The sequence below is a fragment of the Protopterus annectens genome, chromosome 3.part0, assembly GCF_019279795.1.
Source record: "Protopterus annectens isolate FY-2018-M chromosome 3.part0, PAN1.0, whole genome shotgun sequence".
Classification (NCBI taxonomy): Eukaryota; Metazoa; Chordata; order Ceratodontiformes; family Protopteridae; genus Protopterus; species Protopterus annectens.
Window position 1 is genome coordinate 1,359,240,215 of NC_056731.1, and position 72,089 is coordinate 1,359,312,303.

The following is a 72,089-nucleotide window of genomic DNA, read 5'->3' on the forward strand; positions in this document are numbered from 1 at the left end:
TGGTACAAGGGACAAGTGCAGTGAACTTATAGAAAAAGGACAGCTGATGCATTACTTGAATCCACTTAACTGATAATTTTACAGAGGTTGGACTGACTACATATTTGTGATATCATTCTGTTGTTTAAAAATCAACTTTTGTCACTGTTGGTAACACCATGCAAGCTTTATAATGTTTGCAACTGAGATTGTGTCACTATGGTTTATTGTCATTTATATAAATGTAACATGGCTTATATCATACATGATAATTTAATAAGGGCATTTCTTGTTTAAAAAAAAACATGCAAACTTTTGTCTGTACACATTCATGTTATTTGTCATTAAATGACAATGTGTTCCAGAAAGTACACTTCTGATGTTACAATGACAAGTGAGAAGGATGAATGTGTCACTTGAATGCACTTCTTGCTCTGGCCATTCTATATATACCTATTGATTGTGTTTATTTTACTATCAGCTTTTTTCTCTATCATATATTTTTCTAATGCCTTTTCAATTTTCTCTCCATTCATATTGTGCAAAAATGGTTCACTATGTAAGGATAAAAGTGAAAATTTTAGTTTAGGATGCCTTATGTAGAGCACATATGCTTAGCATCACTATGCATCCCTCCCCAACATAGATAATACTGATTGCAGAGAATGCATCAGACAGATGTATAGCACTGTGGTCCAAGGTGTAACCTGAGGTGAATTGAGAGAAAAAAGGCACATGAAGCATTGTTTGAAACCTGTTTAGAGATCACATTGCAATTATTTACAGCATGTATTCTTTTTGTCATTTTAACTTATATTTGCTCTTCACTTAGCAGTGCGCAAACACAGTTCCCTACCTATGGAAAAAAGTAAAAAAAAGTAGTTTAGGTTACCTTATGTAGTGCAAACAGGCATGGCAATGTGTGTGCTTTCCTCAGCACTCTGGTCAGTACTGATTAGAGAAAATCAATCATTCAGGTACCTGTTATATACCTGTCTGTGTAGCACAAACTGCAAGTGCATTGAGCTTACGTAAAGAACACAGCTAAACTAAGGGTTTGAATCTGCTTATGGATACATGCACAAAAGGTGTAAGAATCCTGTTTGTTACAAGATTTTAATTAGGACTGTAAAACTAAAGAAAATAATAATGTTAAACATATTTATTGCAAGCAGTGTATCGGAAATGCTTGCATAACTAAAGTTTTCTATTAAGCATATATTATTAATGTTCCACATATAATCTCATGCTAATGTGTCCAAAACCTTAAACTTGACAGTGATGATCTTTAATATAAAATTCACTAGCATATGTATGATGGGCACAAAACTATTGTTGTAATCATCATGACTCATCACATATCCCAACTATGTTTTTAGGATAGTTATGTATTGTGAAGTATGTATGTAACATACCCTAATGCGTATTAGCTGATTCAACTGCATCCATCTGAAGTTTATTTACAAACTGAAATAACGACTTTTACATAGAAATCCATTTCCAGGAATAATTAAAATCCCACATATACAGGCCTCTCTGAAATGTATCTCCATTCATTCATAGATTAGTATAATTCTAATGGCCATGCTTGAAAGACAGCTTATCTGTGGCAATGGCAATTAATAAACTAAGTTTTAATTTTTGCATGCTTTATTGCATGGGTTAGATTCTCAGCTGGTGCAACAATATTTTAACATCATGTGAGTCCCAACATCACAGCATGTCACAATTCATCCTCTTTCTCCATCCAAACTGCAAGGTTTAAAAGCCATATCATAAAACATTCCATTGTTGAACATTAGAACCCATGTCAGTAGGTTGAGCATCACACATGGCAAAGCTCAATGCCATATTTCACAGCTTTACCAAAGTGTCTGCCAAGGAGTCCATCTGATTTCAATTGCTAAAATGCATTTGGCAAGGCTATGCATCTTTGCACACATCCAATGACCTGTGAGATCTGAACTGGGCGCCATTCAGATATATTTTGTTAGCTTCACTTTTGCAGACATGGCTGGTGAGGGAGAGAATTGTACTAAATTTAGAACACAAAGGTGGGGTGTTGAGGAATATTTGTGGCACTCCTCATGAAGCACTACAGCCATAGGATGCTGCAGAGGAATTATACTGAGTCTCAGTACAAGGCTGAGGCTAAGAATAACTTGCCAGGGCTGATTCCAATGAAAATGGTATTCCACACAGTGGAGAACAATGTTGTCACCACTACAGTGACCTTAAGAAGTGCAAGCAGAACCTCCTAAACTGATAGGATGCCGAATTCAAGACTGCAAACACCCCTAATTGTAGAAGTATGTTCACCCATAGCCTGTCTGTGATATGGCATTCATGATTTAATCAGACAATGCAGGTATTCATTATGTTTTCACATATATTTCATATATATTTCTTTTCTTTTTATACTGTACAGCTGGAAAGAAAATAGCTGCAAACCTTGAGGCACCCCATGAGAGATTAACTTGCCTCAGAGAGGCATGTAGTAAGTATGACTCAGATCCAGTTTAAGCCAGAAATTTACTTTCATTCCCTCAAGCACAATCATCTTGAGCAGGCATACCTCAACCTTCATCTCAAGCATATATGCCTTCCATAATAACGTTTGCTGCTTGCACTAGGCAATGAGAACAGCAGCTTAATTGTTTTTGGGTTCAGTACTCAGAAGCAGCAATTACATTGTATTACTGGATAAGTATTTATAAAATAATAACAGCAATAATATGTCAGGAAGAATCAAACTAGGGTAATTGCAATTATTACATTAGAATTCATAGTTTCTATCTGTCACAGGGAAATAAAGGTTATTCATTGATATAGCATAGCACTGAGATTTGTTTATTTTTGACATATAAATACCTTTCTAACATATATGGATATGACAAAGGTGTAAAATAGTAAATTATCATAATTGCTTTTGCATTGCCAAATAAAGTTTATTGAAATAATACAGTACTGTGATAGGGCATGCATCTAATTATCTCTTTTTTTGTCTCCCCAACACTTTCTTTCTCTTTTTTTAAATTTTGGGGGAGTATAATGTGTTAATAATCTGCTGTTTGCATACCTTGCTGTGAAAAATAAATGATCAACAGCACAGAGAGGTAGACAACCACTGTGACTTGGCCTGCCATAGCTCCACAGATGGCAGCACAAGCACCCAGCACTTCAGGGTTCGCAACCTGTCAGTGTTGCCTCCACAACCCCTCTCCTACCTGCTCCATCTATATAAGGTCGCTTTGCCGCTGCTGCTGGTGCAATGCTTCCATCCCAGAGCAGTAGTATTGGAGGTGGAGATTTTGTCACCTGGCAGGAGCTGACATGGATGGTGGAGGATATAATGGAGATGGTCCTTGTTGCACATGTCATCTGGATTGAAAAGATCCTGTGTCAGGTTGCAAAGACAATGCTACATCTAGAACTAACCCCGGGAGTTGCTGCAGAAGACAATGATGGCAGTTCTGAGAGTGAAAACTAGATTCTCACTTTTCTCAAGCAGGTTGTGGGTGCACTTCTGATGCCCCTGCTATCCCCATTCCTGGTGTCCCCCAACCTTTTATCTCCATCACTATGTATGTCTGTGAATGCTTCCCAACATACCGTACCTGTCTGACCCTGTAATTCCTAAGCACCTTCTACAGCATTCCCTTACAAAAAAATGTGGCCCATGCATAGCTCTCCATTTCACCTATGTGTCATCTTGACACACTTGATTTGTTCCAATTGGCCATACAGCATTATTCTGTTTTTGTCACCCATCCCTGGTGTGGTGACTCCAAATTCATGAAAGTGTGTGCACAATTCTACATTTATGTTGTGAAGAAATGGATAGCTATGATGCTTTACCATGACCCTCCTGAAAATTCCTGCATTTCTTCCCCTGTGTCCTATCCTCTGCTTGAAAGCCCCATATTCACTACTATCCTATTCATCCCTTTTTCACATGGATTATGTCAAAAATAGATTAATACACAACACACATTACTAGAAATGGCCCATGGAAAAGCCTTCACTTTATGTTCTTGGCATTTGTGTGGAGGTTGGCATAACAATACTGAGTGATAGTGAACACAGTTTAACTTTTTATTTCGATTTAATCTGCAGTGGTCTGGCTACTTTTGTGCAAATGTGCTTGAATACACTGAACTATAGTAATACAGAGTAAAGCTAGACTAAAGGCAATACTGTAATATAGTTAATGGAACATTTCATAGGATGATGAATACATAAGCCAGGGAACCTTGTTGGCTAGGCTTACTTAGGCCCTTGGGCTGATAGCCTAGTACCTACCTATGAACCTATAATAAAGTAGGAGTTCCTATATGGTGCATTGAGATAATTAGCCTGTTTGTAGCCTGATGCTTTTGCATAGTGCCATGGATTCAATTACAGCTGTAAATCAATTTATTAATTCATGATATTTCATATTCCTAACATATATTTAACTGCAAATTTCTGTACTTCTCTCTATAAGCAACTTTTTGTTAACATACCATTTGAATAGTAGAGCAAGACATCATTTGCAAAAATGCTGCAGCCCCAACAGGGATAATTATTATTACTTCAACCTTATCCTGCTTATGTTCATAGGTTCATAGGTTCATATTAGGCTATCTGCCGTAGGGCATTTATAAGCCTAGCCAGAGTGTGTTTGGCTTTCGCCACCCATTTTAAATTAATTTTGCTATGCCCTTTTTCGAGGTTAGTATACTGTGCCTCTGTCTAACAGTGACACAGAAGTGATACCCAGGGTAAACCTACGATCTCCCATCCACTCATTAAGATTCCTCTTGAAGAGAGTCAATGAGGGACTCTGCCTAACCTGGACTGGGATTTTATTCCAGAGTGAAGGGAGCCTCTGAGTTATGAATCTGTCCCTCCAACATGTCCTATTTATTTCAGTGCTGAGGTTCAAGTCTCGAGCGTAGCTCGATGGGATTTGGATTTTCTGAGGTGCAGCTTGTCCATTAATTCCGGGTTGGACATGGCTTTATACATCAGGCACAGATCACCTCCGAGCAGGCGGTATGCCACTGAGTAGAGCTGGAGTTTCTTTAACCGGGCAGCGTATGGCATCTGTTTGAGCCCTATGATCCTCTTGGTGAGGTACTTTTGGGGTCTTTCCAGTTGCTGCAGGTGTCTGGTAAGGTACATCCCAAAAGGGGCATTGTACTCAATTATGGGCCTGATGCGGGATGAGTAAAGAGGCACGATGACCTTCCCCGATCTAGATGTGAATCCCTTCATGATTAGGTGGGCTATATAAAATGTTTTTCTAACCACTTTGGCCATGTGGTTGTCAAATGAGAGATTGCTATCAACTTGGGTCCCCAGGTCCCTAATTACTTCTTCTGTACTTAATGGATTACCACCTATGTGGTAATTTGTGGGCACTTTGTTTTTGTCAAAGGGGATGACTATACACTTTTTGGTGTTTAGCTTGAGGCCATGGCTCTGGCACCAGTTGTCTTTTTCTATGAGGCCCTTTTGGAGGATGCTTGTGTTGGCTGGAGAGTCGATTATGGCGCCCAGTTTGCAGTCATCTGCGAACTTAGTCAGCCACAGTCCTTCCGTGTTGGCCTGTACCTCCGAGAAATATATACCGAACAAGAGAGGTCCCAGGACTGAGCCTTGGGGATGCCACTTGTAACTGGTTTGGAGTCTGACATGGCTCCAGCAATTCTAACCATGTGGGTTCTGTCCTTGAGCCAGTTTGCAACCCATCTAGTGACATAGGGGTTTATATTTAAGCTGGTGAGCTTATCTATAATGCCCGAGTGGGGTATTGTATCAAAGGCTTTTGAGGTCCAGGTAGGCTGTGTGGACCACCTTCCCCTCATCAATGGCCTTGGTGACTGTTTCAAAGAAATCAACCAGGTTTAAGAGGCAGGATCTGCCCTTAACAAAGCCGAACTGGGTAGCATCCAGTGTCTGTAGGTCCCCAATATCTTTATTTATGAGGTCCATGATGATCCTTTCCATAGCTTTGCAGACCAAGCTAGTCAGGCTTATGGGGCAATAGTTTCCACGATCCATTGAGGCACCACCTTTGTGGAGAGGGATCACTGTTGCTGTACGCCACTCTTTGGGTACATACCCTGTAGTAAGGCTGAGATTGAACAGTAGTTTTATGTTTGGGTTTAGCCCTTCTTGGAGTTCATGTAGGACACAGCCTGGGACACCGTCTGGTCCCATTGATGCTATGTTTTTTGCTTTGGAGAGGGCAGCTCTTACCTGAGCATCTGAGATGTCAGGAGGGCAGCACTCTGCTGGGATAAATATTTGCCCTTTTGGTGGGGGGGGGGGGAGAAGTTTGTGCTGAACCTGTTAGCTAGGATGTTGGCAATGTCTGTGGGTTTGGTGTATGTTTTGTCATTTTGGACTAATTCTGAGCATATCTGGGAATTCACACCCAGGTTCCTAACATAACTAAAGAAAGCCTTGTGATTATCCTTAGTATCCTGTGCACTTTTTCTCTCGGAGCTGGCCTTAGACGATGAGTGCCCGTAGTTTTTTGCTAATACTGATCAGAGATGCCTTCCCTTTTTGGGATTTTGCTCTATCATGTAGTAGCTTCCTCCTTCTATTGTATAGTTTGTTTATGGCTGGGGTCCATGAGACAGGACATCTGCCTTTGGAGGATTGGGTCTTGGTTTTATTTGGGATTGCATGATTCATGCATTCCTGAAGGTGTTCATAGAATGCGTTTATAAAGGATTCTGCGGTCTGGGCCATATTTTTCACAGGCCTGGGGGCTTTGAAGGATTCCACCTCGGTTTTGAGGAGTGTGAAATTTGCTTTAGAGAAGTTTTTCTCTGTGGTTTTCAGGGCAGGGGGTGGAGTTGGGATGTGAATATCCAGTGAGATTAGTTTATGGTCTGATCTTACCAGTGAGGGATACACTTCTGGTCTGGAGCATAGAGTCCCCATGTTGGTGATGATCAGGTCCAGTATGTTTTCCCCTCTTGTGGGAGTGGTAACAAGTTGTTCCATAGCATTTGAGTTTATAAATGCTAGGAACCTTTGGGCTAGGGTGTTGGAGCTAGAGTAATGCTCCCAGTCTATGTTTGGGTAGTTGAAGTCACCCAATATAATGGTGTTTGGAGAGACCTTCATATTTTCCAATGTTCTCAGGAAGGCCGAGTGGGGTTCCTGGGTTTGGGAGGGTGGTCTGTAGCAGGCTATAAACTGAAAGGCAGTTTTACCCACTGCTAGTTGCACATGGATAGTCTCTGATGCTTCGTGCTGTGCCACCAACCTGGAGGTGTGGGTATCTTTGACGAATATTGATACTCCCCCTCCTTTTGTAGTACGGTCCAAGTTTTGGGGACGAAAAGCATGGTATGAGGTATAACCTGGTAGTGCTGGGGTCCTCTCGGGAGCCTTGAACGAGGTTTCTGTTACTGCACAGATATCGATGTTCTCCATGCTAAGGAGAGTTTTGAGTGCGCGCTTCTTGAGGTTTAGACTTCTGGCATTGAGTAGCATTACTCTTAGTTTCTTATCCCTTGTGATACCTATGGAGGTGGGTTTGTCTTTTGAGCCTTGCCTAAAAAGGCACTATGGGGGTAGCAAGAGCCTTTGCCAATATCCAAAAGCCCAGGGGTGACAGGTGCAAGCCGTCCCTAGCAAAGCATCGTGGCTTGTCGAGCATGTCATCCCTGGCTGACAGGCATTGGATCCCATTTGAATGACACCAATACTTAAGCCAATTGTTGAAATTGATCATCTTGTCTTCATATTGTGGCATCATTCTTGGTGAGGGTAAGATGCTACTCAAGGTCAGGGTCATACCGGCCTGGGCTACATGCTCAGAGAGCTCCTCTATGTCTCTTTTCATGTAGTCCAGGGAGGTACATCTCAGGTCATTCACACCAGCATGGACAATGACTGAGTCATATTTGCACTTGCCTTGGAGTGACCTGAGAGCTTGTGTTATGTGGTGGATCCTAGCGCCCGACAGGCAGCTCACCGTGACCTTCTCCTTGTTCAGCCTGCTGAGCGGGACGTCAGTGTGCCTGACGATAGAGTCACCTATTACAAGTGTATCAGGTGTGTTGTTTAGCCTTAAGGGCTGTGACTGTTCGGCACACTGGCTTTGTGAGCTATGTGTTGCACAAGTTTTGTTTTGGGGTAGTGGTTGCTTGGGTGTCTGCTTTGGAGGTCTCTGCTGCTTAGGCAGATTTTTATTTAGAGCTTCCGAGTATGTTTTTGTGTGTTTATGTGTTTGGTTTGCTGTCATGGTAGGTCTATGTGAGATTGGAATTGTAGTGAGTGTGGTTTCCTTCTCCTCCTGACTGGTTTTGCCAGTACTGAGTTGAGAGAGCTTAGCCTCCAGTATGGCTATATGGTTGCATCTCTCACATGTGTTGGAATTTGTTGGGAGGAGGAGAGGGTTGTCTGTGTACATGAGGCAGTTGTAACATTGCCTCAAGATTCCGAGATTCACCAGCTGGACCGCAGAGAAGATTGACAACTGACCTTTGGACATGCTAGAATAGTATTGGGAATTCCTTTATAATTGAAAAAAGGGCCAATGGGGAATGAGGTACTCAAGGGGAGTTTGTGAGGGTGTAGTGCTTTTAATATTTTAGTGCTGACTTATATAATTGCTTTAGTGAGCGAATGCCAGGTAACTTAAATGCAATGTGTTTCAGGTAACTTAAATGCAAAAACGACAAACAGTAACTTTCTTTCAAGTGAAACAAGGAAATAAGTACAGTAAGCAATGCAGATATCACTAGGGATCCACAGAAGCGCTGAAAAGCCACGTTTTAGGTGGAATTAGCGTTTCAGGGGAAATAACAAGCAAACAAACAAGCAGCATACAAATAAAGCTAGATTCAGCAGGCCTGGATCTAGTCTATGCTACAGCAAACAAGGTGTACCAATTTCAGTAAGAAACAGTTCAAATATGCAGGCACTATAAGCCTTTAACCAGAAATTCCCAGCTCAGAAGGGCAGAGTCCGGCCTCTCCTCCCACAAGAGTGCAGACCACAAACCTTCTTAATGTAAAATAACTGGCCTGAAGCCCAAGTGCTTAAACCAGAACTAATACACTTTTAGAATAACAGATGCTGAGCCCTCAATCAGCAGTTCACAACTTAGAAGGATGTAAGCTATCTGTCCTGCCACCACAGTGCAGGCCACAAACCTTCCTAATGTAAAACAACTGGCATGAAGCCCAAGTGCTTAAACCAGAATTAATACACTTTTAGAATAACAGACACTGAGCCCTCAATCAGCAGTTCCCAACTTAGAAGGATGTAAGCTACCTGTTCTGCCACTACAGTGCAGACCACAAACCTTCTTAATGTAAAACAACTGGCGTGAAGCCCAAGTGCTTAAACCAGAATTAATACACTTTTAGAATAACAGACACTGAGCCCTCAATCAGCAGTTCCCAACTTAGAAGGATGTAAGCTACCTGTCCTGTCACCACAGTGCAGGCCACAAACCTTCCTAATGTAAAACAACTGGTCTGAAGCCCAAGTGCTTAATCCAAAAGACTTAGAATGATAGCTACACTTTAATCAAGTTACTACCAAGCAGTAATAAATACAATTGAATACTTTAAAGAATGCCTGGATTAGTGCTCAGGTTATACAAACAAAGCTAGATTCAGCAGGCCTGGATCTAGTCTATGCTACAGCAAACAAGGTGTACCAATTTCAGTAAGAAGCAGTTTAGATATGCAGGCACTATAAGCCTTTAACCAGAAATTCCCAGCTAGAAGGGCAGAGTCTAGCCTCTCCTCCCACAAGAGTGCAGACCACAAACCCTTTTAATGTAAAATAACTGGCCTGAAGCCCAAGTGCTTAAAACAGAATTAATACACTTTTAGAATAACAGACACTGAGCTCAATCAGCAGTTCCCAACTTAGAAGGATGCAGCTACCTGTCCTGCCACCCACAGTGCAGACACAGACCTTCCTAATGTAAAACAACTGTCTGAAGCCCAAGTGCTTAAACTAAAAGGCTTAGAATGAGTTACACCAAGCAGTAATAAATACAATTGAGTACTTTTAAGATGACGCAAAAGCAAAATAAAGTAGGAAGAAACACAAATACAGTAAAAGCAGATTTTTTTTTTGAGCAAATGAGATGGGCCCAGGAGTTACAGGACATAAACAAGTGCAAATGCAGACCTTCAAATCAGAAAGTTGAGAGAGATGGAAGACCGCCCAAACGGCCAATAACTACAAATTCTGGGCCAGAACCACTCCTTATGTGGTAGACAGGTTACCTAGTGCTTACCACTCCCACTGATAAGCTAGAAGGCTTCCCTCCAACACAGAAAGGCTTGGGGGCTCAGAAGCTTACAAATAGTCCTGGATACAGCAAATCTGTATCTGGAACATTAATTACAGGAAAGGTAGGAAACAGGCTTACAATTTTTTTTTATGTAATAATGCTTCTTGCTCTCTCCTACCACTAATTTGTAGTTATAGCAAAATCATTATTGTAGGAGTATGATCGATTAATGATCATTTAAAAAGTAAGAGTAACACACCATACATGTTCCTACATGTCTCACAAAACATATTGTTGCTATTCTGCTCTGCATCTGTCTCTCTTTCTTTTCATCCCTTTTGTTTTAGTAAGTTTTCACTGTGCTTCAGTTGTCTTATTTAAATGTCATGAAATAGTAACTCCTTTGTAGTACGATGAGCTAATGCTCACATGCATATAAATATTTTTTATTAATTTCCAGAGTTCTAATCCAGCCATTTGTGAACTGTTACTGGTTTTGGTAATGGTTTTGGTTCACTATGCCATGTGTACCTGTTGGTTACTTATTGTTATGAGCCACCATTGTCTTTCTTCTGTCATAAGCTACTTTGTCCCTGCCTCCATCTCACCCTGTCGGTGTATCTTCTCCCTTCTCTGTCATTATTCTTCCATCTCTGAATTTGCACAACATGTGGCATTGGGCAATAAATGCAGCTATGGCTAAATGGAAGTAAACAGCTTATGGCAATACCTAGTAATTTTATTGCTTTTAGCTTCATTACTGTGTTGCACTTTGTGCCATTGTGCTAAGCTGTGTTGAGTCAGTGCAATGCACTTTTCAGTAAGCTCAAGAGTTGGATGTGCAGGTTACAGTGGTCAGTAGGGAATACATACATTCATGTTTGCTGAAAGCTGCTGCTGTCAAATGTTAACTATCAGAAGTATGACTTCCTATGTAGTATGCTTAGATAATACACAGTTATAAATATTTTTCTTGGAATGCCCTAATGTTTCAAATCCAGATGGATGATAAAATGTTTCAGAATGTTTTGTTCAATTCTTGTGGTGCTTGTGACTAATATAGTGCTTTTAACTAAAAAGGTAGGATGTTTGAGATCCAGCACGGGAAACATGTGTGTCTGTGTGAGTGTGAGAGTGTGCGTGTAACACTTGCTGTTGCATCCACCTCTCCTGAAAATAATGCATTTAACTGTTAATGTAGCTCTGTTATCCTACATTTTCCTGAAACATCTTGTATGAAACACACCAGTGAGGTTATCCTGATGAAAGAGCACTCTACCCTTAAAGCTCAGGCAACTCCTGTGGTGCTTGCAACTAAAACAGTGATCTCAAGATTATGTAAGTCAATAGGTAGGTGGTTTGAAGCCTAACATGGGAAGTTTGTTTGTGTGTGTGTGTGTGTGTGTGTGTGTGTGTGTGTGTGTGTGTGTGTGTGTGTGTGTGTAACACTTGGCACTGTATCCACTTTTCCTGAGAATAATGCATTTAATTCTTTTCTTAGCTCCCTTATCCTACTTTGTACTGAAACATTCTATATGAAAAACACTGATGAGGTCATCCTGACAAAAATGCTCTCTCTCTTTAAAAGTCCAACTTCTTCTGTGGCACTTGTAACTAATGCAGTGTATTCTAGGTTGTGTAACCAAATAAGCAGGAGGTTTGAGACCCAACAAAGGAATGTGTGTGTGTGTGTGTGTGTGTGTGTGTGTGTGTGTGTGTGTGTGTGTGTGTGTGTGTGTGTGTGTATGAAATGCTTGCTGTTTTATCTGCTTCTCCTGAAGCGAATGCATTTCAATGTGCACACAGCTCTCTTACTCCTCTTTTTTTCTGAAACACACTAATGAGGTCATCCTATCAAAAGTGCACTTTCTCCCCTTAACCATCAGACTTCTCCTGTGACACTTGTAATTAATACATTGCTTTCCAGATTGTGTATCTGGAAAGGCAGGAGGTTTGGTGCTCAATATGGGGATTTTTTTATGTGTGGGTGGAGGTGGTTACAGTTAGTGCCACATTATGCTCAATGAATTTCTACTCTGGATAAATGTTTTAAACAGTTAGATGACTCTACCATCCTCAAATCCCACCTTTCACAACCACAAATTCTTTGCAGTACAAGGGTGCAGCTTGGCATACTGTTTGTATTCTAGTGAGTACAATTTTACATACATTACTGAAAGAAACTTTGGCTTTTTTTAGGCCATACTACGTCCACAACTGACTAAAGTAATGCATCCAATATGAGTGACTATTTAATATTTTTTTTAGATGGAAAGTGATGCAAATATTTGTTAAGGGGGATCCATTTTTCAAATGAGAAGTAGTTTGTGGGGCAGCAATAAGAGCACATGATTACAAAATTATATTCTCTGCCTACTTCCTTGGTACAACACACTGATTAGGTCATTTTTTCTAAAGTGAACAGTTACAATTTAAATGTCAGACTTCTCCTGTGGTGCTTGCATTACTTAAACTAATCTCTAGAATGTGTAAATAGATATGTAGAATGTTTGAATACAGCAGTGCTTAACCTCCATGAGTATGCGTGTGACTGCAAATGAATTCAGGACTGGTTTACACGCATTTGAAGTAACAACCTTTACAGCCCCAAACGGCCGTAGATATAATTTTACCAGATGCATCTCCTTCGCAATACACTGCTGATGTCTTCACTTCATATATGCTGTACGCCTCACTTGTAATCAGCATTCTCCTGTGTTTTTGGCTGCTGATAATGTGCATATGGATGGTATAAGTAAACAGGTAGGTGTTCTGAGTCCATCCTTGTTTAAAGAGTCTGATTACTGTAAAATACTACTGGCCACCTCACAACCTTCTGTATGTACACTTCTACTTATTTATTTACATTTGCACACTGTTACAGTAGTAAATCCTAGCATCCCCAGGGAATATAACTTTTTGGTCACAAAATGATTACATCATGCTACCAAAACTACAGTATCTCACAGTTGGAGTGTGAATTTGCCTGTGGTATGTGACATTGATACTGTGCTTTGTACATTGTATAACTACATATGTAGGCTGTTAGAGACCAGCCGTGAGTGTGCCTTTTACTCTCATCATCGGTATACTACTGTTTTTATATATATATATATATATATATATATATATATATGTGTGTGTGTGTGTGTGTGTGTGTGTGTGTGTGTGTGTGTGTATATGTATATATATATATATATATATATATATATATATATATATATATAATGTATATAACTGTACAGTAGCTTTGTGCACTTCGACTACTTTATAGCATAAAGATCCAGCTAACAAACAGTGGTGATGTTATCAATTTAAAGGTGTATAGTTCCAGTTTTCCTCAACATGTTATATGATGCTCACAATTTAAGCACTAATATTTAGCTTGTGATCTTGAGTAATTAGTTCAAATCCAGCTATTACTGCTCAGACTATGTTGTGTAAGTCTTATTGTATCTGTACATGTTGCTAATAGTGTTGTCAAACTCAGCAACTGGGTACATGTATAGATTTTGATTCCTCTTTAAAAACTATGATAATTTCTCACATAGCAATGCTTTTATTCAGAGTAATGATAATGTGATTAACTTTTCCTTACATATATGTAGGAAGGGTTATCCTCTGGCATGAGGGAATGAGATTTCATTCAGTATGTTGTTGACTTAGTACAACAATTACAGGTACACATATCCCTTGCAGCAATAACATGATGTAATGCCTTTACATACCAACATATCTCACAATTATAGTGACAGTTCTACAATGGTGCATTCATCCTGCACAATTTCACATATTTTCTGTTGCCAAATGCTCATGTGTTTATAATCCACATTCAGTGCTTGTTAACATTGTTGGGCCTTATACTGTAATGCATGAATGACATGTACCACCATTATAATGTCTCCATTTAGACTGGGAGAGGGCTCCACTAACCTTTTTATCTTGAACAGATTGCTTATAACATATACATATGATGTAATAAGAGCATATGTGGAGTGTCGCAGTTCTTTTAAGACTTCCACTGTGATGCCTGTGTTTCACCCAATGTCATTAGTTGATAGTGTCACCTCGCTCGCTGTTCAATTCCTGAAAGGAAAACATTATATGAATGTCCTGACATTACATTAACACCATTGTATCTAGTTATTCTTATTGTTTTTTATGTTGGACAATGACATATCATCACAGGTTATGATTGCATGGCAGTGAAATGGTTATTTTGGGCATGTCATACTGCGACTGCTCCTGTGGCACATGCATTGAGTACTGCCATGTATAGCATACCTGCACAGATAGACTGTGGTTCAATTCTGGGACAGTATATGTAATGCGTGATGGAAACAGTTCTCTTGTCAAAGAAGCATTGATATTGTACTTCTCACTGTTGTGTGAATAGTAACATGTGTAGCTCCTTTCCAACTTTCTGACTAAATCCGATTGTTCATATTATATTTGTAACTTCTTTCTTAATGCACACATTCAATTCATTTATTTGTGACAGCCCTCATTGCTATCTGATGTGGTACATGCAGTCAATACAGAGATCTGGAGACAAAGACTAGTGTAAGGTGTTTGAATCTGGTAAAATCTGTCTAACAGTCGTGGCTTACACACAGATAATAGTTATGGCACACTCAGAAGGTCACCTATTTCAGGCCTTGTTCTACAAGGTAGGACATCCATACCTCCTATGATAGGAAAGTGCTGTAAGCCCTTTGGGTGTGTTCTTCATGTCATGACTAATATGTGCATTTCTGTGGCATCGATGATTGTTATGCATCTCTCTAACATCTGTCCTAGTATGTGTTTGAAAATTACACGATGCAAATATTATGTCATTTATTGCTCACAGGCATTATCTATTCCCAAGATAATTATGCTCTGTATTACATGTATTCATCCATACATTTCTTTATTATTGCAATTGTTTTCATCATATTATACAACTTAATGGCAGATGACAGATTTCATAAATGTTTATTACTGTATGGCATGCTGCCAGGCCATTTGAATTGTGATTGGTCCTCTCTTACAACACTTATGGGTTAGCTTCATAGATGTTTACTAACCTAATGACTACAAAGGCCTTTTTAAGCCTAGCCATGCATCCCAAATCTCTGACAAGTCCTCATACCCTTGATAAGTGTAAGCAAGGGCTTGGGAGAAGAAAGATTTACAAGCAGGTGCCTGGGAGAAGAACCATTTACAGGCTGCCTGTGTCCATTAGAGACTTGGCTGCCAAATCAGGGATGAATTTCCTATTCCCCATCCAATTGTTCAAGCTACACTTGAATTTGATTAAGGAGAAACACTGCTGCACATGGATGTGGAGCCTTTTCCAGAGAAGAGGTAGTCTCTGGGACACATACCTGTCTTTCCAGTGGGTCCTACATATATCACAGGAAAAGTTTAAGTCTTTAGAATGCATAATTCTGGTGCTGTCTGCTTTGTGGATAAGCAGAAGGTCCATCAAGGTGGGGTCTGGCAAAGCCTTGTATGCCGGGCATAGATCTCACCTCAACAGCATGTAGGAGACAGAATACAGTGATAAGGCCTTGATGTGGTCTGCATAAGACATGTTACTTATGCTCTATATTCTTTTAGAGAGGAACGACTGTAGAATTATTGGATGTGCCTAGTTAGGTACATACCAAAAGGGGCATTGTGCTCAATGATAGGTCTGATGAATGCTGAATACAGTGGAACAATTATTTCCTTGGAGTTAGATGCCATACCTTTGTTTATAAGTTGCACAGCATAAAATGAATTTCTCACTACTGTAGGCAGTTGATGGTCAAAGGTTAGGTTACTGTCTATGTGTGTTCCCAAGTCCTTGACCACTGGGTCAGCTCTTAGGGGTGTGTTGATAATATGATAGTTACCACAGATGGATGCCTTCCTAAAGAATACTATTATGCATTTCTTGGTATTTAATTTTAGTCCATGGCTCTGATACCAGTTATTTGTCTGTGGCAGCCCTTCCTGCAGAACATTTGTGACTTTGGGGAATTGTATGACTGCTCCTAATTTGCAATTGTCTGCAAACTTAGTCAGCCAGAGGCCATTAACACTGGCCCTGATTTCAGAGAAGTAATTGCCAAAAAGTAGCAGTCCTAGGACCCCAGTCCCTGAGGGAGTCCTCTTGTGACTGGGTGACATAAAGATTTATACCTAACCTCCTGAATTTGTAGATAATGTCAAAGTAGGGTATTGTGTCAAATTTCTTGTCCAGGTCAAGGTGGGCAGTGTGAACCATTTTGCCCCCATCTATTGGTTTGGTAACCTTCTTAAAAAAGTCCAGCAGGTTGAGTAGGCATGACCTGTTCTTGATGAAACCAAATTGGGTTGGGTCCAGTGTCTGGAGGTTTCTATGTTATTATTCACCATTTCCATGTTAATTATTTCCATGGTTTTTCATATGAGACTAGTGAGACTTATGGGTCTGTTGTTGCCAGGGTCTGTAGATGGACCACCTTTATACAGATGGATTTCTGTTGCTGTTGTCCATTCATGAGGCATGAAGCCTGTTTGGAGGCTACAGTCAAATAATAATTACAGAATTCCTGATAGGACATGTTTCATGGTATTTAGAATTCATCCTCTAATATTGTCTGGACATATTAATGCAGTGTTCTTGGCCTTAGAGAGAGAACATTAAGAATCTGTTCCCTAGTGATAGTAGGGGTGAGTTATACTTGATGGTGTTTTCTGATGGAAGATTGAGGGGAAGAGTGGGGTAAAACTGGAGCAGAATTTGCTGGCCAGCAGGTTTGTTATATCTTCTGGCTCAATATAGGTGGCTGCATTAACAATAAAATCTTATCATAACATGAATTGAAGGACATCTTATGAGTTCCTTCCTGCAACCCCAATCCCTTGCTCTCTAACTCCTCTATCCTATCCTCCTTATTCTCCTTAACTTCTCCATCCATCCTTTCCTTTATAATAATTAGTCTGACTCAGTCTCTGCCCCCAAAACTTCCTGCAACTTTTCTCAGCTAGTAACTGGTCTATTATCTCTTTACTATTATCTCTCCCTGATAATATAATATTATTTACATGTGTTATCTCTCCATAGTTATACAAATGCATAAAGTTTTCTGGTAGATAGAAATATTAGTATTTACTATTATTATAATATAAATGTGTATTAACCTTAGTTTATATGTGGAAATTTGATATATTAAGAAGTCACTGTACGTGCTACTCTGTATCCATGTGTTACTTCTCTGGTGTAATGTTTTGAAATTTTGTACAATCATTCTGTTGTAAATGTGCAGCTTTTCTCCTAGGGCCTTTGCTGAAAAAGGACCTGTGTCCAGTCAAACTTTCCTGGTAAACAAATGTAAACTAAATAAATAAAATAGATAAATGTAGCACACAATTGTGTATTGAATTTTATGGACATACGTAGCTAAAGAATGCCTTGTGGTTGTCTTTGAATTGGGAAGCCAAATTTACCTCAAATTTGGCTTTGTTAGACTTTATTTGTCCTGTGAGTTGTTTCTTTAGTTTGATGAGAGTGCTTTTATCCTGCTGAGTGCTACACCTCCTAATTTTTGCCATGATTTTATTCCTTCTGTTATACAGCCTATTGAGGTTGTGATTCCACCAGAGTGGCTTGTTTTTTGAGTTAGTTCTGTACTTCTTCCTGGTGGGTACACTTATCTCTGTGCAGCTGTTAACATGTTTGTACAATGTTTCTTTGAAGAGTTCTGCTAGGCAACAGTGTTCTCAGGATTTAATGGGAGCTGGAAATTTTGCCAGGTTATCTCTTAATAGTAGAAAGTTAGCCTTAGAGTAATTCCTGAATATTGCAGGGTTAACTGGGGTGCAAGGTTTTATTTTTACTTCAAAGAAGACCATTTTTTTCATCTGACCTTCCCAGAGAGGACATTAAACTAGGGGGTGTGCAACACTCTCCTGTAGTAGTGAGGACTAGATCCAGTATGTTTGAACCCTTGGTCAGTGTGTGTTGACTATCTGGTTGAGGCAGTTTGTGTTTACAAAATCCAGGAATCTCTCTCCCTGTACTTTTGGTGTCCTATATGATTCCCAATTAATTTCTTATATGTTGCTGCTATTCAATTGATGTTATGTTACCATTTCATGTAAGCATGCAAGTATAACAGTGTCTGAGATATTTGCATATCAGCAATGAAAAACTTAAAATCATGGTGTGTCATCCGATTTGGGTTGTCATTTGTCACTTATGTATGTTGTGTGCTATGAGAGTACCATTTTGCATTTGCATGACTATACAACATTTGCTTGTCTAGTATATGCTTATAGTGGGTGTCGCTGATATTTGTTTACAAAAACATGCACATTTCCGATGTACCTGGCATTACAGCTGTAAGGTCTGTTTGTTCTTGTGTATACATGCTGAGGTGGAAAATATAGGACTGGTGTTGGCTTACATACATAAATTCCATGTATATATACATCTCATATGCAATACCTGTAGTCTTTGCATTCATCCTGTAATGCATCTTCTATCCTTGCTAACTGTTATCTCAGTTCACTATTTCATTTATATATATATATAGGTCCCTTTGTTACACTACACCTTAATATCCCTATCACATCCTTTGATAGCATGTCCATTTTTATTATGTGCATAACTCCAGTATTTTCATTGACATTAATTATCATTACAGCAATATTGCAGGATTTCTATTAGAAATGCTTCTTTTGATACTTCAGCATATTTGCCTGCAGGATAATAATACACTTTATACATCTCCCCTTCCATATTAATTAATTATGTAGTGTAAAACATTTATTATGTGTGTACAGTTCCTCCATTTCGCTCCCCTTCCATCAGTATTCTTTCAATGTACATGCCCTTAATATTTCTTGGCTATACCATGTGCTCGTATCTCACCTTTGCCTATATGCAAGCCATTATTTTTCCATTCTGTGCCTGTGCTTGTAAGCACCTTTCTATGGCCACAAATACTATTGTTTATCACAAAATTGTACTTGCAAATGTGTAAGCATGTTGAGCAGCATGCGTATTTGTTTAGCATTGCTGATCATCATGCTAACATGCTTAAATCATGAAGGTAGGCTTAGCGTAGCACTTACACGATTGTTAATGAATCCCAAGGCTATGAAAGAATACCTTTAGATCATCAAGCTTTAAACAACATAATTTATATTAGTTGCTCATAACTTTAGCCTTCTTACCTTTTTTGCCAAATATTCCATATCTTAGCATATTATGATCACTGAATAAAGAACAATTTCTATATTCCTTTTGAATGCATAAAATAAACAATTCATCTAAGTCAATATACCACTGGCATTTTACTTTTAAATGCTATGTAAAAGGTGAACACCCATCCTTAAATGTAGTTTTAAGCTATTCATGCAATCACTGAGTTTCACATCACACCCTGCTTTTTTGTTTGATAGTTTACCAACTGAATTTTTTATTGAATTATTTGCTGAAACATGCACCTTGCTATGGAATGTTCCTTTTATGAATTCAACAAACCAATCAATCCTAGTAAAACATTAGTGTGTGCTTTGTGTTCGTTGTCAATGAACTCAAGTTCAATGAAGTGTGCTTCTGACCTGTTTTGCATGAGGGACATGCTTCCCCATGCACGTGCCCCTTACTCTGTCTAGGATTACTGATACTAAAAGTGAGAAGCAACACAAGACACCAGGATCCCCTCAGGTTCGGTACTTGATAATGCAGAACAATATGGATTTAGCAGAACAGATTTGTAGAGTCACTGATTGCCATCTCAAACATATAGTCCTTAAGTTATTTATTAGCAACATGTTCCTAAAATAATCAGGTATCATCTGGAACAAACTATGCAGTGGGAAATCATTAGCAGCTTGAGAAGAAATGCTTATGTTTTATTATGAGCCATAAAATAAAATTGTAATTTAATTTTTTCCCCTGATAATGTGTAGAGACAGTTGATAAAACAGAACTCCAGGGAATGATTGAGCAACATGGCAGGCAACATAACTGGCAGTCATTACACTTTGAGCCAGGCTATTTTTACAATATTTTTGTTTTGAATTCTAGTATGCATACTGATCTTTTCTTGAAGGCGCATGCACATTTTGACATTTTCAGAAGTGAACTATATCAGTACTGTGTGAGAATAATGTTTATCCCTTTTATGGCAAAGCCACTGTGCTCACCTTAAGGTTCTTATTTCCCTGCTTTACTCTGTCAGTGAGAAAACTAGATAAAGCTTTTATATCCTGACCTATTAAGTGCTGACATTATAAAGGACATGTCAGAGACAAGCAGTTTTCATTTTAACAGTACATATTTCCAGAGTTTTTTAACTTAGTTGAACACCATTCCTGATTTAACACAACCTCTTACTTATTTGCCTTCTAACTGCGTGACTTCAAAACATTTGCAGTAATACTTTTCACAGACCAAGGAATGCTAGGAATAATGGTTTTAGATATAATGATGCCAGTTATGTGAGCACACTTCCTTATGAAATATCCATATTGCGCTTCCATCACATGGTGGTCATACATTCAGTGCAATACTGCCAGACCTTGCTATGATATTGCCATGATATTCTGTCTTCATATAGACATGAGATGCAACATCTATTGAATTTCTGCACACTGCTTATGCAACTTTTTGCAAATACTTCCAACTGTGGAACGAGTTTTACTGACTTCTGCTTACATCTTATAATTTAGACCCAACATAAGTCCTCCAAGGAAAATATGTTTACAATTAATTAACTTGCTTCTTAAAATATAAGTGAAAGTGTGATAACAGTACATACTCTTCCTTGATCCAGATTTACACATTTACTGAATAGCAACAGCTAACAGAAACCAAGTACCTTCTCCAGCAAAGTGACGCAATGCATGTCCATTTCTCCCTAACAGTATTTCTTGATCATTTAGAAAGATCTGTTCTCAATGAAAATATTGATACTTTAATAATACAAAAAAAAAATGTACGTTTGTGTCAGATTATTTCTAATCCCTAAAATTTGTGGCAAAACTTCAATGCCTCCAAATAAGCTAGCAAGTATGACTGGTGCACGGCATATCCAAACTGTTGAATAAACAAAAAAAGAAAACATCAGCACTCAGAGGCGAATAAGGTTTTATTCCTTTCCCTTCAGACCGGTTTCGGTAACAAACCTTCTTCAGTGATAAAACATACATAATGCAGGTACAGTTTTTATACATAATGTATATCCCCAATTATGACATCACTTCCCCCATTAATCCTTTTAAGCCTCCAAACACATACAAATATATAAAGATCTAGCTTATTGGAGTATAAAGCTAAAACTAAAAAGGATGGATCAAGAACCATGATGTTGGTTACTACATTTGGCAGTAATATACATTTATTGCAGGATATAGTCAACAAACATTGGAATATTCTTAGTGCTGGCTTTTTCTTTTTTTGTTTATTCAACAGTTTGGATATGCTGTGCACCAGTCATACTTGCTAGCTTATTTGGAGGTGTGTCTTTGACTTTCAGCCGGCTGTTGACATTCGAGGCTGGGCCTTTGATCATCCATGTCAGGACTAAGATGGTTCTTCCCCTGAAGTATTTTGAGATTTACTGAAAAAACATATAAGGTATCATTTGGAATTGGGTCTTCAGATGTATTCAGATATTTTGCCAGAACGAGTGGATTGTCTTGTTATATATGGGAGTTTGGTGCAGTATCAACGTTTGTGAACATAAATTTCCTTTTTTTGTTCGTTGGGTTGTGAAGAATATAAGGTGGTTTATTTGTTTATTTGGCGGCCTATTTGGATGGTGCTCTCGTATTTTGGTGGATTTTTACAATTTTACTTCAATACAAGGTTTCCAATTGATGTTTTTTGGAAATTCTAAGTATGTTTTTTCTTAGAGATAGATAGAAATATAGCAAGATTAGTTAGATGTTTTCTGTATTTATGTAAGACTGCCCTACAATGTTGTTTTACAGTATTTTCTGTGATTGTGAAATCTACTGTCACTGTGCTGAGTTATTGAATATTGTCTTTTTCTTTTATTATTTATTATTAAATATATTTAAACCCTTTAATTGTGGCTGGTTTGTATAGAGATATATAAGCACATGTATTTGGCAATACTGTACAAGCCATTCCTAAATAGCCTTCAAGTCTTTGTCACATTTACCATTTGGATAATAGTAACATTACACAGTAAGATTGGGCACCCTTTGGTAAGGGCCTTATAGTAGCTGATAAAGGTGGTTGGTGGCAGGTTGTACTACTGTATAGATTGGGCAGAAGGAGGCATAGCTAGTGAACCTGTGCCAGCCTTTCCCAGGAGGTCTGTGTGTTTGTATATAAATCAATTCTCAAAATGTGTGTGTGCCAGCTACTTGGGCAGGAGCAAGAAGAACTGGATGGACAGAGAGGGTGGTGGAGGTTTTGGCTTGATCACTCGGCTGAGATCTGATCCCTATAGCTGTGCCAGTGGGGAGTCTTAGTGGGGATCAGGGGAGAGAGGGAAAAAACAGCCCCAGACTGACTGTGATCTCGGTGTGCTCTTAAGGGAAATTGTACTTTACTGTGTATGCGTACTTGTTATCCTCCCAATATGTACATCCCTCGCTAGTGTTACAGGTGAGGATTGAGGCTCCTTGATTACTGGGCCAGTGCACGGTTATCAGATATTAATTGGTGGGAGTGGTGGGATATCCACATCAAATATTAATTGGTTGATAGTGGTGAGTTAGCCACATCACATATTAATTGGCTTGTAGTGGTGTGGATATTGAATTCCTGTGACTTGTGTACAGTGATTACTAAAGGTGTTTTGTACTCTAAATCAACCATGCAGTGAACATTCAGAGTTCATATCACAATTGTTTTACTTTTTTGTTAGCTTAGTTAGTCAGGGAGAGCAGGCAAGCATGTCAGCAGAGGAGTATGACAAGCTGACAAGGAGCCAGTTGGCTGAGATGTACCAGGCTAAAGAACTGGTGCATGGAAATCTGACTAAAGCAGGCATGATTGCAGCTTTAGTCCAAGCTGCATCAGAAAATAGCAACCAGGAGGATGATCAGACTGGCCGTGCAGATGTACAACTCTCAGAGAATGGAAAGCTCAACCTTTTCACACAGGACTTAAAAATCCATCTGGAGTTAAAGAGACTTGAGTTGGAGGCCAAGCATTTGGAAATGGAAGCAGTAGAGAGACTGAGACATCTGGAAGCTGAGGAGAATGAGAAGCAGAGACAACATGAAAAGGAAATGCTGACTCTTTGCAAACTCATGGAGGTAATGGGGAAGGGAGTAACTGAACCCCATAAGCAACAAAGGTCAGCAAATTCCTTCTGCAATTTACGGAGGGGGATAATTTTGATAATTTCATTCATATGTTTGAGAGGGTATGTAAACTGTATGATGTTGACCATGGGCTCTGGGTATGGTTCTTGACCCCCTTACTCCATGGTAAAGCTGTAAATGTTCTTTCCAAACTATCTGATGTTGACTGTTTAAATTATAATGTTGTAAAAAAACTGTTTGCTAGAATGTTTTAAGCTAACACCTGAAGCTTATAGGAAAACGTTTTGTGAGCATAGACGCAAGGCAGATGAAAATGTGTGTAAATATGTTGTTGAACTGAGCACTTATTTTCATAGATGGATGTCAGGTCACCACTTTTGAAGGGCTGTCAGACCTTTTGGTGAGGGAACAAGCCCTTAGCATTTTGCCTGATGACGTGAGAATCTAGTTAGCTGATAGACAATGCCTTACTGTAGATTGGTTGGGAAAGGAGGGAGACCTACACCTAGCAAGAAGGGCATCACTGCACAGGAAAGGGGCACCCAATGCTGCTCATGGGTCAAAGGGAACCATGGTGGGCAGCCCAGACTGCCCCAAGAAAATCTGCCAGTAGCAGGGAAAGCCACTAGTCCAGGTACACATCCAGGACATTTTATTTATTTGTATTTATTTATTTATGACATTTGTTATCCGGGTTGGTCCAGCTGGGTTTATGGCCCATTTTCAGTGGAGACCCAAGGAGAAAAGCTCCATTAAACTCACAGTTTACAGAAAAAGATCTTTACATGACAAGAAAAGATAAATCTAATCTAATTAATAAAAATACAACTGGAACATTTAACATGGTGATGCAAAAATCAAACAGTGTAAAGGTAAATAATTTACAGAAGTAACAATGTATATACATATTTACAAGAAAAGTTTAATTGTCAGGAAAAAGGTATCAGAGAATAGAATGTGGTAGAGGCATACAAGCTGTATGTGGGGTAGATTAAGGAGGGGTGGTGAAAGTTTAGGTTGGGGCTTGGCAGGGACAGATTTTAGTGTTAAGCAGGTGAATTTTAAGTTTTGCTTTAAAGTGGGATGGATGAATGATGGAATATATGTCTCTGGGAAGATTGTTCCAAGCTTGAGTAATGGAATATTTATAGAGGAGCTAACCTATTGTTTTTCTGCTTTGGTAAGCATGTAGTAGCAGTCAATTAGGGGAGTGGAGAGTACGAGAAGGAGAATAGCTAGATATGAGGGAAGTGAGAGCAGGGCAGGATGAAGGTTTGTAAAGAATGGTGTGTAGCATTTGAAGTTGAGATAATAGCAGAACATGAGGGAACTCAAGCCAATGTAGATAATTTAAGGATAGGCAGTGATGTGCATTATATGGAGCATTAGTGAAAAATCTAGCTATCTTACGGTACGTTTGCTTGAGTTTATTAAAGATTATAGTTTGAAAGTTGGTAAAAGGGGCTGCATAAGTGAGGAAGGGTAGGAGAAAGGCTTGGGCAAAGGAGAGTCTTGCGTTTGGTGTTAGGAATTTTTTGTTATGGTAAAGTAAACCCAGTTTCTGGTGTGCCTTTTTTTTACTTTGAAGCATATGCATATTGAATTTGAGTTCATCGTCGATGATTACACCTAAGAGTTTAGTGTGAGCTTCAGGTTTGATAATAGTGTTATTTGAGGAAGTGATGGTAAAGGTGGATTTGTGGAGAGTGAGTGAGCAGGGAAGAAATAGTAAGAGTTTGGTCTTTTTTGGGTTAAAGATAAGAAGGTTACTGGTTAGCCATTGTTCAGTAGATAGGAAGACCTGTTGAGTATGAGTGTGGAGTTCAGAGATGTTGTCAGTGATGGAGATGAGAGTAGAATCTTTGGCTTATTGGATGAGGGAGGATTGTTGGCAGGATGTGTGGAGGTCACTGGTAAAGACATTGAACAGGAGGGGACCTAAGATGGAGCCTTGGGGTACACCTGTTGGGACAGGTATGAAAGGAGAAGAGGAAGAGAGCCATTTAACAGACTGCTGTCTACAGGATAAGTAGCTGGAGAACCATGCAAGGGAGGAGGATAGATTGAGATTACCAAGTTTAGATAGCAGAAGGGGATGAGCGACTGTATCAAAGGCCTTGGAAAGGTCAAGGAAGAGACAGGAGATGAGTTTATTATTTTCTAGGGCCTCTGCAATGGTATGGGTGAAGGATAAGAGGGCAGTTGTTGTGCTATGGTTGGGATGAAAACCATGCTGAGTAGGAGTGAGAAGATTGCGTGTGAGGAGGTGGTTTAAAAGTTGTGAGTGGATGCATTTTTTGAGAATGTTGGAAAGGGGTGATAGGATAGCTATGGGGCGATAGATGGGTCAGTAGAGTTGCCACCTTTATATAGTGGGATGGTGAAGAAGGATTTCCAAAGGGTTGGGACAGCGGATTCCTGTATAGATCAATTGATTAGTATGGACACTGGATAAGCTATGGTGTCTGCAGCTAGTTTGAAGAAGGTAGGAGGTAGACTATTAGTGAATGGAGAGCAGGGCTTGAGCTTATAAAGAAGAGATCAGCTGTAGGATGTAGAAACAGAGTGTAAGGAGGAAGGAAGAATATTAGTTAGGTTGGGAGGGATAGACAGAGGAGTAGTGTTACCGTTTGATGGTATGAGTGTCTGGATGGTATCTATGAAGTGTTTGTTAATTAGAGTAACTGTTTCTAGAGGGGATGTGTTGGGGTAGGGGCAAGGGTTTGAGAGACAACCTGGAGAAAGAATTTTGTTAATAGTGGACCAGAACTTTTGAGAGTTGGATTTGCTGATTAGTTGGGCAGAGTTATAGAAGGACTTTTTATCTGCATTGGTTTGTTTCTTAGTAAGATTTCTGAGATGTGTATAGCTGTGGAGAAAGGGTAGTTCTTTGGTTTTGATCCAGGTTTTCCTGGCTTTGTCTCTTTTGAGCATAAAGGACTAAGTTTGTTTAGAAATCCAGGGAGCAAAACTGGATTTAATTCTAATTTTTCTGGCAGGAGCAAGGGAGTTTAGAGTGTTCAGGAAGATGCTATTAAATCTGTTTACTACTGCGTCATTAAGTGGGAATAGTTTAAGGAATCACCAGTCAGTGGAAGACAGTATAGAGTTAAATTGTCTTAGATTAAAGTTAGTAAGTTTATGGCAGTGTTGATAGAGGTGAGGTTTGGGAGGCTGGGTGGGGTATATCAGCATGGAGGTGGGGAGGTCTGGTAGAGTAGTGGGGTTGTAGTAGAGGTGAAGGAAGTTAGTGAGTATCCAGTCTATTATGGAGCTAGAGGATGAATTTTTGTGGAGCCAGGTGGGGGAAGTTATTAGTTGATGGAAACCATGTAGATTGATACTGGTTTGTGGAGCGCTAGTTTTACATTTGGCCCAGTCTAAGTTGATGTCTTCTAGTATAAGGGTTTCATAGGGTATGGGTAGGGTAGGATCTAGGGATAAATGTTTTAAATGCAGCCAGTGGGGCCACATAGCATATAGATGCCCACAGAGGCAAGGTGGGAAATAAAAGGTGGGAGAACCAGTAAGTGGGAATGACAAAATGCCAACAGTAGGTTGTCTCTAGACAACAAGGGTACCAAACTACCACAAGAGGTTATATCCTATCATAGTGAATGGGAAAGAGACCATTGCTAAGAGACACAGCCTCTGACCTAACCATTATGAAGCCTGCAATGGTTACAGAGGAGCACTACTTGTCTGGGCAGTCTACTCCAGTCAGAGCTTTAGGAGGAACCCCATTCCAAATACCAATGGCTAGGGTTCACCGGAAGGGTAGGAAAGGAAGCCAGCAAGTAGGTGTGTTTGAGGATATCCCTGCAGATGTCCTGATAGGAAATGATTTTGATAATGCAGTACCATGTGTTCATGCAGTTACACACAGTCAGGCTTGGAGACAAGCATGTGGGTCTGGTAGCCTGGGGAAGACTCAGACAGACCACACACTTGCAAGCAGGACTGATGAGGTGGTTAATTCAGTGAGAGAGCTACCCTGTAGCAGTGAGACTGAAGGTGAGCCACAGCTGTTTGAGAAGACTGATGTTCTCTTGGACTGAGTGACTGCAAGGGCAGAAGTGAGTAGTAGTACCCAGGCTGACAGTGAGTCCCCACTGTCAGAGGATGCCAGACTTCCTGTGGAAGGAGAGCTGGGAAGGGTTACAAAGAGAGAGTTGAGACAGGCTCAGCTCTCAGACCCTCCATTACAAGGTTTGAAAGAGGTTGCTATTGAAGAACCTGATTCTCAAGGGAAGGGGGAATCGCTATACTGGGATAAAGAATTACTGTATAGAGAGTGGACCCCTGAGGGAGGATGAGGGGGTGAGAGAATACAGCAGTTGGTGCTCCCCAGACCCTACTGTCTGGCACTTCTAGCCATAGCCTATGATATTCCCTTTGCAGGCATATGGGCATAAAATGTAGAAATAGATGTATTATGCAGAACTTCTATCAGCCTGGGATTTCCAGAGATGCAACAGGGTACTGCAGGACCTTTGAGCAGTGCCAAAAGGTAAGCAAGGAAGGAGACAAGGTGAAAGCTCCTTTGATGCCTTTGTTTGTGATTGAAAAGCCATTTCAGAGGGTAGCTATGGATATTGTGGGACCTCTGAGTATCCCAAGTTCCACAGGGGAAAAATATATCATAGTGGTAGTAGATTATGCTACAAGATACCCTGAAGCAATGGCTCTGTCCATCATTGAGGCAGAAAAGGTGGCAAATGCTTTGGTAGAGATTTTCAGCAGGGCAGGTTGCTCAAAAGAAATGCTGACTGACAGAGGTTCCAATTTCATTTCAGACCTGCTGGCTTGTCTGTGGAAGTACTGTGGGATGAAGCACCTAAAGACAACCCCCTACCATCCCCAGACTAATGGTCTTATTGATAGATTAAACTCTACACTCAAGATGATACTACTGGCATTTGCAGACCAGTTTGAGAGGGACTGGGACAAATATTTGCCTCATCTGTTATTTGCTTACAGAGAGGTTCCCCAGGAATCCACAGGTTTTTCATCCTTTGGTTGCTGTATGGGCATAGAGTGAGGGGTACTCTAGACTTAATTCTAGATGAGTAGGAGGGTGAGTGTGAATCTCACAAGGAGTCTATTGTGGTATATGTCCTAAACCTCAAAACAAGGCTCAGGGAACTCATGGGCTTGGCTCAGGAGAAATTGGCAGAAGCCCAAAAGCAGAAACATGTCTGGTATGATAGGAATGCTCAAGCTAGAGAGTATGCTGTAGGGAAGAAGGTAATTGTTCTTGTTACTGTCAGACACAACATGCTGCAGACGGCATGGGAGGGACCCTACAAGGTGGTGAGGAAGGTCAGTGATGTTAACTACATGGTAGAGCTTCTAGGCAGGAGGCAGGGGCACAAATTTTACCATGTTAACATGATGAAACCTTACCATGATTGGGAGGCCCTTGTGCTGAGTATTTGCAGTACAACTTACAAAACTCTGAGAACATAAGTTGATAAGTAAAGGGTTTTACAATGTGTTATAAATTTAGTTTATCTCAGCTAAGAAACAGGATGTCTAGGCTAGGGTCTCTTTTCTATTGTCTGGAAATAGAGGAAATTACAGGTTTCCAAGGTAATTGTTTTACGACATCCAGTTTCAGGCAAGATTTTAAGAGAGAGGTGTCAGCTTCTAAAAGATAAGTATTTTTAACTGGGACATGTTAAATGTTTAGTTCCTGCTAGCCTGGGAACTTAGGCAAATCTGACAAGAATGATGTAAGTAATGTGTATTATTAATTTAAGAACTATCTCAGAGAGAAAGTCTGTGCATTTTGTATTTTGTTCTGGATCTGACAACATCACCAGCACTTTGCCTTGCTCTGTAAGTAAGTTATTTAGAACATAGTTTCTGTTAGAGATAGGAATATAACAAGATTATTTAGTTGTTTTCTGTATTTATGTAAGACTGTCCTACACTGTTGTTTTAAAGTATTTCTTATGATTGTGAACTCTACTGTCATTGTGCTGAGTTATTGATTATTGTCTTGTTCTTTTATTTATTATTAAATATATTTAAACCTTTTAATTGTGACTGACTTGTGTAGAGATATATACGCTCTTAGAGTACTTGCATATGTATTTGATGATACTGTACAAGCCATTCCTAAATAGCCTTCAAGTCTTAGTCACACTTACCATTTGAATAATAGTAACATTACACAGTAAGATTGGGCACTCTTTGGTAAGGACCTTATGGTAGCTGATAAGGGTGGTTGGTGGCAGGCAGTACTACAGTATCGTCTGAGCAGAAGGAGGCATAGCTAGTGAATCTGTGCCAGCCTTCCCCAGAAGTGTCTGTGTGTTTGTATATAAATCAAATCTCAAAGTGTGTGTGTGCCAGCTATGTGGGCAGGGAGACAAAGCACTGGTTGGACAGAGAGGGTGCTGGACATTTTGGCTTGACCACTCGGCTGAGATCTGAACCCTATAGCTCTGCCAGTGGGGAGTCTCATTGGAGATCGGGAGAGAGAGGGAAAAAACAGCCCCAGACTGACTGTGATCTCTGTGTGCTCTTAAGGGAAATTGTACTTTACTGTGTTTCCTCCCAATGTGCATGTCCCTCCTTGGTGATAGTGGTGAGGTTTGAGGCTCCTTGATTACTGGGCCAGTGCATTTGTGTCACACACACTCTGACAGTATTTCTTGATCATTTAGAAAGCAGGTCCTCAGTGAAAATATTGATACTCTAATAATACAAAAAAAGCATATGATTGGATCAAATTATTTCTATTCCATAAAATTGCTGGCAAAACTTCAATGCCATCATGGCATACAAAATGAACAAACTCATTTAATGCTGTTGGAGTATGACTTTGTTATGGTTAGAAATGTACCACCTTTTTAAGCAGTTTATATGCACTGAGGATGATTGGTGAAAAAATAGTCAAAAAGATACCAAAAAATTGACATGTAACTAGAAGGTCCCTTCTTGGTACAATCTTGTTTGGGTTTTAATTCTCCACAAATAAGAGTTTCAAACTTTTTTGAAAAATCCTGCACTATGGACAAGCTGTTTGCTTTGTCAGTGGTTAAGGAAATTGCTCAGAATCACAAATTAGGGAAGTATGTTGCCTATATAAGTTCACTACTGTCCAGAGTCTCCTTTATTTGGCTACTTACACAGCTCAGACTTTAATCCTACCCATAACCAGTAAATGCCTACATTTAATTCCTTACATGCATCAAAATGATGACATCTGTGATTTACAGATAGCCAAGCAACACCCATATCTGTATTACTTGTACTATTGTAGGGAGGAACACATTGCTGACAGCTATTGCAAGTGCTAGCAATTAGAGAAGCTACTGATGTCAAAAGATGGATAAGTTATCCCCCCATTGCATCAAATGGCAGTGATAGTTAGTTCATCATTAAGAGACTAGTGGAAGAACCCTTCTTGTAGTCCCAGGCATACATTAAAATATCACTAAAATGGGAAGTACTCAGAGGCCATGCCAGGACTGAGCCTTCTCAAGGCAAGCCTAATGACCATGCACTTATGATATTCACTTCAGGGTAGTGCAGTCATCTTCAACTAGTAAGGTACACAAGCCAAAACATAGCTTATGTTTTGTTGATGATCTTGGGCTAGGAGAAGATGCACTCTTTTCTCCAACCTAAGGGGTACATCCTGAGTTTCTTGCTTAGCTTTATGTTAAAATGATAAACTGGATCCCTTAGCCATTCAACTTGATCACAGATGCTGATCTTAAACCAGCTTTTCACAGTAGGGTATTTGAGACAGATGACTCTCCTCCATGGAACAGTCTCTAGGCCTGCTTCTTCCTACTGATCCTGACTGAGAAGGGTCTACCTGATTGCACTGTCCTGGAGCTTCTGACACAGATCATGTACATCAAGCAGCTTTTTTAATTTTGGTGGTTGTTCAGGATGCCTGTTCAGAATCATACCAATAGAGAAATCAGTTTAAAGTCCATACAAGCACTGATGCAAATTTCTCATCACCCTATAGCACCCTCAGCTGGTGTTCACTTAAGCACAAGATCCCATTCCCTGGACAGCTGGTGTTAGCCTGTCATATGGATACCTGTCATAAATTTATGTCTGCCAATAGTAAAGGTGATGGACATCTTATTGGAGTTGGAGGATTTCAACTCTTTTTCTGAGTTAAACAGGAATAATATGGCCACTCATCTTCTTCCTCCCATACACATGACTCCCTCTTTACAGGATGCTTTCAAGCTGATGAAGAGCACTTTGGACTGGCCCCATCTCTTCATTTCATTTTCCCAGAAACACCTTGTGACATTTTGGGGAAGAAGGCTGAGGAGCATTGGGTTATATCTCCTTTTGATACTGTCACTAGATGTGCCATAATATCAGAATAACACACATGGATTTTGCAATAATAACCCCCTACCCTCACCAAAGTATGCCAGTATCTATTACAAGCCACAGTCAGAGTGGACAGATCATGTCACAAAATATCCCAGAGTTGAGTCATATAAGATCTCTTTGGTACAGCATAAGTCTTATAACACTACTGCATTTTGTCACCTTACTGCCAAGCAAAGATCTAACAGCTTTTGGCAGATGTGGAAAGAATCTCTACCATTCTACAACACTGAAAACTAGACAACTCAGCAGTTCCTCTCACATGGCCGTATTCCAAATGCACCACGCTCAGCTGATATTGGAAAGACTGGAAAATCTTCAGGAGAATGAGATAATGAAAGGTCTTTTTACATCTTGATCTCAGCCTATTCTGTGTGATACGATGTGCCTTACTGTACCATTCACTGTCAGATGATTTGCACACATCCACAAGTTTGGCTATGAGACTGCAGCCCATTAATAAAAGCCCAGGAACAAGATCCTGGATGCCCATGTTGTGAGAAAGAGGCTATTCAGCCAACCAAGGATTAGAGCATCTACCCTCACTGAGTGATCCCAGGGAGAGGTTTTCTGTCTTCTTTGTGGCATCTTGAGAATAAAAAAGTTCCTCATCTCTGTGAGGTTTCAGTAAGCCTCACCATGTCACCTCCACCCATTCATCTGCTAACACAGTACAGCATCCTGACATCTTTCTACCTTTAATCCCGGCAAAGTCATTCAATGTGACTGCATCCTGACTAGTGGCTGGGATTGGCCCTGGTAGAATGATTCTCCAAGTTAATTCCAGCTTAGAAAACCACCATGACAGATTAGTGGGCTATGGGCATGATAACTTCTGCTCCTATCTGAGGACTTATGGGTCATCTACCAGAAAGCACTTCACTGATAAAGAAGTCCATGTCATTAGTAATATTAATGTCATTCTTGATCATAGGAGAAGTCCAGACATCAGAAGCTGTCAAAGTGGAGGAGGGGGTGGTATATGTGTTACCCTCCTGGGTGTTCCTTATTCCTAGAGAGATAGATGAGTGTCAGCACATTCTGGACCTCAGTGACTTCAACAAACAGCACATAAAGTACAAATGTTTCTGTATGGTTACCCTGTAGGAGACTGTGTTTTTACTCCCAAGGGGAGCTTGAATAGTGTCACTAGATAGAATGGAAAACCTTTGGCCTCATCATTATCTGAGGCCCACAAAGGAGACAGGAAACCCCCTTGGATCACTCAGTGAGGGCAGCAGTTCCAAGTGTTATCCATTATGGTTGTGGCCTTCCAAAATAAGCTACATAGAAAATACCTTGATGCAAACCTTTCACTGATTCAGTCTGTATGAGTCACCATAAAGTAAAAGAAACCTTCTATGACCACAGTTCAGCACAGTGCATTCATTCATGTGGAGATGGACTGTTTCTCGTGTTGGCTGTTCATGCTATTGGAGACGGCTCTGTAGGTTGTGGCTTTAAAGTTCTGGAGGAGAGTGCAGCAGACAACTGAGGTTTAAGGTCTGCAGATACTGTATAGCCTGATGGTAGGAAGTCTGAAGATGTGGCCATTGCAAGGGACACATAAATGTTAATGACTTCATAGAGTTCACATGCTCACTGACCTACTGTTGATACCAGGCCTGTGTTACTGTAATATTAGGAAGAGAGTCATTTTCACTAACCTGTTGGTGAGTCTTGCATTCCTGTCATGAAACACATTACAGATCATGATTATGGTTGCTTTGCTAACAGGCTGGGGAGTTGAACTAGGCTCGACCATGGTGGAGGTAGTGTCATCCCCATTGGGTATGGAGCTCTACTTAAACTAGAAGGAACTTAGGGCATTAGTCCTGCCCCTGTAGACATTAGAGAGTCTGTTCCTTCCAGACTCCTATCTCATCCATTTAGATAACTAGTCCATCAGTGATATGCAAAAAAACAAGGAAGTACAAGGTCATATGCCCTGCACAGGAAAGCATTTTCCATTTGTCAGTGTGTCCTATACATGATCATCTTTCTCTGAAGGAAGTAAATAAACAAGTTAGTGTTCTTACATGGATCTGCAGACTGTTCCTGGAGTGTAGGACTAAAAGGCCATGACTAGTATGGACCTTTCTGGAAGTAGAGCACTTGTGAGATCATTATGTTTCTACATAGGGGAATGTAGTTCTTCCCATTTTCTGCTCAGTGTGAAAGGGTAAGCAAGAGACAGCGGCAACTAAGTCCAGTCTTTGCTAACACTGGACATTCTGCATCCTATTTTGCTGTACTTGCTGATTCCATGCCTCATCACAATGTGACAAAAAAGACCCTAAATTATCTCTTTATTTTAATACATGTAACAAGAATATATATATATATATATATATATATATATATATATATATATATATATATATATATATATATATATGTGTGTGTGTATATATATATATATATATATATATATATATATGGGCCTACTGTAAAAGACCAAAAATCCACTTGTTCAAAAACGAAAAGTGGATCCTCGGTTACGTGAAAGTGCACTTCAGCAAAGCACGGTTCAACGAATCATTCAGGTAAACTGAAGTGCCGAGGCACACTACAGTGTGGAACAGGGAATTTACCTGTTCCCCACTGTAGTGCAATCTTGGAGTTGTTGTATTTAAGTAGGAGGGGTGTGGGGAGCGCACCACCCCACTCAATGTAATCTTAGTAAGTGTTTTCTGTTTTTTTTTTAATCTTTTTATCGGTTCGTTGAACCGAGTTTCGCGAAAGTGCACTTTTGAATGTGTACTTTCACTTTACTGAGCAGTCTACTGCTCTTTTTTGAATATGTGGTATTCGATTAAAAGCAGTAGACTCATATATATATATATATATATATATATATATATATATATATATATATATGTGTGTGTGTGTGTGTGTGTGTGTGTATACATACTTGGATCTACTTCACGTGACTGAAAACTCAAAATACTGAATTTCATTTCACTGAGATGACAATACCTAATTTTCAAAATACTTAAAACTCATTTGACTGAGTCACATTACACTGAAAGCTTCCAATGCTGAATTTCAAAATACTGAATTTTAAGTCATAGACATGCACACATACAACACCGACGACTGACTCTTTCTAAAACTTAAAAACTACTTACTTACCCTCTTAACAGAAACCAGACAATATAAAACCAAACTAGGTGGGGGGGCTACGCCCTCACACACCCCAACTATTTATACTAACTCCAGGATCACACTACAGTGGGGAAAAGAGCATAGACCTTTTACTTACCTTACAGTACTGTACACACTGCCAGGAACGCATGAAATGTCTGCCATATTACTTGAGATACTTTCCATAAAAATGTAAAGAGACATACCCGCATTAGAAACACTACAACACAGAATCATTTGGAAAGGACATGATTCAGTTGAAGTTTACTGTGGTATGTGGCATATTTAAGATATCTGCATACAGCTTGGAAAGTGCATTATTTAGTTGACGTTTACTGAGGCATGTGGAATATTTAAGATATCTGCATACAACATGGAAAGGACATGATTTAACTGAAGTTTACCATGGTATGTGGCATATTTAAGATATCTGCATACAACTTGGAAAAGACATGTTTTACCTGAAGTTTACTGAGGTATGTGGCATATTTATGATATCTGCATACAACTTGGAAAGGACATGAGTTAGCTGAAGTTTACAGTGGTATGTGGCATATTTAAGATATCTGCATACAACTTGGAAAGGACATGATTTAGCTGAAGTTTACTGTGGTATGTGGCATATTTAAGATATATGCATACAACTTGGAAAGGACATGATTTAGCTGAGGTTTACTGAGGTATGTGCTATATTTAAGATATCTGCATACAACTTGGAAAAACATGATTTAGTTGAAGTTTACTGAGGTATGTGGCATATTTAAGATATCTGCATACAACTTGGAAAGGGCATGATTTAGCTGAAGTTTACTGTGGTATGTGGCATATTTAAGATATCTGCATACCACTTTATAAAGGACATGATTTACCTGGTTTGCTATCGTATGTGGCATATTAAAGATATCAATATACATGATGTGGTGTCATTAGTACTTTGATCTTTGTTCTCCACCCTCATTCATAAAATAACTTTTTTATCTTCAGAAAATTGTATTATTATTACTAATTATTTTAAAATCATCCAACCTTATCTCATGGTGATGTCATCACATCGATAGTATAAGGCTGTATACATAGATTTTTAATGGAATTATCATTCTGCGTGTGTGCGAGTGTTTCCACTAAAGTCCACACTATTAATGCTTTGACATCACTGAGGAATTAGTCAATTTTGCAGACATGTCTGTAATAAAAAAGCTTATAATGCTTTTTACTAAAAAAATGTGCCAGCAATACTAGGAATGCAACAAGGGGATAAAGCATCACAGGATTGCAGCCATCAAATGTCATGATACATGTCTGAAACGTTTAGTGACATGTTAAAGTGAGCTGCTTCTGGTCAGTTTGCCTTCTTTTTTGGTTGTCTGATTTCTGGGTAGATGGATTGTAGCAGGACCTGATGGAGTTGAATGCAATGTCTTCATGGGCAGTGGACAGACATGGGAACAGTCTGCTTAGTAGAGTCAAAAAAAGCTTTGTGTTGTTCTTAAAATTATTTCAGCATTTTGGATTGGTACCAAGCCTGAGAAAAGTCTGGAAAAGGATATGGTAAGAGACTTTGGATTGCTACCAAGACCTGGGAAAAGTCTAAAAAAGTAAGGGAATAACTTTTCTAATCTGTGGCATGGACAGTATGCCTGCTGCTGTTCTACTACCATACCTCTCAACTGTCTACATTTTCTCAGAATGTTCAGATTTTTACCTCATATTTTTGGTCGTTACTCACAAAATTTGTGGTTTTCTGACAATTCACTGCGGACTGAAATAAGTATATAATGAAGTATATTTGAGTTTCAGACTTCATTTCCTTTAGAAAATGCATGCTGACGCACTATCTGTTATTCTAGCAACTAAGTTTATATTAACACTTTTTTAAATTTGTCTCTATTTTTGAGCCTTTGTCCCCTCATTGTTTTTGGCTTTGTCCAGAATTTATGTACTAAGAGGTTGAGAGGTATGTCTGCTGTTGTTTTTTTCCCCTTACTGTCCCAAAAAAATGTGCGACTAATTGCATTTTCTGAGAGAAGGTTTATAGTGAAAGAGATTCCTCATCTGAAGTTGAAAAGGAAGCCAAATGGAAATTGTTTTTCTAATTAGGCCTTAACTCAAGAAAACCACTGTTTCTGCAGGATGATTCCATGCTGCCTGATTTTTGACCCCCCCCCCCAAACACACACACACACACACACACACACACACACACACACACACACACACACACACACACACAGAGCATCAGTGGATGAATGGTAGAAGAGGGGCACCAAATGTGGCAAACAAGGGGAGAACATTAAATGGCTGAAGAGGGAAGAATACATATCAAAGAAATAATGGTAAGATCTGCAGCTCTTCAAAATATTAAAGCAGTTTATTTATTTTTACTTATTACTATTTCTGAAGAGGTATGTCCATCTGGGCAGATCATATTCAATCAGTATGCAAAGTTACAAAAGAAAACAAATTTACATTGTGTGACTTAAACCTGACAGATTTTAATGCAAGCAATGCAAAAGCATAAAAATATAAAAACGTTCACAATGTTGAGAGATTTCATACTTATCCAGCGGGAACAGAACTGAAATACATACAGCTGGTATCTTGCATTTTGTTGGACACATAAATCATTATGGTACAATAATATTCAGTAACATATAAAGAAATATACAGCACTAAATTACAGCATCATAAGCTCTGACAGTTGAAAGTTCAATATAATTTATTTTAAAGAACAATACCTCAAGACTACTAAGTTTCATAAAATACTTTTTTAAGTTATACTCACAGGGAATCACATGGCTGTAAAACAATGCAGTCCTTATTACATTGTTATCACATTACTTCGATCAAGTCTCAAAGCTACAGTAAATATTTTTCATGTGCTGTCACATCATACTTTTGTGATCTGGCTGGCCAGATGATCTGCTGGATCCATTGCTTGCCAGCTCCATTCTACCTTGTTTATTGAGGTAACAGAACGTTTTTTTTTTTTTTTGACTGTGTTGACTGCTGCTGAATTTTGTGTTTTGTCATCCCCCTTCTTCTATATTCATTGCATAGGTAGCATTCTGTCCAATAATGTGCAAAGAGACTGCTAATTTCTAGTGTATGCTTAGATGGGTGCATGCCTGGGGAATGAATGCATGCCTCATAATTGCTGCAACTATCAGTATTCTGTCAATAATTTTGGCAAGATTCTTGATTCATGCAGTTTGCAACATTTGATTGTAGCAGCTGTTATTGTCTCTGCAAGTCTTAAATGAGTTAAATGTCACTGATCTCGCAATAACAATTTCAGCATAGATTTGCTCAAGATTAAACAGTTGTCTGTCTATACAATTGTAAAATGAATAATAATACATAATGGGAAACAATACATCTCTATAACTAGTGCTGCTCTAGCAGCACAGGTGCTAATTGATTCCCTTTCAGCCACGGGTTTATACAGTGGGAACTGCATCCCTTTACTTTACATAAAACAAGAATACTGCATCTTGGAAAGTACTGCTGTGATATTGCTGAATGGGTTGTTGCTTTCTCTCTGTAGCTCTGATATGCAAAATATTCATTGTCTCTACATCACATGGAGAACAGCATTTTTTATTATAATCCTCATGCCTGCTGATCAACTACCTGCTGCCACTCATCCATTCATTTCCCATCCAAGGGGTAGGAGCTGGTCATGGTAAGAAGGTTTTTTATTTTTGTCAACTGTCCTGTGGCTGATTCGAAGACTTACTCCATTTTGTCATGTGCATGTGTATACCTGCCCATGCACCAGAAGTTTGCTGTACAAGCCCAACACATCCCTATTCCCTAATGCTGCACATCATACACCTGTCACTCCAGTAGTTTTGGTGTTGCAGCAAGCTGGACCACCTCCATCCCAGTCCCTTCAGCACCAGCATCCAAGACTGTAAATGAGTTAGAGTCAACACAGTCACAGTTAGGGCTTCATCAATCTACACCATGTAACTAGGCATAAAAGAACTGTATTTTTTCAGGTTGTGATATAGTCCAGATATGTGCTAGTTATTTGAACTTTTTCTGGAGATGTGTCCAATGGTCTATTCATTATACCACTGAACTATGTGAAGACTACAACACCTTCACAATTACTAAATAACTACAACATAATCTAGTTACCTGGAGTTTAACACTGGACACTGGATCTTTGAAGTGAAAACTAAGCACTGCACCGCACCATCAAATCACATGAGGAGATACTGACATACTGCTTACTCGGGCTGGTTACCCGAGATATAAAACTGAGCTCTATAACTTTGGCACTGAGAAATGCTTTGTGAATGAAAATCATAGCTTATATTATCATATTTCCAAAAGGAACAAATGACATGCAGTTCAGGATATAGTCCTGTACTTGTGAGGTAGAAGCAGAATGCATCGAGCTAATAATTGGTAAAGATAACACTTCATGTGGCATCCACTGTCATATTGCTAAGGTCACTACCTTGGAAATCAGACAGCTCTAGTGCTATGACACAAAGACATTATCCATCATAAAACCAAAACAAATTGAAAACTTACTATCAGTCTTACACGTGTAATCCAAATGTAATGTACTTTCACATGGTAATAGTTGACATGTAACGTGTCTTCTGTTGCACAACTCAAGGACTGCAGGTTTGTTGCCATGATTGTGAGTGTTTCCATAATACACATGAAAATTCACTTCAAAATGAAGTTAGGCATTTCTTTTTGGCTTTTTGTCTACATATCATTGACCTAATGCTCTGTAAATCCAAGCAACAAAAGAAAGATTAATTTTGAAGTTTATACTTTCAAAATTTTATGTTCTGTGGAACTGTTTTGTATTAAAGAATTTGACAATATTTTTGCTTAAATTATCAAGAAACAAAGGTTGAAATACAAGAATACAATACAAAGCACCATTGCACTATAAAGCATACCACTGCAGTTGACAATACCATGGAATCATTGTGGTCTATCAGAGTGAAAAACAAGAAATAAAGTTTTACTAGACAACAGGCTTTTTTTTTCAAAGTAACAAGCCCAATCTTTCATACAAGAGCAGAATGTACTCACTATGAATGGATTAAGAACAAGCCCAATCTTTCATGCAAGAGCAGAATGTATTCACTATGAATGGATTAATCTTGAATATTGATGGCCTCTCAATTAAACACTACAGATTGTTGTTCAGGAAAAATATAATGAAGTACATATTTAATACATCAGTGGGTAAATACACACATATACCAATGAATCAAGTGGCACGGTCACTATAATTGAAGGTCCATTATTGAAAGCCTGTGATATATATAAAACTAAGCAAAGTAAGTTTACAGGATACATGCAGGCTGATGGTATTTAATCTTTTGAACACTCCTAGGAAATAAGAAAGCTGTCCAGACTGTACAACAAGGAAAATATGGCTTCAGGGTCCAAGAAGGTAGCACTTTTCTGGCAGTGGACAGTGGATACAGCAACAACAAATCCGCATTCATTTTTTATGTTTGCTTCACTTGCTGAAAAACTGGTGTGGTCAATATTACATTCTGGATGTTAAATTTTACACCTTTACTAAACTTCTTGGCTTTAGCTCCATAATTGAATTTTAAAACTTGACTACTATTTGGCATCTGATTATGACTGCCATGTAATGAGATGTGTGGAGATTCAGTACTTTCAACTTGATTATATTAGGTGAGTTACAACAATGATATAAATCTAGTTTGTGCATTGCTACTTGGTAGTCACAAAACTGTTATTATACAATGACTGGCCATTAACATTCAAAAATAAGCACGCTGATTGGTCATCCCAACCAGTGTGTCCATTGCAAATCGAGAATATACCAACAGTAAAAGGCTGGCTGCTTAACTATCATTGATCAAAACATAAAATTAAAGAGGAAGAACACCATGACACTATTATACAAGGACATAATTTAAGAAAAATATTTTTTTTTCTTAAATAATGTCAATGTATAGTAGCAATAACTCATAGCTGGGTCTGCGTAAATCCAGCATTACCCACACCCAGCCATAGGTTATTGCTATAGTATTCCATGCCTGGTTACATAGTATAAATGCTGCATGGGATTCATTCTTTTTATTACACATTACAACTTATTATAATTTGTGTAGTTCACATCCTGTTTTCATGTCTGCCTAGTATCTAGTGTGTATATTTGCATCATTTGAAATTTCTGAAGGGAATCTGCTTTTTCTGGTTACAGTGTGTAAGTAATATGGACGATGGCACAGTGGTGCAGTGGAAGCATTGTCGCCTCAAAGCAAGAGGTTCCCTGGTTTAATTTTTGGCTGGAGTGCCTTCTGTGTATATCCTCTCTGCATTTATGTGGGTTTCCTCTGGGTGCTCTGATTTCCTCCCATGTTACAAAGACATGCCTCTGGAGCATTTCTCTCCAGGCCTCCACTGAAAATTGGCTTTGTTCCATGTTGGACTTTCCCGGTTAACAAATGTTAAATAAATAAATATGTCCTATGCAGACTGCCTCAAGGCCCTATCCCAGTATTCTGTCTCTTACAAGCTTTTGAGGGGAGATCTATGCCTGGCATACAGAGCATTGTCAGACCCCACTCTGATGGACCTCCTGCATATCCACAAAACAAACAGCACCATAATTACCCATTCTAAAGACTTAAACCTTACCTGTAATATAAATAGGACCTACTGGAGAGATAAGTATGTAATCCGGAGTATACCCCTACTATGGAACAGGCTCCCCATCCATGTGAAGCAGAGTTCCTCCCTAACCCAATTCAAGTGCATCTTGGACAATTGGATGGGAAACCAGAAATTCATCACTGGTTTGGCACCTATTTGGCACCTATGTCTCTAATGGACACAGGTAACCTGTAAATGGTTCATCTCTCAGGCTCATGCTTACACTTATTAAGGGTATTAAAACTTGTCAGATATTTGGGATGCATGGCTGGTATCTCCCAGAATGCTGATGGTTTGAAACCCTGTAATTCCATGCAAGTAGAACATAAAGCTCATCTATAGTATGCAAGTCACTCTTTTATTGACATGTTTCTCTTTTGCAGCTACTTTGCTCTCTGACAATTAGTATAGTGTGATCATATGTATAAAAAATGTTTTAAACTATAGTCCATTTAATTACTAGTCAATTAAATGTATCAGTGCAGGTCAAGAGAGCTTACCTTAAGCCTGTATTACTTTCTTTGTTTGCTTACCAGGTAAATCCATTAAACACAATTGCCTCCTCTGATGGGTGACTCAGAAAGCATGCCTGGTAAAATGATGTGCTTGGATTCAACTAGCAGGTCACAACAACAGAAAAATGCAGGTTTAAGGCAACTTCATGTATGTTTTACCTCTAGCAGAGTAAAACATAGCCTCATATTCCAGATGCGTGGGCCAACAATTTTAGCTATTGCAGGAAAGTGCTGATTAGCAGTTATGCTGGCTAACACTGCTTCAGGGACATGCAGATTAGTTAATAACAATGTCTTTCCTCATTGTGAGTAATGTGTCCTTTTTATCTCAGCCCTTACTGTGAGCACTGGAGTTCTTTTTGAATCCATGTCACTCTACTTTTTCAGCCAGACTTACACTTTAACATGATGACAAAAAATTCCTTTCTGATTGCTTGTTGAGATTTTACAGGAATCTGAGATGTTATACTTATTTCTATACTTAACAGAATAAACTTCACTTAATATATGAGCTTTTCTCCCCAGGACTCCATTGAAAAGGAGCACTTTGCTCAGCTGAAATATCCCAGTTAATAAAGAAAAATGAACAATCTATCAAGATATACAACTTAAAATGCACATATCAATGGCAATTGTCTTTAATATCATTGTAGGTTTCCCATGACAGCATGCAACAGTGCATTGTAAGTATTCATGTACATATGGAAATATCGCATATATTCAAACTTACTAGTAAATAACTACTAATATCTTCAGTATAGTATATTATACTTGGGCAGCGACAATCTATTTTCTCTCTCTCCAACCACGACATTTCATAACATGCTCCTCAATAATGCAAAGCACTCTCAGTTATACAAATATGAATAAGTAAAAACAGAGATTAACATCTCCATTATAGGATATCCTAGATTAGCAATCTCTGTATCATTGTATTACTTACATCTTGTCCTTTCATATGCTGCATGTTATTAATTAGTATGTGACATAGTCAAGGAAGCTGGGTACAATAAATGGCATGGCCCCAGGAAGAGCTGCGAGTGTTAAATGTAAATATTCAAACAATTTATTATAATTGTGAATTAGTTAATATGTTAATCAGCAACACCATACAGTGACTGCATACCTTGCATATTCAAACATGTTAGGTGATATGAAGGGAGATATTCTAATTTGCAGGATACAGTTTTCCTATTTAACTACTACTGTTACAACTATTGCTAGTCAGCTATTTTACTGATTTCTGTTTGCTTTTACTTTATCTGACTACCATTTGGCAATGTAGTTGTATTCTAACTAATTCTGACTTCACTGTTTTAATACGTATGCAAAGCAAGTCTTAGCTGCAACATGAATTCCAGAAAATGAAGACTTTTCCTATAACACATTTCACATGTCCTCATTTGGAAAAATGCATTATAATGCAATAATTGTAATCTTGCTGCATGTAGTAAATGAGCTTAGTTTTACTTTAAAATAGACTGAATACTTATCTGTTTGTTCAAATTACTGCCAACATTACTGGCACAAAGGAGAAAGCATGAATGATATGTAACAACATCAGATGTATCACATGTACAGGAGACATGAACAAACATTGCATGACTTTGTCTGTTCTAAATTTTATCACTGTAACATGAGGCGGTTACTAAGGTAACATAATGGCGGGACCTCCACTGAACTTAATAACTACAGACCCATTGCTTTACTCTCCCCCCTGGCCAAAATCCGAGAAAACTGCATCTATAGAAAAGCAATACAAACTAGATAAAATAAAAAAACAGCTGGCGATGTCAAGCAGTCTGTAAAATAGATCAAACAACCATTTAATGAGCGCTTACGAAGCAGTCAATGCCCCAACTTCTTCAGACAAAGCAAGACTAAAAAACTAACACCTTTATATACATATCAATCAACCATTGGTATTAATCATTCAATTTGTGCTTAATTGATGCTTATTAACCATGACTCACATAAATTTAGCATTTACACCATTTTTAAAAAGGGATGATTTAGTATAAAATTAGTTTTAAAATCCAATAAAAATAATTAATCTACATAGAAGATATCTAAATACTCTCAATAGAACCTCACAGAAACAGTGTGCAATATGTAATATTAACTCTCAAAACTAAAACATTATAGCTTTTTAAAAACATGTATATTATTAGAATTTATAAAATACGCCAGGAGTGTATTTATATGTGCACCACAATTAATTAATTTTGTGCAAAATTTGTTAATATATGTCATAATTAATAGAATTTATTCAAAGTATTCTTATGTTTTAAACCTAAATATAAAAATATAAACATGTACTATACATAACAAATAGGCATTAATTCCTTACCATCTCTACCTAATAAGTGCTTTGAACTTTAAGATGCTTTTAAGTGAGACAAGTTCATTAAAGCCTGGTATAATATAAGCTGCAGTACGTATTTGCCACATTAACTCGTTTTCTTCGAGTTTAAGTTGCCAGGGGCCACCTCTTAATTCGCTTTCCACTTGGTGCATAACAGTGTATTGAAACTTATAGGTAGGATTGTCAACTATATGCTTAGCTAATGCATTAGTGGTCTCTTTCTTATTAATACAATATTGGTGTTCGTAAATCCTTTGTTTTATTTTTCATTCGGTCTTGCCATTATAAAACGATGGGCATGCTTCACAGCATGCCACATAAACAACACCTTTGGATTCATAATTAAACTTACCCCTGATTGTGTAGGTATTATCCCTTATAATCACTTTGTTACTCATTTTAATAAACTTGCATTGTTGACAAGAGCCACATTTCCGCATTCCAATCCCAATATTAATTTGTTTCTCTCTTTTTTTATTTTCAAGTAAATATTTTAAATTGGGACCTCTTCTATATGTGAATCTCCTAAACTTCATAAAAGTTGCCTGGATCCTCCTTTTAGACCCATCGTAGACGGTAGAGGATCTATAACATATGCCTGTGCTAAATTTGTGGATAGTAAGTTAAAACCACTTATTAACGATGAACCACAAATTTGTTGCGACTCTTGTAATTTTTTGGACAATATTAATAAATTAGAATATAATGACAACCATACTTTCCTCACTATTGACGTAAAAGATCTGTATACAGTCATACTGCAATCTTTAGGGTTAGAATGGACCAGAGAATTTATGTTAGCAAAAAAAGTTGATGACAAGGATATATACATTGTTTGAATTTGAGTTTGTAATTGAGAGAGTTAGCTTCAATGAGACAACTTAATAAAGAAGCAAGGTAGGAGTCTAGAAAAGCTGATTTTCCCTAGAAGACTGGATGTGGTTACCAACCAGATGATAAATGAGGTGGCCAAGGTGGTGGCTAATGGTTCTCTGAATGCCAATATAAGTAGGATGGATTCTGATGAAACTGAACAATGGGAAGAATTGTGGGATTTAAGGAGATTAAGGGTTAAGGCTTCATAACATTGTCAAATAAGCAGCATGAAAAAAATGTGTATGTTACGGGGACCAAACAGTAGTAATCCTGGTGTGAAGATCTCATAGGAAATAGGACAAGTATTAGGCTGGTTGCTCTTGTGGATCATTTGAAGCTTAGTCTATTTCTTCAATGGAAGAATCAAACCTTGTGCCTGTGAGGTAAGCACCTTAACCATTATACCAACCTTTAACCACTATATCAACCTCAGCCTCAAGTTCTTTACTACCTTTATGGCTATGGGGCTAAATTTCAATGGCAAAATTGTTATACTTCATTCAGAGAAGAAGCATTAATGGAAATTATTAGCAGAGCAAGGGAACAGTATCCCTTTGAAAAAATAGTCAAATTATTGCAGACCACAAGAAGGAGGTGGAAAGATAACATTGTATGGCTTATATGTGGACTAAGCTGGCTGAGTGGACTGGATCATCTGAGTGAAATTAAAATTAAAATGGACTCACAAAGTGTTTATGCCAGGACTGCTACAGATGAAAGGCCTAAACTTATTCTGGTGAGATCTGAATTTTTTAACATAAAAGAGCAGTCATTAACTTTTTGTGGTGCCCCAATAAAGTATACAAAGTTGGAGAAAAGTGAGTGTGTTTTAAAAATGATTATGGTTTGCATTCATGAAGATGAATGTCACAGTTTGGATTGTCTGTGGAAGAATGGCATCTTAAAAAGTTGAAGTTTTGTCTTCTGTACCTAGTATTTTTCAGGATTCATATTCGGAAAGGATTCAAGACCTTTGGTAACTACCAGGCAGCACTGAAGGCATTTGTGGAATATGAGTCAAGCTTGTGGTGATGCAAATGTAATTTTGTTGAAAGAGAGAACGCTTCATCCTTGGGATTAAGTAATTTAGATGAAAAAATAATGAGCTATTTACAGACTCTTTGAACATAAATGTATTAGGAACCCTTTCAAATATTCAGGTTAAGGCTGCCTCAGAAGTTGTCACAAATAGCTGGACAGCCTGTAGGGTTACAATGAAGATTGTTGCCCTCTAGGTAAATGTTTATATGAACAAGTGATCTGCAGAAATAGTTGGTTGCTTTCTCTCCATGCATTCTTGAAATGAACATTTTTGTTTTGTCAGACTAAATTGAATGCAAGACACTGATGAAGTTTAAAATAATAATCCACTGTTTTGGTAATGACGATAGCAAAAACATTTGATTATATTGCTGATAATGAAAATAATTTAATCTACTCCATCCTGGAAAAATGTCTATCCCTATCCCCATTGCTACCCTTGATAAATCTCCTGGGGATGTCTCAGACAGTTTTAACCATTTCCTTGCAGAGACAATTCAAGCCCTAGCTAGCCAACTACCTACCAGCTCCCCTGGCCCTGATAGTACCACCCCTATAAACCTAATATCTTTCAGCTTCCAACCAGTGTCCACATCACTTATCCGTACCTTGCTCAAAAAATTAAAATCCACCACACTCTCAGCTGATCAACTCCCTGCTGAGTACCTTCAAAAATCAGCTGATGCCATAGCCTATCCAGTATCTATACTAATTGACTGCACCATAGCAGAGGGAAAAATTCCCACCACTTGGAAAACATCTTATGTAATCCCAGTACATAAAGGATGTTCCTCCATTGAATTCTCTAATTACGGACCGATAGCTATACTTTCTCCACTAGCTAAGATTATGGAAAAATGTATATGCAAAGAACTCATGCACCACTTAATTCAGAATCACCTCATGGCCAATATCCAACATGGCTTCTGTCCACACCAGAGCACAACCACAGCCCTACTAGAATTCACCAATGCCATTAATAATAATTGAAACAATAATCAAATATCCTCAACTCTCTTCTTGGATCTTTCAAAGGCATTTGACATGGTGGATCACCAACTTTTGATTCACACCCTGCAATCTTTCTGTCTAAATACCAGTGCCATTCAATGGTTTAAATCTTACCTCAATTGGAGGCAGCAGGCTATCCTCTGGCAGAACAAGCTCTCCAACCTATTACCTAACACCCTTGGAGTGCCACAAGGTTCCATATTAGGACCCCTACTGTTTTCCGTCTTTATAAACAACCTATATACAGTCATCCTGAATGTCAACTGTATCCAATACGCTGATGATTCCACCCTGATTTGCTCAGCCACATCTCCCTCAGAATTAAGGTCTGTTACCCAATCCACCATTAATACTATAGAAACCTGGCTCTCTGAATGTTGATTGTTGCTAAATCTAAAAAAATGAAAATGCCGTTATTCTCTTCAACACAAAGGTCCACACCATTTACCTTCACCATAAATGCAAAAGATGGCACAATAATCACCCCCAACTCCTCTACAAAACTGTTAGGAGTAATAATTGATAATAATCTAAAATTTGACCTTCATGTAAACCAACTGATCAAAACCATCAATAAAAAACTAGGGTCACTGTATGGAATAAAAGCCTTCCTAACCCCTCCGGCTATGGTTGCCATAGCTCACTCCCACCTGCTTTCAACACTTTTATATGCATGCCCCCTTCTCTCTAATCTAAATAAAACTGTACTTATACTCTCAATCTGTTACAACCACATTGCCAGGTTTGCCAATGGCCTACCTTTTAGAACACACCATTGCATCAACCTTAAACAGCTTGGGTGGCTAGAAACTTTCCAGTTTAATCCAATATAACCTTTTGATTATGGCTAATAAAATCCTCTATTATCCAGATAACATACCAGCTCTTAAAAATATGATAACCCCCCACAACAATCCAAGACTACTCTGATCCTCAAACAGACTACAAATTAAGACAATTAAAATTAACAGTGTAGCTGATGACTCCCTCTTTGTAAACTCTGCATGCAAAGCACGGAACCTCCTTCCAGCTAACATTACTTTGCTCTTCTCCCTATCCCAATTCAAAGCTAAACTCAAACAGCATCTGGCACTAAACTGGCTTTGCCAATGTAACAAGCCTGGCTTAACTCTCACCATGAATGTATATAATCTATTAATCAAATTACTGTTATTTTTTTCCCTGACTGTTACCAGGGGTAACTCGAACTTGTGATATTGTCTGTTTCATGTCTGCTTATGTCATTTGTAAATATCTCATCTGTAATATGTCTTCTTTGTTATTACTTATCTGTCTACCTTGGTAATATGCCTTCTTTGTTATTACTTATCTGTTTACCTTGGAGCTTTTCTCCCGGGCCTCCACTGAAAATGGACATTAATCCAGTTGGATTATCCCAGTCAACAAATGTAAAATTAAATAAATAAATAAATAAAATAAATAAAATTACATATCTTAAGAGAGTTATGGTAAAAAAACAATCTAGCTATAAGTGGCATATTTTTGAACAATATAACCAAAGAGCTTACATTACTGTCTTTGGATATGTTTTTGTGTAGATGTATCTCTAATCCATTTGTTTTTTATTGTAAGAACTAAAGCAATAATCAAATGTGATGAATACAGTAATGGTGGGTTTGGTATCATGATATTATATTAATGTCTGGAATAAATACTTTTTCTTTTTGAAAGTGGAATGATCCAGAGTTTAATGCAGAAATGAGTGCAGAACTGAGACAGTTGAAAAGTTTGTTCATACTGTTATTATGGAATTAATTTATTTATTTATACATGTATTTATGTAGGCATGTATGCATGCATTTATTTATTTATTTGGGATGTTAGTGATCTATCATAGCAGTGTAAGAGACAAGCAATAATTATGTCAGTGATTAATTGCAATTTGGAGAATGAGTAGAGTATTACTGATTAGCGGTGTTGTTATTCTAAGGTGAAATGTTATATGGGATGAAAACAGTGCCACACTTCAGTGTCTGCATGCCATCAGGGACTATGTAGGGGAACATCAGTGATACCCTTAAGGGGACTGAAAACCTCTAATGAGGGTGTGTCCATAATAATGTGGGCTGCAATATACTCACAACATTAGTGGAGGAAAGAGCAGGGGAAGGTCCCATACAGTTAGTCCCATATGGCTAGATTTCTATACTGGGAAGGTATACTGGGCTATATGCAAAAAATGTATTTAATGTATGTTATCACCAAAATTGTTGCCAAGACATCTTCAAATGCAGTGCAAAGGTTTATTTAAAATGGATTTAGCAACAAGTTAAAATGCAATGAAAAACAGTAGCAATAACATGAATTAGTGCTTTTGTCCCACTATTACATTACAAGGAGCTTCATCAGATAAAGTAACCATTTTACATAGGTTATTTAAAGCTTTCTGCATCCAATCAGATTAATCAATTCATGTACACCCTCATAAACAACCAATAGAAAACTGTATGTATGAACACACCCCCAAAAGCCGATAAGTTGCGTTCAATACTAAGATAAAAATCTTTTAAACATATCACAATGAAATAATCATATAAATTAAAGTATTAATAAATAAATAAATAAATATTTTCTTATAGGTGTCAACTTTAAAATTCTTTTAATGCACTCTGCTTCATTTAAAACTGGCCAGGAACGGGCATTAAGGCATAGCTGCCAAACTAACTCTGCTCTTTCCAAAAGTAATGACCACACTGTAAAGATGTGAAACAATGCCCAATGGGCCCAATTGTGGACACAGTGGGTTCTATTACACATCCTTTGGCAAAATTTGGGGATTTTAAATTAAAAAAAGCTTGTACTTAATGAGCTCCACTTGTGTGTTGACGCGTGGATTTCCTTAAAAGACTGGAAGCTGCTAGATTTAATAAAGACTACCTATTTATTACAATAGATGTCAAGGATTTGTATACTGTCATACCTCACGATATTGGTGAGGAATGGTTCTGCAACTTCCTAAGAGGTAGAGGTTTGGCACAGGACCAGATTAATACTTATGAACAACTACTGGATATGGTGTTGAGAGCTAATTTTATTATAATTGATAAAGAGTTGTATCATCAGAAGGAAGGTGTAGCTATGGGCTCTTCCTGCGGGGGTTTGTATGCTAACATTGTTATGTTAGAATGGGAGAAAAATTATTTATTCACTTGTCCCTTTTCTCCTATTGTGATACCTACACCTGATTTTTGGATGAAATCTTTATTTTGTGGAAGGGCCCTAGCAAGGAAGTAATGAGCTTTTTAGAATATATTAATACAACTATGACATTTTTGAAATTTACTCATACGATGAATTAAGACAAAAATTCCCTATTTGGATGTCCTTATTAAGAAAGACATACCAAAAATAGATTTACAGCAGAAATTTTTCAAACAGCAGCTTACTCTAACACCTTTCTACATTACCAGAGTAACCACACCTACACACAAAAATGGGCTGTAATAAAAGGGCAATTTGTGAGGGCAGCCTGCATGGTGACACTATGAAAAAAAATTTAAGATGAGTGAGATAATCTTAAAAATATGTTCCTTCTGAGGGGGTACTCTTTAACGCTTATTAGTGAGTTGTGTGAGGAAGTTACTGAAAAGAGGGTCAAAGGCCACTTTAATCCCATATAGGGTGAAAAAAATTAATAACAATGTGTTTACTGATCAGGCAGATGCACAACTTACACAAAATGTTTTGATGGGAGATAATGCCACTTTTAGTTTATGTAGTACACAATAAACAAGTAATGGTGGAAACTCAAATGATAACTTTTTGAATGCCTTTATAACTACCTTTAACATGGATAGCTACTACATTAGGGGCCTTATATTTAAGAACTGGAAAATTTTGGAGAGAGAAAATTAAGTGAGGGAGTGAATGGGGAATAAACCCATGTTTGTATATAAAAAGGTATGGAATTTTAAAAATATGTTTGAGAACATTGTTGAATGGAAAAAGACAGGGATTATGACTAAGTGTGGTCCCTACATTCACTGTAGGTACATTTTTGAAGTGAGTGAAACCACTATTAATGGTTTTAACATCAAAATCCAAGGTAGACCAAGTTGTAATTCTGTTAAAGTTGTGTATTATGCTATTTCTTCATTATGCCAATGTTTATACGTGGGCAAAACTAACAAAAATTAAAGAACAGAATGGGAGAACACCTGTGTGATATGCACTCAAAAAAAAGAGACTAATGCCTTGGCTAAACATATAATGAACAACTACGGGCATGAATTCAGGTTTATTGTGTTGGAAACACTGAAGATTTCAGAACAGAGAGTGGTGTGGCTATTACTTTTAGAAATAGCAGAGTTAGTTTGACAGCTATGCCTTAATGCCCGGTTCTGGCCAGGATTAAATGAAGCAGAGTGCATTAATAGTCTTCTAAAGTTGAAAGCTATAAAATAGATAATTTATTTATTTATTAATACTTTGATTTGCATGATCATTTTATTGTGATATATTTAAAAGACGTTTATCATTTACAAGTATTGAATGCAATTTATCGGCTTTTGGGGGTGTGTTCCTACATACAATTTTCTATTTGCTGTTATGAAGGTGTGCATGAATTAATTAATCTAATTGGATGAAGGAAGCTTTAAATAACTTATGTAAAATGGTTACTTTATCTGATGAACTTGTAATGTAAGAGTGGGATGAAATCGCTAATTTGTGTTATTGCTACTGTTTTTCATTGCATTTTAACTTGTTGCTAAATCCATTTTAAATAAACCTTTGGACTGCATTCGAAGACATCTTGGCAGCCTTTCTGGTAATATTCTTGTTCTGATGTTTTGCATCATTTTGGTTATTAATGTATGTTATGAAATTTGAAAATATTGAAGTCCACTTCACTTATTAATTTGACAGATTTCCCTTAAGACATGCTTATTTGGTTAAGGGTGTGGTTACACCTCCAGTTCTTTTTTAGACCATGCCCATTTTGAATGTTCAATATATTTTCAAGATGGGACTTATACATTGAAACATTGACACTTCCTGGTAGTGGACCTGAGGTGAGAAGGTTTTGTCCCATGATGTAAACAATTAGTAGATCAAAAATTGGAAATTCTGAGGTAACCTCAGTCGTCGTATGCCTGTTCATGGGTATAAAATTAAGGATGAAGATAAGCTTGCAGTTAAACATTATGCAAATAATATTAGGAAGAAGAGGTGGGAGGTCTTTTATGCAATACAGATGTAAATGGGAGATTAGTAGGGCAGGTGTTTGAATGGTCACGGGAGTTATAGCAGAAGGTATAAAAATCGTGGGGGGGGTGATAACTTGATGGCTGACAAAGTGCAAATTATAATTTCTATTGAGGTAATGAGGATACATATTACTTTAACATTCCAGAATGTCAGAAGACCTTGGCAGTGCGCTTAAGGCAGCAGATTATTCTATGATTGTGTAGTCAGACAGGTCATCAGAAATTATGAAACCTTATGGAGTTTGGGACATTCTTAAGGATTAGTAATAATCTTTGCATGAGACAGAGACTTGCTGGAGGCAATATTATAATAAAATAAACGACTACCTGAACAAGTTATAATTAATTAGAATTGTCTCTGTGAACAAACATTCAGGATCTGTTGTTGCAGGTTATGGCAAAACAAGTAGGTGGATAATCCATAGGCAGTGAAGGCATTCAGAATGAGGTTTGGAGATTATAAAATTATACATTTTCTACGACTGTTGAAATTATTTAATAACACAATTCAGGATGGAGATGGTACCCCTTTTGGAAAAAGGCAGTAGCAGCAGTTCTATCAAAATAAGGAATGCATAAGATAATGATATCATTGTATTGACTGTTTTTTGTATTAAATCAAGACAATATATTGTTTATGGTCATTTTGGCATCCTGCAGGGCATGATAGCTTCCACTATCAATACAGCTGGACTAGAGCAGAATTGTTATAGGGAGACAGTTTTTATATATTTTTTTTGAAAATATTTTGAAAAATGAAATGATAATAATGCAGTTAAGACATAGGGAAAAGAAATGTTTAGTGGTGGTTATTTTGGATGATGAGAAACACTTGATAGTGTAGAATGCTACTATTTGAATAAGGCCTTGTTGGTCCTGAGACCTTCCTACAAACATGTTGATTTGATCTGAACTATATAGGGGTTTGGAGCTAGGATAAAGATTCATGCTAGACTGCCATTCCCTTTTGAATTTGCAAGGTTAGTTAGTAGGGATGTCATTTGCTGACTTTGCTTTTTGCACTATATTTGTAGCCCTTGGTGGTATTATGGATGAGACAATTTGACATAAGTGGTTATAAAGGGAAGCAAGAAGATTTTAAAACCTTGCTCTTCACAGGTGATATTCTTCTATACATGCCTAAACCAGAAGAGGAATTCTGTAAATTCTATAGAGCACCCAATAGTTTTGGTAGGTTTGCGGTATATACATTTAGTACAAGCATGACAAACATGTGACTCTATACTCATTCATAGTTTAAAAGCACTACTTATCAATGTGTGGTAATCTACCCATGTGAGACATTTCAGAGTTTGGCTGGTGATTTGTTTAAGGGATTTTTGTCAGAAACGTATGTGGAACTTATGAAGAAACCCAAGACTGAGTTTAAACAGTGGTATCTTTTGGGACTGCAAATGGACCACTGAGTTCAGGAACTGTAGAAATTTGTGTTGTCATTGCTCTGCAGTCCTTCCTTGTGGGCATCCCTTAACATTTTGCAAGGTCACTGAAGAACATAATGCAGGGTTTTATGGGTAGGTGACTAGGCTGAAGTGGTTGATAATGCCATAAGAATTAGGAAGATTAAATTCTCTAGATCCTTAATTGTATTCTGAGATGATACAAACAAAAGCCTTTTTATTTATTGTATGTGAACTTATATGAGGAAAGGGGGATGCAGTCAACCTCCTTATCATGTGAAAATCAATGAGAATTAAAGTAGGTAGCTGTGTGACGGTGCAGATGTACTTTGGGAAAAAGTAGAAACCCCGATATCTGATGAAATTGTTGATGCAGAGGCTGAAACAGATGTTTAGTATGTTAGGCACATGACATTAGCTGAAGCTGACATGATGTTGGTGCTATTCTGTTGAGTTGTGGACCACTGCATATACTTGCACAACATAGTACAGAGCGTAAAAAGGAACAAGAGATTCTGCTATCAAGCCCATTTTTACATCTGGGTTAAGACTCATGCTCATACCTTCCAGCCTCTTAGTTTAAGAAATCTGGACAACATCTAAAATAATGGGGGGAGTGGACAAAGTACAAAAATAGGGGCAAATTTTGAATATTGCCTCTATAAATTTAGAAAGTTGCTAGAATAGTAGGCTTTGAGTTAGCATGCATTTTCTGAAAGTTATGAACTCTGAAACTCAAATGTATGTCATTAGTTAGTGACTTCAATACACAGTGATTTGCCAGAAAATCCACACACTTTATGAGAAACAGACTAAACATATGAAGCAACAATCTGGACATTTTGTGAAAAATCTGGCAGTTAAGAGGTAGTGAGTTCTGGCACCCTCCTCACGAAAATGGATTGTGGCTGTTTTACAGCACCTTGGCTATCCTGTTTTGCAGATTCATATTTAATTTTTTATTTTTTTATTATTTTTAGCAACTTCATATGCAGGGTAAGATTATTAGCCCCTCTCTGGAGTGGCACTCTGTAAGTCTGACTGCTGACATCAGTGTCATTCCTATTTTTAGTTTAACTCCCCTGGACTCAGTGTTGCCAACCTTCTCATTTTGGTTTGGCAAGCAGGAGGCCAATAAACAAGGCTGACAGAAAGAGAGAGTAAGCGAGAGAGAGAGAGAGAGAGAGACACCAGCCTGAGAGACAACATAACAGCTAAGGAGATAGCTTTTGAATTACTGTTGGTTAGGCCCTACTACCCCCCACCCCACAAAGTGGACTAATATTTGTAAACAAAAGTGAGCAAGGAGGCCTGGTTTCTGGGATGGCCTTGAATAGAGCGTAGGGACAGATTCACTCACAGTCACACCCAATCTATTTAACTAAGCAGTTGCTTTCCAAACTTGGTCTCTACCAGAGGTAAGAAAAACAACTCCTGTCCAACAGCAGTCCATCCCCTTTACCCTACCCATTGGGAAAGGTGAGAGGCATCACCTCATTTTTCCTTTTCTGCCCCTTTGAGCTCCTGCAAGTGCCTAAGCTGCTAAGTGAACTTGGCTCACTTAAGTTATAAAGAACTTTATCCCTCTACACCATTGTAGCTATGAATTCCTGGTCCAATGGGAAACTGTATGCTATAAATAAAGGAATGCCGTGTGACTTGTCATTCCGTTCTGTTGACCATGGATCACTGTATAAACTCATGCACAATGCAAGAGAAAAGGATTTAGGAAAAGATTCTACAGCCACATTCTTTTTTATTTCTGTTTGGATTAGCAGTACAAAGTCCAGAATCATGGCACTTTCAGCCCATTACTCTAGCCTTCCAGATTTAATTTTAATGACTAGACTTTTGGGGTCCAGCTGCAGGTAAGACTGCTCATTGTCACGGCACCAGCTGGAAGGTATGATACTATCTTTCCAGTGGGGGTTAAATTAGTTTCTTTGCACTTATGATACTTGTTGGGATTTCTACTGATTCTTTCATTTTGTGCTGTTGTATTGGTTTGCATTTTTACTGATCTTACTGAGTTGACTGCTATCTCACTATCACTTCCCTGTACGTATATTACTTCTTGTTGAGTTGTTGGCTATCATACTGTTTTTGCACTTCTAATGGATTTCCTGAGTTTATTGCTATTTTATTACAGTTGATCTCTAACATCATCACTTTTTGACTGTCCCCTGCCATTGAACTGCTGCCTGCTGTTAAAATTTTTGCTTTTATACCATTTGTAGTTATTGTACTATCTTTTCCACTTTTGCTCTTCTGTGCTACTTACCTTTTTCATTTTTCTTCTGGTCTTTTTAGGTTATCTCCTGTTTTTATGCCATTGACTGTTTTGTTGCACTGTTCAGCTAACATATTATTTTGTCCCAAGGCTGGCTTTGCTATCAGATGGCTGTTGCTGTTAGATCACTGCTTGCAGCTGTGTTTATTAGTATACTGTTTTTACTATAAGGATTTAATTGGTACAAAACAATTTGGGGGTGTAAACATTTCCATACTTAATTCTGTACACTCAAGCAATTGTTGTTACATGCAGTACCATTTTTACTAGATTGCAACGATTTAGCATTATTTGCTTCATCATCCCTATCCAGCTATTAACACAGTCCTCCCATATACTTTACAAACCAAACATACCTAATAAAAACCTGCACTACCACAGGCTGCACTTCCTTCTAACTTCTTCCAATAATAGTGCTACCAACATTAACTCTTACTTTCAGTACCTAATAAACCATTTCAAAAGCACTGTCTGTGACCAAATGGTCAACAGACTCTCTTGTTTTGTTAGGGATAGTAAAGACCTCTTAGCACATGGTGTATGCATACTGGCTCACATGTCTGTTTCCCATGTAGTGCCTTTGTTAGGTAACATTCAATCCATGAAAATCCAGTTCAAACATTATCAGGATTTCACTGTGCAATGTGTGATGCTTAAATAACAAAGTGTTAGACCTTTGGGCTTACCTCACCCTTGAAGATATCCTTACTTGCAGAATTATTGAGTCTTGGTTTCAGGGAAATGGTAGCACTCCCTCCTTAACATGGTATTTTGCCTGCTATGCATTCAGGGCCACTTGTAATGGTCAGAGCTTTATCCACATTTGCTGGGGACACCATAGTCTTGTGGAAAATATTGCATGATACCAGTCTAGAACTTGTAAAGGTCCTAGTGTATCGCAGCAAAAGTGACTACCACATCATTGTCAATTATAAGTACCCATCCATGTTTCCAACATAATATACTGATTATCAAAATCAACTCAATAAACTAGACACCAAGCTTAATGCCATTTTATGGGAGATTTTAATTATCCTAGTATCAACTGACAAACGTATATTGCCTTCAGTAAAAACATAGTGAATTCTTAACTTTACAAAAACAGTTCACTACTGAAAAGTGTCTCTGTCCCTAACTGTGGTGTTAACCTCTTCAACATTATCATAAAAAACTTCTTCCCCTACTGTTCAACCTCATTTGCCTCTACCTCATCAGTAATGTCTTTTGCCTTCACTCTCAGTATATGCCTCCACCAATCATCATCATCATCATAAGCAGCAGCAGTCATCTTTTTTCCATTTTCTACATGGGGTTGTGTGGCACTTCATCTGTCACCATGTCTCTTGATTCAGTGCCACTCTACTATCACCTTTGATACACATACCGGGTCTTCTTTCTTGCAATTCATCCATCTCTTTGCTGGGCATTCTCATTTCTTCTTGCCTTCTTACTGTCTCTCCCAAATCTTCACCAAATTGCCTTCTGATTTCTGTCACAAGTGCCTAAATCACTGTAATCTGTTCAAATTGATTTTCTCTGTAACTAGAGCTATTTGGCTTTTGTTCTGATAAGATAACTTCTTCGTCTTTTCCACATTGTGCATCCTACTTCCACTCTCAGGCACTTTATCTCCATCACCTCTAGCTTCCCCAACTGCTCTGCTCTACCTTCACTGCCCAGTTATTTGAACCATACAGTAGTACTGCAGGGATACTGTTTCATACATCATACTTGTTAGCCTCTTTGACATTCTTCTGTTACACACTATACCTGACAACTCTGTGCCAGTTGGTTGCAGCCCCTGCAGTTCTACCTTTGCTTCCTCATTCTGACTTCCTTTTTCATCAAAAGCCCCTGTTGTTTACACAAAGCAGTTAACCTACACTATTTCTCCTTCTGTCTCAAATTTCAACTTCATCTAATGTCTCCATTTGTTACCATAACACCTGTCTTTTCTGTGCTCAGTTTCATCCCATGTAATTTTAGTTTTGCATTCCATTCACCCACAATTTAATGAAGTTCCTTTTCAGTCTGCTTGTAATACTACACTATCAGCGGGGTCTATATTAGATGAACGAAAGTTCATCTTAGCGAATGCCCCCATGAGTGAATATTGCGGAACTCGAAACCGCAATTGAGAGATCATGGTACAGTGAAGATGGGAATATTTGCCCTTTCCTCATTGTAGTGAGATCTCGGAGTTGGAATATATATTTAGGGGGGGTGGGGGGTGCAGCCCCTCACAATTTCATTTTCGAGTATCTGGATATTCACTCATGTGAGCGTTTGCTAAGATGAACTTTCATTCATCTAATATAGACCCTATCAGAGCACAGCAGCTTTCTTGATCTGTCTTCTCCATCTTGACTGATACTGTAGTCTGCCACTAGTAAGAACAGTATTGGGATTAGATGAAACTTGATTCACCCCCTCACTCCCACTGGGAACCCATCTGTGAGTCTGAACACTGTTTGTACTGATGTCATTATGTCCTTGTACACAGCCTACACTAATTCTCTCAATGTTTCAGGAACCTTGAACCATCGCAAGACTGCCCATATTAACTTTCTTTGTACCTTGTAATACGATTATCCACATCTAGGAATACTCATTTGGGCTCTTTCCTCATCTCTAGCTTCTTCTCCTCTATCTGTCCCATTACAAACAGCAGGCCAGTTGTGCTGCATTCTAATCTGAATCTGAACTGCTCATCTCCCATTATACTTTCTGCTGCTCTGTGTATTTATTTATCTTTCACCCCCCCCCCCCGGCATTTTAATATAGTGTGACAGGGGGTTGATACCTCTGTACTGCCCATTGTGGATGTCCCCTTTGTTGTTGTATACCTGCACTAGAATGCTTATTCTGCAGACATCTGTGATATGCTTCTCTCTCTCTCTCTCTCTCTCTATATATATATATATATATATATATATATATATATATATATATATACTGAGTACATTCAGAAGCAATTTCTCACCTAATTCACCCATTCAACATCTTAATTATATCTGCTGTTACCTCGTCTGAACCTGTTGCTTTCCATGACTTCACGCTGTTCTTATTCTTCTTGGATAGGCTCATCGTCCTTTTTCATTGTAGGCTATGTATTAGAAAGTAGAACATCTGTGGGGTTTTTTTCACTCAGAAGGTGATGGAGTTATTCCTTCCATTTGCCTTTCATGTCCTGTTGAGCAGGTTGTTGCTGGTATCCCTTATAAATGATGCCTGATGACTACTGTCTTTATCTGTCTGTCTGTCTGTCTTGGCCTTGCAACTTCTTAGAAGTTCTTTGTGCCATCTGCTGAGTCACCTTCCAGAAGCTGGTAAAGTGCCTCTGATGAATTGTTCTGTGCTATTGTGATTGCTCTCTTAGCTGCTTGTTAGCCAACTAGCATTCCTTCTTAGCCTGGTCCATCTTTTCTGTATCCTCTTTTTCCTGTACTCCTCTTTTTATTACTTCCTGAAGTTCTGTATTCCACCTCCAGTTTTCCTTATGCACATAGGTTCATAGGTTCATAGGTTCATACTAGGCTACCTGCCCTAGGGTATTTATAAGCCTAGCCAGAGTGTGTTTGGCTTTCGCCACCCATTTTAAAATAATTTTGCTATGCCCTTTTTCGAGGTTAGTATACTGTGCCTCTGTCTAACAGTGACACAGAAGTGATACCTGGGGTAAACCTACGATCTCCCATCCACTCATCAAGATTCCTCTTGAAGAGAGTCAATGAGGGGCTCTGCCTAACCTGGACTGGGATTTTATTCCAGAGTGAAGGGAGCCTCTGGGTTATGAATCTGTCCCTCCAGTTTGTCCTATTTATTTCAGTGCTGAGGTTCAAGTCTCTCGAGTGTGTAGCTCGATGGGATTTGGATTTTCTGAGGTGCAGCTTGTCCATTAATTCCGGGTTGGACATGGCTTTATACATCAGGCACAGATCGCCTCTGAGCAGGCGGTATGCCACTGAGTAGAGCTGGAGTTTCTTTAACCGGGCAGCATATGGCATCTGTTTGAGCCCTTTGATCCTCTTGGGGAGGTACTTTTGGGGTCTTTCCAGTTGCTGCAGGTGTCTGGTAAGGTACATCCCAAAAGGGGCATTGTACTCAATTATGGACCTGATGAGGGATGAGTAAAGAGGCACGATGACCTCCCCTGATCTAGATCTGGATCCCTTCATGATTAAGCAGGCTATATAAAATGTTTTTCTAACCACTTTGGCCACGTGGTTGTCAAATGAGAGATTGCTATCAACTTGGGTCCCCAGGTCCCTAATTACTTCTTCTGTACTTAATGGATTACCACATATGTGGTAATTTGTGGGCACTTTGTTTTTGCCAAAGGGGATGACTATACACTTTTTGGCATTTATCTTGAGGCCATGGCTCTGGCACCAGTTGTCTGTTTCTATGAGGCCCTTTTGGATGATGCTTGTGTCGGCTGGAGTGTCAATTATGGTGCCCAGTTTGCAGTCATCTGCAAACTTGGTCAGCCACAGTCCTTCCGTGTTGGCCTGTACCTCCGAGAAATATATATACCGAACAAAAGAGGTCCCAGGACTGAGCCTTGTGGGACGCCACTTGTAACTGGTTTGGAGTCTGACATGGCTCCAGCAATTCTAACCATGTGGGTTCTGTCCTTGAGCCAGTTTGCAACCCATCTAGTGACATAGGGGTTTATATTTAAGCTGGTGAGCTTATCTATAATGCCCGAGTGGAGTATTGTATCGAAGGCTTTTGCGAGGTCCAGGCAGGCTGTGTGGACCACCTTCCCCTCGTCAATGGCCTTAGTGACTGTTTCAAAGAAATCAACCAGGGTTAAGAGGCAGGATCTGCCCTTAACTAAGCCAAACTGTGTAGGATCCAGTGTCTGTAGGTCCCCAATATCTTTATTTCTGAGGTCCATGATGATCCTTTCCATAGCTTTGCAGACCAAGCTAGTCAGGCTTATGGGGCAATAATTTCCAGGATCCGTTGAGGCACCACCTTTGTGGAGAGGGACCACTGTTGCTGAATGCCACTCTTTGGGTACATATCCTGTAGTAAGGCTGAGATTGAACAGTAGTTTTATGTTTGGGTTTAGCTCTTCTTGGAGTTCATGTAGGACGCAGCCTGGGACACCGTCTGGTCCCATTGATGCTGTGTTTTTTGCTTTGGAGAGGGCAGCTCTTACCTGAGCATCTGAGATGTCAGGGGGGCAGCACTCTGCTGGGATAGATATTTGCCCTTTTGGTGGGGAGGGGGGGAGAAGTTTGCGCTGAACCTGTCAGCTAGGATGTTGGCAATGTCTGTGGGTCCGGTGTATTTTTTGTCATTTTGGACTAATTCTGAGCATATCTGGGAATTCCCACCTAGGTTCCTAACATAACTAAAGAAAGCCTTGTGATTATCCTTAGTGTCCTGTGCAAGTTTTCTCTCGATGCTGGCCTTAGACGATTTTATGAGTGCCCGTAGTTTTTTGCTAATACTGATCAGAGATGCCTTCCCTTTTTGGGATTTTGCTCTATCATGAAGTAGCCTCCTCCTTCTACTGTATAGTTTGTTTATGGCTGGAGTCCACCAGACAGGGCGTCTGCCTTTGGAGGATTGGGACTTGGTTTTATTTGGGATTGTATGATCCATGCATTCCTGAAGGTGTTCATAGAATGCGTTTATAAAGGATTCTGCGGTCTGGGCCGTATTTCCCACAGGCCCGGGGGCTTTGAAGGATTCCACCTCGGTTTTGAGGAGTGTGAAATTTGCATTAGAGATGTTTTTCACTGTGGTTTTCAGGGCACGGGGTGGAGTCGGGATGTGAATATCCAGTGAGATTAGTTTATGGTCCGATCTTACCAATGAGGGATACACTTCTGGTCTGGAGCATAGAGTCCCCATGTTGGTGATGATCAGGTCCAGTATGTTTTCCCTTCTTGTGGGAGTGGTAACAAGTTGTTCCATAGCATCTGAGTTTATAAATTCTAGGAACCTTTGGGCTAGGTTGTTGGAGCTAGAGTAATGCTCCCAGTCTATGTTTGGATAGTTGAAGTCACCCAAAATAATGGTGTTTGGAAAGACCTTCATATTTTCCAGTGTTCTCACAAAGGCTGAGTTGGGTTCCTGGGTTTGGGAGGGTGGTCTGTAGCAGGCTATAAACTGAAAGGCAGTTTTACCCACTGTTAGTTGCACATGGATAGTCTCTGATGCTTCGTGCTGTGCCACCAACCTGGAGGTGTGGGTATCTTTGACGAATATTGATACTCCCCCTCCTTTTGTGGTTCAGTCCAAGTTTTGGGGCCGAAAAGCATGGTATGAGGTATAACCTGGTAGTACTGGGGTGCTCTCAGGAGCCTTGAACCAGGTTTCTGTTACTGCACAGATATCGATGTTCTCCATGCTAAGGAGAGTTTTGAGTGCATGCATCTTGAGGTTTAGACTTCTGGCGTTGAGTAGCATTACTCTTAGTTTCTTATCCCTTGTGATACCTATGGAGGTGGGTTTGTCTTTTGAGCCTTGCCTAAAAAAGGCACTATGGGGGTAGCAAGAGCCTTTGCCAATATCCGAAAGCCCAGGGGTGACAGGTGCAAGCCGTCCCTAGTGAAGCATTGTGGCTTATCGAGCATGTCATCCCAGGCTGACAGGCATTGGATCCCCTTTGAATGACACCAATACTTAAGCCAATTGTTGAAATTGATCATCTTATCTTCATATTGTGGCATCATTCTTGGTGAGGGTAAGATGCTACTCAAGGTCAGGGTCATACCGGCCTGGGCTACATGCTCAGAGAGCTCCTCTATGTCTCTTTTCATGTAGTCCAGGGAGGTACATCTCAAGTCATTCACACCAGCATGGACAATGACTGAGTCATGTTTGTACTTGCCTTGGAGTGACCTGAGTGCTTGTGTTATGTGGCGGATCCTAGCACCCGACAGGCAGCTCACCATGACCTTCTCCTTGTTCAGCCTGGTGAGCGGGACATCAGTGTGCCTGATGATAGAGTCACCTATTACAAGTGTATCAGGTGTGTTGTTTAGCCTTAAGGGCTGTGACTGTTCAGCACACTGGCTTTGTGAGCTATGTGTTGTACGTGTTTTGTTTTGGGGTAGCAGTTGCTTGGGTGTCTGCTTTGGAGGTCTCTGCTGGTTAGGCAGATTTTTATTTAGAGCCTCTGAGTATGTTTTTGTGTGTTTATGTGTTTGGTTTGCTGTCGTGGTAGGTCTATGTGAGACTGGAATTGTAGTGAGTGTGGTTTCCTTCTCCTCCTGACTGGTTACGCCAGTACTGAGTTGAGAGAGCTTAGCCTCCAGTATGGCTATATGGTTGCATCTCTCACATGTGTTGGAATTTGTTGGGAGGAGGAAAGGGTTGTCTGTGTACATGAGGCAGTTGTAACATTGCCTCAAGATTCCCAGATTCACCAGCTGGACCGGAGAGGAGATTGACAACTGACCTTTGGACATGCAAGAATAGTACTGGGAATTCGTTTATAATTGGGAAAAAAAAGGGCTAATGGGGAGCAAGGTACTCAAGGGGAGTTTGTGAGGGTGTAATGCTTTTAATTTTTTAGTGCTGACTTATATAATTGCTTTAGTGGGCAAGTGCCAGGTAACTTAAATGCAATGTGTTACAGGTAACTTAAATGCAAAAATGACAAACAGTAACTTTCTTTTAAGTGAAACAAGGAAATAAGTACAGTAAGCAATGCAGATATCACTAGGGATCCACAGAAGTGCTGAAAAGCCGTGTTTTAGCTGGAATTAGCATTTCAGGGAAATAACAAGCAAACAAACAACAAGCATACAAACAAAGCTAGATTCAGCAGGCCTGGATCTAGTCTATGCTACAGCAAACAAGGTGTACCAATTTCAGTAAGAAATTATTTGCATACCTAGCTTGGTAGCATTTCTATTATATAATCTTCACAAATGCTGTTTTTGAGATACTGCCATTTTTTCTTCATTTCCATTTCTTTTCTCTTCTTCTTCTCGACATGATAGACCTCAAAATATTTTCTTGAACTCTTGAGCTTTCACTCCAATCAAATTCCACATCTTTATCCTAGTTTCTGTTGAGTTCAGAGCCTTCTCTGCCCACTGCTTGCCTATGATTTTAGCCATCAGTGATTTCACTATGGATGAATTTGCAATCTCTAATTCTACCCAAATGCATTTTCCTTAGAAGGAAGTGGCTACTCTCTTGCTGAACCATGTGTTAGCTACCATCAAACCATTTGATAATGAGACAATAAGAAGTCTTGAGTGGCCTCTCCTTCTATAACCATGTTGCCCGATCCAAGTGGACCCAGGCAGATCTCATATCCTGTTGTGTCTATTCCTATATGAGCATTCAGGTACCCAATTACCAACACCAACTCAAGCTGTCCTGCTTTATCTAGTAGATTCTGCAACTGCAGGATGAATGCATTTTTTTCTCAACATCCTCTGGTGTGAGGTATAGGCTGAGATAATCCCCTATCTTTACATTGGTGTCTGATTTCCATGGGTCAGCCGCTAATTCTGATGACATCACTGCTGTCTTCAGGAGACTCTCCCTCACCATTTCTAGTCTGTCCTTCTTCTGAGTATCAGACTGTGAATTCCAAGTCATGTTGCTTTTCTGCACTGCCTTTCCACTTTGTCTACTGAATAGGCAACATGTCCAATCCCCATCTTATTATCATGTCTACTTCCAAGCTGCATCCTGTTAGTGACTCTATATTCAGTGAAGCAATCCTTAGTTCATGTTTGGCAGGAAGATTAGTTTTACATTCAGCTTTTCCTCAACTAGAGCTGACTAGTAGCTTATTGACCAAGGGCTTCTGGGCTTTATAGCAGCCTCACACTGAGGCACGTCAACCCCTCCCACCATTAGCATGGCTCCCCAGCATAGGTGGGAGCAATTATTTTCCTCAATCCACTTATCACTGGCAAGTATCCAAGTCTATGCATCGCATATGATGCCTAATGCAGCTGGCAATCACCAGCTGCAGTCTGTGCTCCTTCCCATGACTATATTCATTTTTTTAGGTGAGCTTCAAATAGGAACTCCAAGGACATCTATTTTTTTTTCTGGAGGGGGGGGGGGCTGCCAGAGACATGGGAGACATGTAAACTCTACACAGACCAATGGGCAGGATCAAACCATGCACTTTGTGCTTGGGATGTGAAGGTCTTTACCATTATGGTAACCATGTGTCAATGTCTTTTTATTCCTAAAACAAGCCACCGTATGTTGGAATTATTCTAAAAGTCAGCTTATTACTACAGATATCCTGGAAAAGTACATCTGACATATTCTGCTTGACAAACACATTCATGATTCCACCCTTGCTTCAGCATAAATCTCAGAGCTGTACATCCTTATGAAGAGATGTGTAGAAGAAGCTGTTCTTGTCCTTCTCAAGAACAGAAATGCATTAAAAAATAAGATAGTATGGTAGAATTTTATATATATATATATATATATATATATATATATATATATATATATATAAAACTCTATAGGAAAAAGAAAATGCTCATGATTCTTTGTAAATGATTACCTTTCTCACGCTATAAAATGAACATGTGTCTGGTGCATCTTTCACCAGGCCTCCGATGAAAATGGCCTCTGTCCTAATCAGACTTCCCCAGTCAACAAATGATAAATAAATAAATAAAATTAAATAAATATTAAGCATAACAGTCAGGTGTATAATTAGAGACAACAAGGCTAGTTATTAACATAGAATTGCTTCCATATACATAGGACAACCGTAAGGTCCTCCCTCTTCAGGTGTATTAAGAAAGTCTGTAGTAACAAATAGCTCATCTTCAAACTTATCTCCTGCCTTGGCCTTATTAAAAAAATGTTTATTCCACACATGGACATTATAAGCAAATTCTCTAGTCTCAACTTTATTATTATTAGTAGTATTTTTTTTATTTGACATTTGTTTACTGGGAAGATCTCCACATTGTCTACTGGAGGCCTGGGGTGAAAATCTCCAGACAAACAGATTATTTTTTAATACAAAAAAATCAGAAAAACAAACTAAAATAACACAAAACAAAGCAAGGCAAAATCCAGGCTAACAAATCATAAATAAATAAATACAAAATTGTCCATTTTCGAGTGCAACTTAGATTTATGGATGGGAAACAGAAAATTTACCCCAGGACTGCTGTTTGGCCTAATAATGCAAATGCTTTATCCCAAGTATGAGTCCCCTCAAATTATCTATGGTATGATCCCAGTTATGCTCATTAGGGTAATATATAATTATCGACCACAGGATGGGTAGGGCTAGTCTATAATCAAATGGGATACGTTATTTTGAGCACAAAAAAGAGAAACTGGCTAGGCTTTAAATGGCCTGTAAGGGCAGCTAGCTTAGTACTTACCTGTGAACCTATGACTAATTCTGTTCATGTTTTATTAGACTGAAAAATACAAAGCATGGGAAAATTATGAAATGATGTTGTAGAGTGAAGTGAAATAAATTAGAAAGGCATTTTGCGTCAGTACGATAGAAAGGATGAAAGAGTGACATTAAATGAATTATGGCAGGAGGATGAGAAAGTAAGAGGAAATTGAGAAGAAAAGGAGATTAAGAGGGGAGGGACTAAGAAAGGGGAGGGGAAGTAAGAAAGGGGAGAGGGAAGAGAGGAAGAGAGTTGTAATATAGGGTGTGAGCAGAGTTTAAGGAGCAAGAAACAGAAAAGTGGGGTAAACATAGGGTAGGATGATGGTGTTTGGTGGCAGGGGTGAAGAGTTTGAGAGTAGGTGTCTATTCATAGGATCATAGTAGTTACTAGGCTACTGGCCCTGAGGCCTTTATAAGCCTAGTCAAGAGTTTAGCCCATGTTTAGACAAGTTCACACCCTTTGCCCATCCAGCAGGGACACGGGTAGAATCCCAGGGGTGTATGTTCTGTTTCCCATCCAGTTATCCAGGCTGCGCTTAAAAAGTAGTAAAGAGGTACTCTGCTTGATGTGGAGAGGGAGTCTATTCCACAGATGGGGGAGTCTCTGGGTCACAAATCTGTGCTGCCAACAAGTTCTGTTGATGTCACAGACCAGATTGAGGCTGTGCGTGCAGGTTACTTGAGTGGAGCTTGATTTTCAGATATGCAGTAGTCCCATCTAGGAGGGGTCCATGATTGCCTTGTATGCCAGACAGAAGTAATCTCTGAGGAGTATGTATGAAACTGAGTAGAGGCATAAGGTTTTAGCCTATTTGTGTATGGTAGATATTTGAAGCCCTGGATTCTCCTGGTGAGGAACCTTTGTGGTCTCTCCAGCTGCTGCATGTGCTTTGCAATGTACATGATGAACGGGCGTTGTTCTCAATAATAGGGCTTATAAGGGAAGAATACAGGGATGTTATGACCTCGTTGTCTCAGGATGAGATACCCTTACTTATAAGGTGGGCCATGTAGAAGGCTTTCTGTACAACAGAAGCAAAATGGTGGTCAAAAGTCAGGTTGCCATCAACCTGGGTGTCCAAATCCCTCATGACTGATTGCAGGCTTAGGATTTTGTTATTAATAATTTCTGGGGACATCACTCTCCCCAAAAGGGACGATGATGCATTTTTTGGTGTTCAGCTTGAGGCCATATTTGGCACCAGTCATTTATCTGAGTGAGACCCTCTTGGAGGATGTCCATATTACTAGGGGAATTGATGACAACACCCAGCTTGCAGTCATCTTCAAAACTGGTCAGCCATAGCCCACTGGTTTTGGCCTGCCCCTCAGAAAATTATATCCCAAATAACAGAGGCCCCAAGACCGAACCCTGTGGTACGCTGCTTGTTATGGGTCTACTGCTTGAGGTGGTTTTCCATATTTTGACCAGGTGGGTTCTATCAGTGAGCCTGTTTGCTACCCATCTGGTAACATACAGATTGATGCCTATTTGAGAGAGTTTATCTATTATGCCTGAGTAGGGAATAGTGTCAAATACTTTGGCCAGGTCAAGGTAGGCAGTGTGCACTGTATTCCCCTTGTCAATGGCTTTGGTGACTGTCTCAAAGAAGTCAACCAAATATAACAGACACATTCTCCCCTTAATGAAGCCAAACCATGTGGGATCGAGTGTTTGGAGGTTGCCAATGTCCTTGTTAATTAGATCCATGATAATCCATTCCATGGCCTTGCAGATCAGGCTATTTAGGCTGATGGGTCTATAATTGCCCAGATCGATGGACACTCTACCTTTGTGCAAAGGGATGACAATGGCTGTCCTCCACTCAGCTGGGACAAAGCCAGTACTCAGGCTTTGGTTGAATAGGGTGCCTAATGGTGCTGCAAGTTTTTGCCTGAGTTCATATAGGATGCAGCCTGGGATGTTATCAGATCCCATGAAGGCTGTATTTTTTTGCCTTTGAGAGAGCAGTGATAACCAGTTCCCTAGATATAAGCGGAAGGGGGCAGGTACTAGGGATATCCTGATTTACTGATGGGGGGACAGAGGGATGAAGTTTTCGCTAAATCTGTCAGCTAGCAAGTTTGCTATATCTACAGCATTTGTATATGTGGTGTCCTTGACCACCAGTTCTGAACAGATCTGGGTGCTTCCTTTGAGGTTGCAGACATATGTGAAGAAGGCCTTATGACTGGTTCTAGCAGATGTTGACAGTTTGCTTGGGAGGATTTCACTAGTGCTCTTATTTGCTTGTGCAGGCTAAGGAGACATTGCTTCCAATTGGGCACCTGCTCCTTCTTGGTCTTGGACGGCATTTTTTTCCATTTGTCATAGAGTTTATTTATTGCAGATGTCCACCAGACAGTTTATTTTTCCTTGTGGAGGATGATTTAGTCCTGTTGGGTATTCTGATTACATGCATGTGTATAAATGCTCATATAGTGCTTTGGTGTAGTTTTGGATATTGATGCCAGTTCCTACAAAGAGGGATGGGGCTGTGAAGTTGTTTATACATCCCTCAGTCGGCTGTAATCAGCTTTTGGGAAGATTTTATATCTAACCCTAGCTAGATGGGGATTGGAGGAGATGGTGACTTCGAAGTGACCTCTTTATGGTTGCATCTTACCAGGGAGGATGATACTGTAGGGATGCTGCAGTGGTTACTCATGTCGGTTAATACCAAGTCCAAGATATTTTCACTTCTTGTGGGGGTATCAGCTAGCTGTTCCAAGGTGTTTGCATTAACAAAATTGAGGAATGTCTGGGCATTTGTGTTCTGGCATGAGTAGTTCTTCCAATCTATGTTTGGGTAGTTAAAGTAACCCAGAATCAGGGTAAAGGTTTGGATCTTGATAGGTTCGCATAGGCGCCAGAACAATAGGGTGAGGGGGAGGGAGTGTCCCGCCACTTTTACAGCTGCAAGACCTGTAAAGACTCATGCATGTTTCGCATGCTATTTAAACCCAAAAGTGCGTGGAAACAACTACCTGATCTGCTGGCAGATCATCCACAGTAAGGAGAGGTTTATTTTTGTGCTTCCCCCAAGGCTGTCCATTTAAGTATGTAAGTAGCTGATGATCCGTTGTTTATTTATATATGTAGCTGGCACTCTGTTGTTTATTTATGTAAGTAGCTGGTGCTTTGCTGTTTATTTATGTAGCAGGCTGGTGCTCAGTTGTTTATTTATGTAGCTGGCTGGTGCTCAGTTGTTTATTTAAGTAGCTGGCAGGTGTTCCATTTATTTAAGTAGCTGGTGCTCCGTTGTTTATTTAAGTAGCTGGTGCTCCATTGTTTATTTTAGTAGCTGGTGCTCCTTTGTTTATGTAAGTAGCTGGTGCCCCATTGTTTATGTAAGTAGCTGGTACTCTGTTTATTTATGTAAGTAGCAGGTGTTACAATGTTTATTTAAGTAGCTGGTGCTCTGTTGTTTATGTAAGTAGCTGGTTCTCCATTTATTTATGCAAGTAGCTGGTGCTCTGTATATTTATGTAAGTAGCTGGTGCTCTGTTTATTTAAGTGTGTGTGTGTGTGTGTGTGTGTGTGTGTGTGTGTGTGTGTGTGTGTGTGTGTGTGTGTGTGTGTGTGTGTATTCAACATATTAAGCATTTTCTGCAACTTTTAAGTAGATTAGAATGTGTGCATACTATATTGGACAAAGTACTTCTTATCTGTTATACAGAGCTGCAGCTATCTCAATTGGCTCCCTGGGAAGTCTCAAAGACTTGAGATCCTCCCATCTCAAAGTTGAGGACCTCACCCAAAAAACAAGGCCTGTCACAGTCCAAAAAGAATGTCATTGGAACTATGGAACTATAGAAAGAAACATCTATGATTCAGTTGCCAGCATCTAAACATTCATTTAAAAAGCCACACCACCAGCTATGCCTGGTTAAATGAATGCCAGTACTGCAATTATACAAAATCTGCAACTCTTCTCAGGAGCTTTTGAAACTGATTGCTCTCCTAACAGCTTCCACTCAAGATGGTCACCCCATTTAACCCACGATGTGTATGTTGATGCTGTCAAGAAGTATGTTTCTTCACTTCTATGTAAGCCATGTTTTAATTAATATAATATTTGTATGCCTGGAACTTTTAAATTGGCATTGTTTTGTACCTAAAAATTGAAGACAAAAAGCAATGCAGATTTTTGACACAGAAATAAACATGCTTATATGGTTGGAATATTAGAATACATCTATATTGTTACTAATGATTTCTCCGTCATTTTCAGTACTCTTTTCTCCGTTTGCAAATAGCATGTTTGCTGTCCCTCAGATTGATTAAGTTCAAATACCAATTGTGTTCATTACATTACAGTCATATGATCATGTAGACCCATTGTCGTACTCAAAAGTAATCATGGCTGAACATAAAACATTGATTATTTGAGGTCATAGCATGCATTCTCTAAGATGCAACAAGGCCAGAACTGACTGTATTTAAGAGGAAAGAGCATGTGATTTCCCCTTGTATGATGTAGGAGAACAGAACAGAACACAGAAAAAGAAAAGTCAATTATGTGATTTGGGGAGTCTATAAAAGAGCCCTTTTGGAAATCTGATCTGTAATATTTGGACTTGCAACTTTGGTATCCATAAAAGCAACTTATATTAGTGTGATACTAGTAATGTTTTTAATGTGTGGCATTTCAAGTACTTTTATTTTTTGATGCTCATATATCCTTATAGTACAAATATATTGTTGGGAGCTGAACTCCTAAACTAATGGCTTAACAATTAATGATATATAACATGAGAAAGGGTATGATGATTAAACAAAATTACCCAATAACTGTATAGCTAAGATGCATTGAAATGGAATTAGTAACTTGTGGGGGAATTCAGAACCCTATAGCATACTTCAGGAACCTGTTTCTCACACTTGCTCAGGGCACTGTAAGTTTCTGATTGAGAGACTGCTGTAGGGCTACACTGCTAGGAAGGGTCCCTTATTTATTGCTGCACTGGTGTCATAGCTAATGCAAATTATCCATGTGGGCTGCACTGTGGATCTTTCTTCCATATTGTAATAATGTGGTTGAGAGCTGCCTATGACATGAGCAGAACTGTTAGTGGCCTAGCTGGTAAGCACTGTGTGTGTGTGTGTGTGTGTGTGTGTGTGTGTGTGTGTGTGTGTGTGTGTGTGTGTGTGTGTGTGTGTGTGTGTGTGTGTGTGTGTGTGTGTGTGTGTGTGTGTGTGTGTGCGTGTGTGCGTGTGTGCGTGTGTGCGTGTGTGTGTGTGATGCCCCAG